The following is a 72,089-nucleotide window of genomic DNA, read 5'->3' as shown; positions in this document are numbered from 1 at the left end:
TCACATACACATTCGCATTCATTATTCTACATACACACCCACATTCGTTCATCCACATCCATACATCCACTTCCACATCTGCATTCATACATACACATCCATATCCACATCCATACATCCACATCCCCATTCACCATACATCCACATCCACATCCACATCTACATTCATACATCCACACATCCCCATTCACATTCATACATCCATATCCACATCCACATCCATACATCCATTTCCACATCCACATTCACATCCATACATCCATTTTCACATCTACATTCATACATCCATATCCACATCCACATCCCCATTCACATTCATACATCCACATCCATATCTACATTCATACATCCACACATCCCCATTCACATTCATACATCCATTTTCACATCCACATCCATACATCCATTTCCACATTCACATTCACATCCATACATCCATTTTCACATCTACATTCATTTATCCATATCCACATCCACATTCATACATCCGTTCATAGATCCGCATCCTCATTCATACATCTACATCCACATTCATACATCCACATCCACATTCACATCCACATCCACATCTACATTCATACATCCACACATCCCCATTCACATTCATACATCCATTTCCACATCCACATCCACATCCATACATCCACATCCACATCCACATCCACATCCACATCCACATCCACATTCATACATCCACATCCATTCATCCATCTACATCAACCCACATCATTCACACATCAAACCACATCATCCATACATCAATCTACATTACCCTACATCATTCACACATCAAACCACAACATCCATACATCAATCTACATTAACCTACATCATTCACACATCAAACCACATCATCCATTCACATCCGATTCACATGCCGTCATTCATTCACATCCCGTCATTCATTCACATCCCTTATCATACATTCATATCACAATTCACATTCCTTCACATCCTATATCATTCAGTCATATCCTAATTCATAGGACATCACATCCATTCATCCATTTTCATTTATCTGATTCATATCACTTCCATCCATCCATTTACATCTATCTGATTTCTATCACATCTCATCACATCTATTTATAGAATGTAAGAGAATTTTAATTTTTTGATATAAAGATTCTTTACGCATCTAATTAGGCATAAAGACAACTTTAGTAGGAATAACACTTTTATAAAAATCCTTTTATGCATCTATTTAGGCATAAATTCAATTTTAAGGAAAATAACACTTTTGAATTAAAAATAAACCTTTTATGCATTTTACTATGCATACATTCCATTTTAATGAGAATAACACTTTCAAAACAAAAATAAATCTTTTATCCATTTTACTATGCATAAATTCAATTTCAATGAAAATAATACTTTCGAAATAAAAATAAATCTTTTATGCATTTTACTATGCATTAAATCAAAATTGATGAAAATAACTCTTTTGAATTAAAAGTAAAATTCTTTATGCATTTGACTATGCATAAAGTCAAAATTGATGAAAATAACTCTTTTGAATTAAAAATAAAATTCTTTATGCATTTATTTATGCATAAAATCAAAACTGATGAAAATAACTCTTTTGAAATAAAAATAGGTTTCTTTATACATCTTTCTATGCATAACATTAAAATTGATAAAAATAACTCTTTTGAATTAAAAATAAAATTCTTTATGCATCTATTTATGCATAAAGTCACAATTCATGAAAATAACTCTTTTGAATTAAAAATAAAATTCTTTATGCATCTATTTATGCATAAAGTCAAAATTGATGAAAATAACTCTTTTGAAATAAAAATAGATTTCTTTATGCATCTTTCTATGCATAAAATTAAATTGATGAGAATAACACTTTTGGATTAAAAAAATTCTTTATGCATCTTTCCATGCATAAATCCAATTTAGTAGGAATTACACTTTTAGAATAAAAGAATTTCTCTTATGCATAAAATCCATTTATGATGAAAATCACACTTTTAATATAAAAAAAACTTTTATGCATATAAATCATTTATGATGAAAATCACTCTTTTAATATAAAAGAATTTCTTTTATGCATCCATTTATGCATAAAAATCATTTATGATGAAAATAACACTTTTATAATCAAATTAACAATTTCAATATGCTTCCTTCTATGCATAGAATTTAATTCTAAAGAAAGTAATACTTTTTTAATAAAATATTTTTAGTATGCATTTTTCTATAACTAGGATGAAAAATAACACTTTAAGAATACATATATGATGGGAATTACTCTTTTTGAATAAAAAAAGTAAAACTTATTTTACACAATTTTAGAAAATTTCACCATAACCTCCTTTGTATGCCTGACAATTTTTTAATTTTTAAGTCTCTAAAATTCATTAGAATTTCACCAAGAGTATTTAAATCATTCTAATGTAAACATTTTCTGCTTATTTAAGAGAAACATTATGAAAAACTTGATTTTATCCATTAATCATTCATCTAGGATAAAGAATGGGTGGATTTACTAAAGAAGAGAGGGGAATGCCTTTTTTCAATGAGGCATAACATCTTATTCATTTTAGAGAAGACAAAAATCATAAAAACCATATAGAAAAGAGAAGAATCTCCAACTTACAAGGAGAATTTGAGAGCTTTCCTTTGGCTTGATGGTTTGAGGGATCTACTCTTGTTTGAAACAAGAGTGGCCACCAATCTTTAGAAGAGGGAAGGTCAAAAACTAATGAATTATGTGATGAGTAAATTCACAGTTTTTGGCTCTTGGGAGAAGCAGGGTAACAGTGCAAAAACACTATTAATCTTAAACAAAGGGAAAGGCTTCTATTTATAGAAAAAAGTGAGCCTCTAACCAAGCGAACTGATTCTAGAATTTTCCGGATCAGTTTGGTCAATTTTTGACCATTTTTAGGTCAGTTTAACTCACTTTTTGGATCTAGTTTAAATAAGAGAGAGGAAAGATAAAAATATCTCATTATTTGGGAGTTTAAAACTCTCCCACACATGTGAAATATGCACCTCCTTCATTAGGAGAATTCCCGCATATTGAGGTGTCAAAAATGCATCATTTCTTCTAAATATCTCTCTTTTTTAACTATTAACCTTGTCCTTAGTCAACTCTTCATCTTATGTGAGTATCTACTCATTTTTGGGAGGATTCTCTTTATTTCTTCCATGTATCTATTTATGCATAAAGTCAAAGCTCATGAAAATAACTCTTTTGAGTTTAAAAAAAAAATCTTCATGCGTTTATTTATGCATAAAATCAAAATTGATGAAAATAACTCTTTTGAAAAAAAATAGATTTCTTTATGCATAGCATCAAAATTGATGAAAATAACTCTTTTGAATTAAAAATAAAATTCTTTGTGCATCTATTTATACATAAAGTCAAAATTGATGAAAATAACTCTTTTGAATTAAAAATAAAATTCTTTATGCATCTATTTATGCATAAAGTCAAAATTGATGAAAATAACTCTTTTGAAATAAAAATAGATTTCTTTATGCATCTTTCTATGCATAAAATCAAAATTGATGAGAATAACACTTTTGGATCAAAATAAATTCTTTGTGCATCTTTCCATGTATAAATCCAATTTAGTAGGAATTACACTTTTAGAATAAAAGAATTTCTCTTATGCATCTAATTTATGCATAAAATCCATTTATGATGAAAATCACACTTTTAATATTAAAAAAACTTATATGCATATAAATCATTTTTGATAAAAATCACTCTTTTAATATAAAAAATTTCTTTTATGCATCCATTTATGCATAAAAATCATTTATGATGAAAATAACACTTTTATAATCAAATTAACAATTTCAATATGCTTCCTTCTATGCATAGATTTTAATTCTAAAGAAAATAACACTTTTTTAATAAAATATTTTTATTATGCATTTTTCTATAACTAGAATGAAAAATAACACTTTAAGAATACATATATGATGGGAATTACTCTTTTTGAATAAAAAAAGTAAAACTTATTTTACACAATTTTAGAAAATTTTGCCATAACCTCCTCTCTATGGCTGACCATTTTTCAATTTTTAACTCTCTAAAATTAATTAGAATTTCACCAAGAGTATTTAAATCATTCTAATGTAAACATTTTCTACTTATTTAAGAGAAACATTATGAAAAACTTGATTTTATCCATTAATCATTCATCTAGGATAAAGAATGGGTGGATTTACTAAAGAAGAGAGGGGAATGCCTTTTTTCAATGAGGCATAACATCTTATTCATTTTAGAGAAGACAAAAATCATAAAAACCATATAGTGAAATAGAAAAGAGAAGAATCTCCAACTTACAAGGAGAATTTGAGAGCTTTCCTTTGGCTTGATGGTTTGAGGGATCTACTCTTGTTTGAAACAAGAGTGGCCACCAATCTTTAGAAGAGGGAAGGTCAAAAACTAATGAATTATGTGATGACTAAATTCACAGTTTTTGGCTCTTGGGAGAAGCAGGGTAACAGTGCAAAAACACTATTAAGCTTCAACAAAGGGGAAGGCTTCTATTTATAGAAAAAAGTGAGCCTCTAACCAAGCGAACTGATTCTAGAATTTTTCGGATCAGTTTGGTCAATTTTTGACCATTTTTAGGTCAGTTTAACTCACTTTTTGGATCTAGTTGAAACATGAGAGAGGAGAGATAAAAATATCTCATTATTTGGGAGTTTAAAACTCTCCCATACATGTGAAATAGGCGCCTCCTTCATGAGGAGAATTCCCCCATATTGAGGTGTCAAAAATGCATCATTTCTTCTAAATATCTCTCTTTTTTAACTATTAACCTTGTCCTTAGTCAACTCTTCATCTTATGTGAGTATTTATTCATTTTTGGGAGGATTTTCTTTATTTTTTCCATTTATCTCCTTGAACAGATTATAATTTATTTCGAATGCATCTTCTGAAAATCTTTTTGAACTTCTGTTTCAAGGGAACTTATTTTAATAAGAAGAGATATTTTTCCATCCAAAAATATTTAAAAACTGAATTACCACTCTCTAGAAGATTTTCTCTCTCTAGGCCAAAACTAGTAGAAATAAGATCTTTTATATTTCTGAAGAGGGATTTGACTACAGGGGAAGATACTGGACATCCTGAGAGGCTGGGTTGGAATCTTACAGTTAACATGCACAAATTTACAAAACTCAAAAGCTTCTTTTAACTCCATTGCCCTTTTATACAATTCTTGGAGATTAGGACTCCTAGCCTTATATTCTCCTTTCATTTGTCGGATGACCAATTGCGAATCCCCTTTAACCTCTACCTCTTTAATTCCATCTTTTATGCAATCTTCTAATCCCCAAATTAATGTATTGTACTCAGCCACATTATTTGATATAGCCTTTGGAAATTCCCTACCCTTGGCCCATACCCTTTTTTCCTTCTGGATCAAATAAAACTATCCCCCCCAGCCCCACATTGCCTGGAAGGGCTAAAGGCTCCATCAAAATGAATAGTGAAAGCAGTTGGTGGCGTCTTCAAATCTTCATATACTTCTTCCTTTGCTCCCATTCCTTCTTCCTCATCCTTCCTTGTAAGCAAATCTGCAAGAGAGGCCCTAGTGGTGTTTTCTGTAATAAAAGTGAAAGAGAATTCTTGAAGCTCTCAAATCCACTTTGGAAACTTCCCCCTGCAGGATTGGGTTTACGGACCAAGAATTGTAAATAAGGTTGAGATGTGAGGAAGAAAAAAGGGCGAGGTAACAAGTATGACCTAAACTTCTTTACTGCAAAAACAAGAGACAAACCACCTTTCTCCATTTCACCATACCTCTCCTCAGCATCAGAAGTGAGTTGTCGGCTTGCATATTACACTGGTTGCATACGCCCTTGCTCTCCCTTTTGCAAGAGTATAGAACCCACTGAATGTGATGAGACACTTGGGTTCACATAAAAGTCCTCCCCCCAACTAGAAGGCTACACAATTGGACTTTGACTCATGCTTTCCTTGAGCAAACAAAAAGATTGAATTTGATCGGGCCCCCATTGGAAAGAAACATTCTTCTTTGTCAACAGATTTATAAGATACATCTTCTCAGAGAACATGTCAACAAAGCGTTGGTAGTACTTTGTTTTATCCAAAATCCTCCTTACCTCCCTTACATTGGTAGGTGGCGGGAGGGCCAAAATTGCCTGCACCTTCTCAAGATCCATCTCTATGCCTTCTTTTGAGATAACATGTCCCAAGAGAACCACCTTCCTTCATGCCAAGCGACATTTTCCAGGATTAAGACACTCTTTTGCATCATCAATACTTTGCAAGGCCAACCTCAACTTTTTCAAGTGATCCATGCGGCTTGAATAAATGCAAAAATCATCCAAAAAGACCCTTATAAACTTTTCCAAGTAAGGTGCAAATACTTGACTCATGAAGCGTTGAAAAGTTGCTGGTGCATTGGTCAAGCCAAATGGCATCACCCTATAGGCATATACTCCCCAAGGGGTGATAAATGAGGTTTTCCTTTGATCTTCTTCACAAATCCAGATTTGAAAGTATCCAGAGTATCCATCACACACTGAATACAACTCATAACCTGCAACTTGATCCAAAAACTCATCCTGAAAGGGTAGAGGATAATAATCCCTCTTTGTGTATGCATTGAGGGCGAAATTACACACACACACACGCCATTTTCCACCCTTTTTGGGAGTGACTACGACTGGGGAAATCTACTATGAATTCTCTACTGGAAAAATAAATCCAGCTTCAAGCAAATTAGTTACCTCATTCTTAAGCACCTCCGCTTGCACTACTCCCAAACACCTTAGCTGATGTGGCTTACTTTGGGGCTTGAGATCAATCTTGTGCTCTACTAGGGTAACTTGGCATACTTGTGAGTAGCTGTTTGCAAAAAGGTTAGGAAATCCATCCAACATTTTTAAGTAATTCTCCCTTTCAGTACCTACTCAAGAAGAAGTTCATTCTGTTGGTGAAGACTAGTGAGGTCCACATCTCCTTTCTTGAACATGGTTGAAGAAGCTTCCCCTTCCAAGGCTCCATTGTCTTCAACATCCCCTTGATCCCTTCCCCAGGGAAAGGCCAAATGCAACTCCCTCCACCTCCCCTTCTGAGATGGAATCCTCGGAGCTACCACTTATCTCCCCTTCTGAGATGGAATCCTCGGAGCTACCACTTATCTCCTCTTCATCGGATGACTCTGACTCTAAACTTTCGGAAGTTGAAGGTTCACCTCTTACCACTTTCTTGCGATGACTCTTGATGTTGTAGTGGACCTTCTTATTTTCACCTTGTAGAATAATATCACCTGTCTCTCACTTTTGAATTGCCTTCACTTGGCGAAGCCATGGCCTACCCAATATCAATGGGTAAGCCCTAGCATCACGCTTTGTAGGAATGACCTAGAAAGTTGTAGGCATAGAAATACCACATACATCCACTCCCAAATTCATGACAATTCCTAAGGTTTTCACCCTAGTATTATCAGCAAGTTTGATGCGATAGGGAGAGTTAGTAGAAGACAACTTTAAATCAGCATCTTTCATTGTTTTTTCACTCATGACATTGATTGACGTACCTCCATCAATGTATGCATTAGAAATTGTCTAATGATGACATCAAATCACAGGCACATCATCTCCTACATCAATCACAGGCACATCATCTCCTACATCAATCATAGGCACATCATCTCCTCAATATCCACCTTTTGAGCCATAGGAGTCCCATTATCCCTCTTCTTCTTTTTCTTAGATTCCCTTGTGCTAGCCAGCTTACCCCATTCCTTTCTGAGCTTTGGAGAGAGTGCCAACAGCTGCCCAAATGTGATTTGTCTTGTTTTCTCCCTAAGATCTGTTAAGAGGTCATAACTAAGAGATCCTTGTCCAAGAGGTCATAACTAAGGGATCCTTGTCCCAAGAGGAAAGTCAGATTGTCCAATTTTTCTCCTAGATGACTTCTTCTTATTACTATTTTTCTCCTCTTCTTCAGATTTATCTTCTTGTTCTTCTTCTTCCTAGCTTCTAGTTTTACGACCCCCTTTTTGCCATTAATGGCATCAATGTTTCCTCTTCTTCTTCTGAGCATGTTTCCTCTAAAAAAGCTAAACTTTTATCCTCTCTTTTTCTCAATTTTGGACATTCAATGTGATAGTGCCCCTTGTTAAAATTACAGCAATGTGATGAGCTATGGTGGATCAAATGCTAGAATCAACATCATTAACAAAGTGATTAGATAATAATTAAGATGTAATTAGTGAGTAATTAACAAATAGCTTAATGTAGGCATGGATAATCAAAAACCAACAAATTCTCATTAGGCCAATGCCTAAACTTATAGAGTTTACATCCAAGCATTTCTCCTTGATTCACTCCACCTCTTTTGCTTGATTCTCTCCACCTCTCCCAAAATATCTCCACACTTCCTAAATCTTCTCATGCTACCCTTTATTCTCTCCTAGTAGATTCTTCTCACCTTTTCATAGGTTCTCTCACATTTACACATTCTCTTTTACAGCCTCTAGCCAAGGGCTTGTTCCTGCACACACCCTATTCACTTGTATATTTCAACACCTCCCCTCAAGTGAATATTCTTAGCACACCTGGACCCTATACCAAGTTTCCCTCTTACTTGATAGTCCATGACCAGTGTCTAGCACACCTCCCCTCAAGTGAACTTAGCACACCTAGACCCTATACCAAGTTTCTCTCTTACTTGATAGTCCCTAAACTCATAGTCCTTGACACTCTCTCTCTCTATGTGTCCAAGGCTACTACAAGTGCCCACAACCTTGACTAAAGTGCTCACACATACATCTACCACGTGGCCTACATCATCGGTGGCTCAGAGGTGGTTTTACTTTGTTGGGGCAGGTTACATTGGGTTGTGGGGTCTCTCTCTCTCTCTCTCTGAGATTTTCACATGGCTCCTCACTCTTTGGAGCCTCATATCTTCTCTTGTCTTCAGTCTTCTTGTCGTGGCAACTTCTCTTCACACGTCCATGTCTTTCTCTTCTTTCAGTCTTCTTGTTGTGGCAGCTTCTCTTCTCGTGTCCATGTCTTCCTTCAATGATTCCTTTAGCTTTTCTTCTTGGTATGGATCCTCTTCTTGGAAAGAGATGTTCTTCTTCTTTCATGGCTAGGGCCATGTCTTCCTTCAATGATTCCTTTAGCTTTTCTTCTTGGTATGGATCCTCTTCTTGGAAAGAGATGTTCTTCTTCTTTCATGGCTAGGGCCATGAGCTTGTCCGTCAGTTTTTCTTGCTCCATGTGAGCAACATGTTTAAATGTTTTGTTGACATTTCTTTTGGGCTTTTGATGTTTATCTTGTGTCATTATATGCAATGTAAACCCAAATCTATAAGGGAGGTCTTACCTCTTGCCTTATTCTTGACAAGGGTAGTGTTTGATCCCATTTTTACACTGATGTAATGTACCCAATACATAATGCATATAGCATTCATTCTTATGCACATTCCCAAATGCAACTCTGGCTGTGAATAATCTTGAATTTGAGTGTGATCTGTAGGCATTAACCAAGGGTTAAATGCAAAATGAGATTATCATAAATTTATCAGCATAATTTTACCAGAAATTATATTAAATCAAGGGTAACCAATTTGTACGGGAATGGTTGGAGTATCAAACCAACTCCGAATTGCAAAATGAGATTATCATAAATTTATCAGCATAATTTTACCAGAAATTACATTAAATCAAGGGTAACCAATTTTTGTACGGAATGGTTGGAGTATCAAACCAACTCCGAATTACAATCTGAAGTTATAAGGATCTATATCAGATACCTAATGGTTAATTTGAACCCTCAATTGTACCAAAATATAGTGATTAGCATTGATTAATCACTGATTAGCAAATTAATCCTCTATTTTGTGTGCAAAAACAGAGTATGCGGGGAGCCCAGATCTGAGGCCCTAGAGTTCAAATGAGATCAAATCCTTTCAAGGCCATCAATAGCAATTAGTCTAGTAGAGGATTAAGCCAAGAAACACAAGATTTGATCAAACATTGAATGCTTAATCTCTGTTTTACCAAAGTCACCTGTAGATTTGATGAAGAGCTTGAATCTCACTATAGACATGATCAAATCAAATTCTGACTTCACTAGCTTGTAGAGCATGCTTGAAAACCCCCGGGGCTAAGAGGAATTAGACCCATTTGATCCGGAGCAACGGAGAAATCAAATTCACCTCAGAAAAACGATGCCTCTTCATTCGTAAATTTTTGCAGTTTGCGTCAGTGGTTTGCGCTTCTGATTCGACTGGCTGGAGCACAAATGAGTTGGCTATGTTGGGCTAGAAGCGTTTGGGCAATGGTTGAGCCTAAGAAGAGGGAGCTCCTCCACTGGCTCGGGGTACAGAAAGCTTCTTGTAAAAAACTAAAAATTTGATTATTTTCTAATTATCTACTAATCCTAATTAACTAGATAATAGGCTCATAAACTTGATGGATTCTAGGCTAGGTTCTGATACCATGTTAAAATTACAGCAATGTGATGAGCTATGGTGGATCAAATGCTAGAATCAACATCATTAATAAAGTGATTAGATAATAATTAAGATGTGATTAGTGATTAGATAATAATTAAGATATAATTAATGAATAATTAATAAATAAAGTGATTAGATAATAATTAAGATGTGATTAGTGAGTAATTAACAAATGCTTTTTGGATGTGTTTCAAGGAGGGTTAGGGTGAGCCATCACCTTTTTGGTGCCACTGTTGAGGGGGGGGGGAGCCATTCCTTAGCTTTTCCATCGTTTTGCCTCTAATCTACGCATAACCCAGTGTCCATTATCTTGATTAATGGTTTCCCATGAAAAAGATGTGGATTTGATGGTGATTTGTGTAAGATTTTGTGTAGAATAGCTCTTTTATTTTTGAAAAGAATGCTTTTTGCTTAATTTTTAGATTAATTTGTTGTTTTTTGTGGTTTTTCATGTTCTTAGGGCTTGCACATAGTTTGTATTAGGCTTAATTTGCATCCATTGCATCAAACAAGGCAATAGAATACAATTTTTAGTGAACGTTAGCGTTCTTTAGTATTAAACATAGAACTAAGATCTTTAATTTTAGTTTAATTATGTGTGTTGTTGAAATTGTTTGGATTGGAGTGTTAGCAAGCATTAGGAGTAGCTTAATCTTTCAAAAAATTTCTTAAAACCATCAAAAAACCTTTGAATTTGACTAATTTCTCTTAATGGATTGGCTTTTGTCATTAAGGGTGATTAATCTTGTTCAAGAGGCCAAAAAATTAGAAAATGTGTTAATTGGGGGTCTAAATGGATCATATGAGTAGTCGAAATTAGTGTTTTTGAGTGTTTTGAGAGCATCTAGATACATCAAAACACCTAATCACATCCATTAGAGAAATTTGACTCTCTTTGCTTAATTTTGTCTTAAAAGAGAAGACTTTAATTAAGAGTCTAATTAATCTCCTATTTTAGATTAATTTACACAATTGTTGATGCATAAAGATTAGCATTGCTCTATCCAATGATGTGCTCAATTGTGTGAATTAATTAGGGATTAGTGGTTAATTAATCTTTAATTAGTGTAAAAGAGAGAAAGAATAGTGAAAAGGATTAATCTTGAATTAACTTTTAATCACTTTTTTCTACTAGGTGGCTTGCTCTAGTCACAACTTAATATGCCATTATGCCATACCTTTGATCCTTTCCTCTGTTCAGCATCAAAAATGATTGCTTTTTTTGCACCCACCTGTTTTTGACTTTTGCCTTTGTTAGGTTGTTTCCCTTTTACTCTTGAGTCTACTGCTGTCTTGGAATGACAATAGTAAACACATGAGAATATAGTATTCGCACCTATTTTACAACCCAACATACACTTTAAGGTTTTTAGATCGCCACCCAAGTGCCATTCAATGTTAAAGCAGCCTATCCCGGGAACATCAAGCTTTTGACCATTGACCTGACAAGAGACGACATGTTGAATGCCAGACCGTTCAAAATACCACCTCAAGGTATCATGGTTCTCTTTTGGGAGGACCCATGCTGCTTGCCACCAGATGTTCTTCTCTGATTGAATGCCGTAGTAGTCTTGCTTATGCCCTTGACTCCTATTGTTGCTGTCTTCAATTGCATCCAACTCTTGGGTCTCTAAAGGCTTTCCTCTAAGTGCTCGGCTCATCAAGGTTAAACTAACACGCTCCAGTCTTTGACCTTTAACCACTTGACATAGCTTCAAGACAAACACGGCATTTCCACCTGTCTCTTCAAGTGTGAGGCCATAGTACTGAATCATTTCTTTTTGTAGCACTTCCATGTCAATGTAGACATTGTTATATGCATTGTATTCAGAGGGTTTGATTGTTGGCATTGGCATAATATTCTCCACCCACTTGTACCCACCATTAAACATGGATGCAATATCACCATTAGCACACTTCTTTGCCATCTGTAAGCTATAAAGTGTTGGAAGCAAGGATTGCGTAACTCCCTTTGCTCACAACCCTAAAGTGATTGACATGTACATTGCTCTGTAACCTTTCTGGCTAATACCTGCTGAGTCACATATATCAAGCATCTCTTTGGGTGTGACAATTTCTTTGATTTCCTTCAAGAAATGTTGACCAAGGGTCTCCCGCAGCTTATCATTACCAGAACCTGTTATCATTTCCATGATATCCTTCTCCTAAAGGACATGCTAAAGAAGGGAGACATTAACATTGTCCTCAGCGTTGTTACATCCTAGTATAGTTGTTGCACATGCCCTACAATCGCAAGAGTCACCCATGAGAGATGCTTTATTCATTAATTGCTTCTCAAAGTTGCTATAATTCTTACAAATTTTTTTACCTGGTTGTTTGTTTACGCCTCTTGCATGCGCCTGCTGTCTTAGAAAGTAACCCAACAGCTTTACGTTTTCTTTGCCTTGCGTGATATCCAATGGAAAGGTGAGTGAAATGGTGAACACGACGCCGAAGATTACGAGTGGAGTGTTGAAGACGAACATAATTATCGGTAAATTGATTTATTGTGCGCACACGATCCGCTAAATTATTCTTCTGCACCTCAAGCTCCTCTAAGAGCTCTTTAATCCTCTGCATCAAACTATTGATCTGCTTAGTCGATGCCGCTTGAAGCTGGTCGAAGGCGAATTGTGTTTGCCTCTTTCCAGCTGCCTCATCTTGCCACAACATGTATAATCTCCTACAATAGCCAAGAAGCCCATTGAAACCATCACCAACAAACTTAAAAAAACTTGTAATGCTTTTGAATGATGGAGGGGCACCAGATATTGGATCTGGTGGATAAAGATTTCCATCAATCCAAAGATCAATGGCCTTTTCTCCTTGCATTCGAAGCTGATTGTATGAAATATTGGGTGCAACATGCCTACTGCGTAGGGTTGCGTATTCTATCTCCAAATCAACCTGAAGGCGGATCTTAGAAGGCTTATTGGTGATGTCTTGTAGTGCCATCTACAATAAAGTAGGCTTGTAAAAGCTTGGGTTGAATAGGAGTGGAAGGAGCAGGATATGGTATCAAAAAATAATGGGAAGAATGGAGATGAGGGTTGCTTCTCTAGAGCTGCATTGTGGACAGAGAAAGAAGCCAGAAAGGGAGCCAAAGAAAACATAGAGAGAGTTGGCAATGGTGAGACGAAAATGCAAAGGAGACAATGCATCATGGGAAGCTTCTTTAGTGCAAGCTATGGCTACTAAGCAATATAGAGAGAGAATACATCATGAAAAGGTTCTTCTGTGCAAGTCATGGCTACTACTGTGGGTTTGGAGAGAGGACCAAGTATTGTAGAGAGAATGCTCCTGGTAAGCTTCTTCCTTGCAAGCCATGGCTACTACTGTGGGTTTGGAGAGAGAAGGCTCATTTAGTGTTGAGATTCAAGCTCGATGTCAGTGTGAGCCAGCTATGCTATGTACTGGCAGATTAGGTAGGAACATGTGTGAGACATAAATGACCGCGTGTCCAGCTGGTCATAGTGTGTGGACATTAGCTAGGGTTAGATGAGTGTGGACACAACTCATTGTGTGTTGTGTGGATTATGGATTAGGGCATTATGCTTTGTGTGAGAGAGGAGATGGCTTCCCTCTATGGTTAGGGTTTGCAATATACATTAGGGTTTGCTCCTGTGTGTGTGTCTCCTCCCCCTCTACCATTCTTTCAACATGGTATCAGAGCCTTGTGCTGTTTATTAGGGTTTATGAGTGAGTGAGTGAAGAGGGAGAAGAAGCTGTGAAGAGAAGCTGTGAAGCTTGCCATTGGAGCTGTGAAGCTTGGAGCACACCAACTACTATCAGATTTGAAAGCTTGGCCTACCGGGTAAGGTCTTCTAAACATCCTTGAGCGGATTGCAGGTGATACAGGCAAAACCAAAGCACGTTAGAGCAAATCAAAGCAAAGAAAAATTCTGGTTTTTGGAAGCTTTTCCATTAAAGCTTGGGAACACTGATGTATGGTGAAATAGAGGTGATTCTGGCAAAAGACACATGTATTTAACAAAGAGGGATGTATTGGCAACTTCTATGCAAGCTCTATTGTGATTTTGGAGCATTTTGGAAGCATTTGGATGTATGAAAATCTCTGGTTTTTGAGCTCTCACAAAACAGAGAAAAGGAAGCCCAAAATTGATGCATTTGGAGTGAGTTTTTGGTAAAAATCCAAGCATTGACAGATTGCACACATACCCAAGTGTGTTGGGGACTTTTTTGGCTCATCAATTAACAATTTAATCACTCCCAAAGGCCTCAAATGCAGGCGGCGCAGCTCTTACTGTGAAACAGGGCAGAATTTTGTTCATTTTGGTACGAGGAGATCAAATTCTCATTGGTTGCTTGGTCCCTTCCACAATTGCTTTAGCAATTGGATGCTATACACTTTGGAGAAGAGGGCTATGTGATTGGATTAATGAAATATGGCTAATTGAGCTAGGAATGAGCTGATTAAAACAGGCTGTCCACTGGTTGCAGAGAAACACGGTCATTTTAATTGAGCAATTAATCTTTGGTCTTATACAATTGGACAAATTCCTCTTACATGGAGTTGATGGACACTATTGCTAAGCTAATGAATGCCTGGTTTCTCAATTTGGACAAATATTGAAGAAATTAGAGCAAATTTTCTACTGGTTTTTTTGGTTTTTCTGGTTTTTCCCAAAACAGAGAAAGGGGTTTTCAAAAATTGATATGTACACATGTCAGATGGTGTTGATACTCTACATTGAGGTTGTTTAGGTGTCAATGCAAGTTTCCCATACTTTATTGCACCACTACATTGTGATTTGGAGCCTTGGAAAGCGCATCAAAGCAGGGTATCTCGAACTGCGTGAGACAGTTCATCTTGGATGCATACAGGTTGATTTTCTACATCAAATTTGGAGTTTGTTGGCTACCTTGGAGTATCTAGAACATTCATTGGAGTGTGGTTGAGCTGAGGAAGGTTCATTTACAGATTTGAAGTGTACGGAAGGTGTATGCATTAAGCAAACATATCGGATAATCCAGTTCAGATTGTTGGTGAAAAGCTGGATAGGAAGAACTTCCAGGCATGGAAGTACAAGATAAAGAGTTTCTTGAAAGGAAAAGGATTTTGGAATCTCATTACAGGTGCTGAGCCAGAGCCTGAGCTACCTCGATAACCTACACAGCAGCAGCTTATTGCTCATAAGCAATGGTCAAAGAGAGCATTCAAAGTGCTGCATTATTTGTCTATATGTATTTCTGATGCTATGCTCATACACATACAGGATGCTGAGAATCCCAAAGATGCATGGGATACTTTGGTCAAAATGTTTGATACACATACGAGTGCTCGCAAGTCTCAGTTGCGACAGCAGATACACAATGTGAAAAGGAATGAAAGGAGCATACATGATTATGTGCAAGAAATCAAGAAGTTTGCAGATGCTTTGGCCACAATAAATGCCCCCATGCCTGATGATGATTTGGTGGATATTACCTTGCATGGTCTTGGCAAGGAATATAAATCATTTGATACATCTATCTCAGTGAGGAGTACAGGTTTACCCGACTTCGATGAGTTGGTTTCACTCTTGTTGGTTGAGGAAATGAAACTCAGTGATTCATTTCTGGATGCATCTTCTAGCCATGATGATGGCAGAAATCAGGCTTTCTACTCGTAGAGAGGCTTTAGAGGCAGGGGGAGATTTGCATCACGTGGACATGGTGGTAATGGTCGTGGATGGCAGGACAGGCCTCCACAACAGAATTTTCAGCCTTCATATGGTGCTCGAGGTGGTCGTGGATATGCACCTCAGAGAGGCAAAGGTAACCCCCGTGGTAGAGGACGTTGGCAAGGCCAACAAAATTCTATGCAAGATGTTGAATGCCATTATTGTGGCAAATATGGTCATATGGCGAGAGATTGTTTCTGCAAACAGAATGATTTGAGAGGGGGTAGAGCACAACGTGGTGGTCATTATGGTGGAAATTATGCACAACATGGTGGAAACTACGCATCAAGCAGTAATGATGGCACTGCAAATCATTTTTTTATACTGAACAAAACACCTACAGAGCAGCCATTCATGGAAGCACGCCAGAGATGCGGCTTACAGGTTACAGGCCAGACATTGGACATCTCAAAGTTTTTGGATGCATAGCTTATGTACATGTGCCTGATGAAAGAAGAAGGAAGTTGGATCCTAAGGCAGAGAAATGTGTATTTGTTGGATATGCACAGGATCGAAAGGCATACAAATGTTATAATCCACAAACTAGACAAGTGGTCATCTCACGTGATGTGGTGTTTGATGAGCTTGCTAGTTGGTACAAAGCAAAAGATGAAGGTGTCATTGAGTCACTTGAGGCTGATGTGCCTGTGAACTTGCCACAAGCAAGTTCTAGTTCTACTACTATGTTTGGGCCAGCAGCACCAGAAGCTGACAGTAGCAGTGTACGTCCATGGTCAGGACGTTTGAGGCATGAGAGTGTGAGCACAGGGAGTAGTGCTATGGATAAAGGCAAAAAGAAAGTCGAAGGAATTGGAATCACAGGTTATGAGTCATCTAGTTCAGAGAGTTTGGATGAGGAGCTTGGCATACCTGTTTTACGCACACCTGGTGCTAGACAGGATAGATATGTGCCACCACATGCTAGAGTTACAGGTGTACAGAGTGACCCGCAGGCATTGCGGAGATCCCAGAGAGTCAGATATCCTGTTGACAGGTTGACATATAGAGATTTTGCTATGCACTATGCATATATGACATCTATGGTGAAGCATGTGGAACCTACATGCTATACAGAGGCTATTGGAGAGCATGTATGGGAGAAAGCAATGGATGTTGAGATGGACACATTGGTCCATAATGATACATGGGACTTGGTTGCACTACCAAAGGACAAGAATGTTATTGGATGTAAATGGGTTTACAAAGTGAAGTGCAAATCTGATGGTTCTATTGAGAGACATAAAGCAAGATTGGTAGCAAAGGGTTATGCACAGACCCAAGGATTGGATTATGATGAGACGTTTAGTCCAGTGGCTAAGATGGGCACAGTGAGAGCAGTCATTGCTATGGCTACAGCTAATGGCTGGGAAATGCATCAGATGGATGTCAAAAATGCATTTCTGAATGGAGATCTACAAGAGGAAGTGTACATGGCACAGCCAGAAGGGTATGTACACCCTAGATATCCCACTCATGTATGCAAATTGAAAAAGGCATTGTATGGTCTAAAGCAAGCACCTCGTGCTTGGAGTGATAAGATGAGCAGATATCTTATCTCACTTGGTTTTCAGATTTCTACAGCAGATTCTTCACTCTATGTGAAGAAGACAGAGCATGGGATTGTTTTACTAGTCATCTATGTGGATGATTTGATTATCACAGGTGATCATGGTGCAGATGTGATGCATGTCAAGAAAGCTTTGAGTGGGCAATTTGACATGAAAGATCTTGGTGAGTTGAGATACTTCCTTGGAATTGAAGTGGTAAAAGATCATGCAGGAACTTGGTTAGTACAGCGCCAATATGCATTGGATATGTTGGCAAAGTATGGCATGACAGGGTGTAAGCCTATGAGTACACCTTTGGAGCAAAATGTGAAGAAGTTGCGGGCTGATTATGGTGAGGAATTGGATGATCCATCTATGTACAGGAAGATGGTTGGTAGTCTCATATACATGACTATCACACGGCCAGATTTGAGTTATGCTGTGGGGCTAGTCAGTCAGTTTATGGAGAGCCCCAGGAAACCACATTTGGATGCAGTGAGACGCATCATGAGATATGTGAAGACCACTGCACATTATGGTCTATTTTATGAGAGTGGTAAAAGCTTGGACATACATGGCTACACAGATGCTGATTGGGCAGGTAGCGCATATGACAGGAGGTCTACTAGTGGATATGCTTTTACACTTGGAAGTGCCGTGGTGAGTTGAAGTAGCAAGAAGCAACCTACAGTTGCTTTATCCAGTACAGAGGCTGAGTACAGGGGTGCAGCCATTGCTACTTGTGAGGCTATATGGTTAAAGAGTCTCTTGGCAGATTTATGTGAGTCTATTGATGGAAAAGTTGTCATTCATTGTGACAACATGAGCAGTATACAGTTGGCAAAGAATCCAGTGTTTCATGCGAGGACCAAACACATAGAGGTCCATTATCACTTTGTCAGAGAAAAGGTGTTGGATGGTACAGTTGATCTTCAGTATGTGAATACTGATGAGCAGGTGGCTGATATCTTCACAAAGCCACTTAGCAGGGAGAAGTTTGAGTACTTCCGGACTATGTTGGGAGTACATGGGATGAGCTTGAGGGGGAGTGTTGAGAGTCTTGATATCCCAAGCTCATCTACATCTTCATCGGCAGTACATCATGAGCTTGAGAGGGGCTGTTGAGATTCAAGCTCGATGTCAGTGTGAGCCAGCTATGCTATGTGCTGGCAGATTAGGTAGGAACATGTGTGAGACATAAATGACCGCGTGTCCAGCTGGTCATAGTGTGTGGACATTAGCTAGGGTTAGATGAGTGTGGACACAACTCATTGTGTGTTGTGTGGATTATGGATTAGGGCATTATGCTTTGTGTGAGAGAGGAGATGGCTTCCCTCTATGGTTAGGGTTTGCAATATACATTAGGGTTTGCTCCTGTGTGTGTGTCTCCTCCCCCTCTACCGTTCTTTCAACATTTAGGAGTACAGACCTGCTAGCTATGGAAAGAGGACCAAGTATTGTAGAGAGAATGCTCATGGTAAGCTTCTTCCTTTTGCAAGCCATGGCTACTACAGTGGGTTTGGAGAGAGAAGGCTCATTTAGGAGTACAGATCTGCTAGCTATGGCTTTTGGAGTAGAGAAAGACGCTTTTTTCCATGGAGAAGGAGTGCAGGGCATTTTAGAGAGAGGATTTAGAGAGAGAAAGAGATCTGGTGCACACACAAAAAAGGGGGGAAGAAAGTGACAGATTTTTGGAATGTTTGGAGTTCGAAAAGGTAGAGAAGGCTATGATAACTGTGTGACTGACAGCCCATTACAAAGCTTTAAAGTCACCTCGGTGGCCAGATCTAAGAATATCTCCTTTTTTTCATTTTTTTTTGTTTTTGTGAAAAATCAAATATATACTTTTGTGAAAAATCAAATATATGCTTTTAGGACTAGGCCTCTAGGCTTGGTCAAAGATGGATTAGCATTTTAAGCATTTCACTAAACGTCCACATTAAAGGACCCAAGAAGACTCCATTGAGTTGCTAATGACTCGCAGTGCTCGAGACCGCCTGCTTTCCCAAAAACGGAGATCCTAACGCATCCAAAACGCGTTTTCGGCCCAAAAAAAGTTGTCCGATAGGACTGATAGGATAGTATAGTTGCCCTATAGCTTTACTCTCGCGAAGAAGGCTCCTCAATCAGAGATCGTTTTGCTGATGCCTCCCGTAGAGCTCTCCCGAGACAAGGGTGTAGTCGCCTACACAAATAGGGAAGAGTAGTTGAAGCTCTTACCCTCGTACCACTTCCTGTGCTTCTCTTGCTTACAGCTCAGTCCTTAGCATGAACCAGGCTCTGATAGCATGAAAAGATGCAGGGGAGAAGAGAGCTTGAGCTCTTCCAAGCACACACACACACTCACAAAACCCTAAAAGAGAACACACAAGGTGAGAGGCTGAAAATCTTCTTCTTCTTCACACAACACTCAACACACCATATACAAAGATAAGAGTAAACACTATATGAAAAGGTACTCAACCAAATACATAGTAGGGTTCTCTATAGTGTGAACCCAACTAAATGAGCTGGCACTATAACTATGCCAGTCTCTAGAATGGCTGTCACACAGTCTGTCATCCCACTAGCCGCATATCACCCATGATCTCACCAACCATGCCAGTGGTGTAAGTGTGGAGCTCACTAGATGAGCTCGATATCTCAACATATTAGCCTCGCAAGTCGACGTAATTCTTTCAAACCTCACTAATAAGTGGCTACTTTAACACAGAGCAGTTCAATAAGAGTCTATATGACTCAATTCTTGTACTTCATGTAAATCTGCTTCATAAGGCAAATTAAATATATATAAAAACATAAAAAGCACATAGGCAAAAAAAGTCAAGAACAGGTCCTACCACTCAACAACATTTGACAAGAATCCTGCCACACAGAAGGACATCATCAAAGGCCTGTTACCATATTATAGTAGTGATGTGTGTGAACACACTTAGGACCGCCGGGGCACTTTTTCCCTCACTAGGAGGTTTTTTCCCCCGTGCATTGTATATACGCCCATTATCTTCTAGGGCTTGTTATCTTTCATTTTTGGCACTCATAATACACTACTGTGTTGTGCTCAAGCTTCCACATCTTCTTGAAGTTGTGTGTGCATTCCTGCAACCCTAATTCCAACAATTGGTATCAGAGCAGGCTTCCTCCTCCCGGGCAGCATCACCGGCACCTGCCGCTTCATCTCCTCCGATTGCGACGAGGTTTCACGAGCGTCTGCAGGTTAGTATATGCCGTGGGTGAGCCCGTAGGGCTTGTTCGTTTCAGAATTTTGATCTGAAGTCATTTCGCCCTCCGTTTTTGCATTCCAAGTACTGCGCAGGCAAAATCGTCCTACTGTGCAGATTTTCTGTCAAGATTAAAATCTGCAGGACAGGTGCCCATTCGTCTGTTTTGGGCTGTGCTACATAGCACAGGTCGATTTTATACAGGTTTTCCTCTTACAGACAGCATTTACATCTAGTAGTACAGTCATTGGCCATGGCTGACAACAATGATGTATTCCGCATGTTGGCTGCTGAGGATAAGTTGGATGGCACCAACTATCCATTGTGGGCATATATGATGCGACATGTATTGGTAGCAAAGGGGTTATGGAACATTGTGCAGGGTATTGATGCACGTCCTATTGTGGCTGGGAATGCTGCAAACACTTCAGAAACAGGTACTGTTGATGATGGTGCAGGCACAAGTGCTGTAGCAGAACCACCACTTTCAGCAGAGCAGATTCGTTGGGATGGTAGAGATGCGCAGGCTCATGCCTTGATTGCGCTGTCTGTCAAACGTACCATTATCCCACATATTCGCTCCTGCAGGACTTCTAAGGATGCTTGGGATGTACTTGCCACATTGTATCAGGCAAGAAATGAGGCTCGTGTTGCTTATCTCCGAAAACAGTTGGAGAGTGAGCATATGAACGAAGGTGATTCTATGGATAGCTTTTTGACAAAGATCAAGGATTTCAAAGAGCAGCTCATTTCTGCAGATGAAATCCTGTCAGACAGTTCACTTGTGCAGACTGTTTTGAATGGTCTACCAGATTCTTATCAGGGTTTTGCTTCCACTCTTCGCTTGATGATGAAAGGCAATCCCAATGCCTTATCATTTGAGGAGTTAGTTTCTGTTTTGCTGCAAGAAGACCAGTCAAGGCAAAACAGGAATATTATGCGTGTCGCAGATCAAGCTTTCGTTGCTAGTCAGAGAAGCGGGAAAGGTAAAGCTGGCTTTTCTTCTAGTAAGCAGAAATCTGCAAATGCTGCGCAACCAAAGAAGGAAGACAAAGATGAGAAGAAGGGTGACAAACAGAAGACATTTTGCAAGTACTGTAAGGGAAATGATCATGTCATCAAAGCGTGTCCTAAGCTGGCTGCGAAAGAGGCTAAGAAGAAAGAGGCTGGTATGGCTGTTGTTGCAGATGCCTCTCCTTCTAACAATGAATCTGCTAATGTTGTGCTAGATACAGAATGGGCATTCAATGCGCAGTGCAGTTATGACCCATCTTTGCATGACACATGTATGTCTGCAGTAGATTCAGATGTATGGTACTTTGACAGTGGTGCCACTAAGCATATCACCTCGCAGCGCAGTTTATTCACTTTCCTTGAGTCTGCTCCCACAGGGAATACTGTCACTTGTGCCAATAACTCCTCTTATCCCGTTAAAGGAGTTGGACAGATTGTGCTGAATGTTGCAAATGGCAACACCTTTACACTTTTTGATGCATTGTATGTGCCAGGGATCAAAAAGAATCTGCTGTCAGTCTCCGCATTTGCCAAAACAGGTTTGGTTGTAAAATTTGTGGATGACAGATGTACTGTTCATGATCTCTCTTGTGGTGACATCATTGTAGCATCTGGTTCACTATGTCGAGGGCTGTATAAGCTCAATATGGATGGCAAATGTGTAGAGGATTCAGCATGTGCTATTATGGATACGCAGGCTATTTCAAATGCAAAACTGTGGCATGCACGTTTTGGTCATCTGAATTTTGCAAGTTTGCTGCGCCTGCAGAAATCTGAAATGGTGTCTTCTTTGCCTAAGCTTGAGGCACCTGTCAAGCATGTTTGTGAGGGCTGCATATTGGGTAAAATGCAGCGTGCTTCCTTTCCCAAAGATGGATCAGTGAGAGCTGAACGCAGATTGCAGCTTGTTCACAGTGATGTTTGTGGTCCCATGCAAACTCCATCATTTGGAAACTACCTTTACTTCGTGACTTTCATTGATGATTTTACCAGGCATGCATGGGTATATCCTTTGAAGGCAAAGTCCGAAGTGTTTTTGTGCTTCAAACAGTTTTTGGTTATGGCTGAAAATGTGTCAGAAAGTAAGATGGGCACCCTCCGTTCAGATCGAGGGGGGGAGTATATGTCTTCAGAATTTAATGCATTTCTGGCTGAGCGTGGGATAAAACACCAATGTACAGTGCCGTATACACCACAGCAAAATGGTGTGGCTGAGAGAAAAAACAGGTCTCTCATGGAAATGGCAAGATGTATGGTTAAGAGTCAAAGTCTACCACATGGTTTTTGGCTTGAGGCTGTCATGTGTGCCACTTATGTACTAAACAGGTGTCCCACCAAAGCATTACAGGTTGTCACTCCATATGAGGCTTGGCATGGCCGCAAGCCATCTGTTGGCCATTTACGTGTTTTTGGTTGCCTGGCATATGCATTAGTGCCTGTGCAACATCGCAGAAAATTGGATGACAAAGCTGTCAAATGTATTTTTGTTGGATATAGTGCTGAGAGCAAAGGCTATCGTTTGTATCATCCACAGACAAAGCGCATTTTGGTTAGCCGTGATGTTGTATTTGTGGAAGATGCAGTTCAGCCCTTGGTTTCATGTACTAAGGAGACAGATATCAGCTCACGTGATGTCTATGATACATTGTTGCCTCTTTTCAGTGGTGCACAGTCAAGTGCAATACCTCATGAGGCAGTTTTTCAGCCTATGCAGGTTTTAAATGATGGCACAGATCAGCCTATATCTGATGCAGATGTGCATGATGCACTTGAGGATGAGAGACAAGAGATTGAGGGCTCTAGGAACATGCCTAGATGGCTGGTGCAGACTTTGCGTGACAGCAAGTTGGATGCCCCTTTGTCTAGTCGCACTCGTTCTGGCTCTCATGGTGCCTCTTATGCGTCAGATTGTTATGCATTGGCTGTTTCTAGTATGTGCGATGAAAGTGAGCCTGTTTCATTTGATGAGGCACAAAGTTCAGAAAATTGGATGGCTGCTATGCAAGCAGAATACGATGCTATTATGAAGAATGGTACATGGTCTTTATGTGACTTGCCTCCTGGCAAGAAGGCCATTGGCACTAAGTGGGTATACAAATTGAAGCGTAAGCCTGATGGCACAGTGGATCGCCATAAGGCTAGGCTTGTTGCAAAAGGTTATGCTCAAGAGAAGGGCATTGATTTTGATGAGACTTTTGCTCCCACATGTCGTATGACCACTGTTCGTAGCATCTGTGCATTAGCAGCTCATAATGGTTGGAATGTACATCAGCTGGACATAAAGACTGCGTTCTTAAATGGAGATTTGCATGAGGAGGTGTATGTATCGCAGCCTCGTGGTTTTGTTCAAAGAGGGCAGGAAAACAAAGTGTGCAGGTTAAAAAAGGCTTTATATGGTTTAAAGCAAGCTCCACGAGCTTGGTATGAAAAAATACATGCATATTTGACTGCACATGGGTTTCAGAATAGTCCAACAGAAAGCACTTTGTATGCTAAACGTGTGGATGGTGTACATCTAATCATTGCTCTCTATGTCGATGACATGCTGCTCACAGGACCAAATGAGAGTCATATTGCTGATTTTAAGGCTGATTTGAATGCCTCTTTTGAGATGTCAGATTTGGGGCATTTGCATCATTATTTGGGGATACAATTTAAGCAGTGTGATGGAGGTATTGCTTTGTGTCAGACAAAGTATATTGAAACATTGTTGCGGAGATTTGGCCTTGAAGACTGCAAGCCTATTGCTACTCCAATGGAGACAGGTTTGAAGTTGAGTCTTCATGATGCTGCAGATCACTTTGATGTCACACTCTATCAGACAGCTGTTGGTTGCCTCATTTATGTATGCATTACGAGGCCAGACATTCAGTTTGCAGTCTCACAGGTGAGCAAATTTATGCATAGCCCAGGCATTAAGCATTGGCAGGCAGTGAAGCGTATCTTTCGCTATTTGAGTGGTACTCGGCATCTTGGGTTGTTTTATCCCAAGGGGGGATCATTGCCACCAGATTTACATGCTTTTTCAGATTCTGACTGGGCTGGTTGTTATGACACACGCGTGTCCACGAGTGGTTTTTGCTTCATGCTTGGAAGCTCATGCATATCATGGTTGAGCAAGAAGCAGCCTACTGTGGCCACTTCTAGTTGTGAAGCTGAGTACAGGGCAGCTTTCACAGCTACGGTTGAGTGTGTGTGGCTCAGACGCCTTATGGCTGATTTGGGTGTTGGGCAGCCATCTGCCACCACCATCTTCACTGACAGTCAGAGCGCATTGGCAGTTGCGCGGAACCCAGTGTTCCATGCTCGTACGAAGCACATTGAGGTGCACTACCATTATGTCAGGGAGAGACTCTCTGCAGGAGAGATCAGTTTGGCTTATGTGCCAACACAGGATAACCTTGCAGACCTTTTCACAAAGGCTCTGCCTCGTGAGAAGTTCGAAGCTTTTCGCAAAGCTTTGGGCTTACTCCCTTTTGTGGATTCGTCCACATAGCTAGACACTTCCCTATACATGAGTGCTAGCTCTTGTTCACCGCATCACTCCAGGGGGGATTTGTTACCATATTATAGTAGTGATGTGTGTGAACACACTTAGGACCGCCGGGGCACTTTTTCCCTCACTAGGAGGTTTTTTCCCCCGTGCATTGTATATACGCCCATTATCTTCTAGGGCTTGTTATCTTTCATTTTTGGCACTCATAATACACTACTGTGTTGTGCTCAAGCTTCCACATCTTTTTGAAGTTGTGTGTGCATTCCTGCAACCCTAATTCCAACAAGGCCAAATTATTCATGATGAATGGCATTTCAATGAATCAAATGAGGAACTGAGAATCACCATCTCATTCTGATGATTAAGTATTCGTTCCTCCGGATCCTTCTTTTTTTCTCCCATTAATAACATCTCTTAGTGTCCCCACTAACAAAAATCACATTTGACCTTGCCAATGATTGCCAAAAACAAAGTGAGCCAAAAAAACAAAAAAGGGCTCACACAAATATAAGAATGCAATCATTCGCAAAAAACCCCACCCCGTTCCACCACTAACCTCTTCATTCATTAACTAGCTTTTCTTATTCCTTCTGGAGGAACAAAGACCATTGAACGTCACTCATCATCAACGCCATCGACAAAGCTTGTTCATTCTTCCCACACAAAGGTCTTCAACACGATCACATGAACACGATCGCCATCAGGAAGGGGGGAATGTTAATCCAATTCTAGGATTAACAAGAGCTACCGCCATTATCTTACATTAAGGAGTCACGGTAGATACATCAAAGGGTCATACATTCAAGATATGAAGCAATAGTGTCCAAAGCTACAGCTTGGATGGCACCCGTAATGGTGTGACGGAGTATTAATGGCGATTCCCACTTCAAGAATGTGTGGTAGCAAGTTAGGATGAAGTCCTAAGCGATGTACTTCATGGATATATTATGAGAGTAGTCATTGTAATAGCATTGTGCCCGGTCGACCACAGTTTAAGTAAGTGTGAACACTTATGGCCATGTATATAAGTGAATTTCTCTCATAATACAACATACTCCCATTATGCAATTAAGTCTTGCTCTTGCTAATCCTCTTGCTAATCTATCTCCCTAATGCATGCTAGTGAGTGTGTGTGTGAGTGAAGTGAGGTGAGAGGAGGGATGAGGACCCGTAGTGCAACGCGGCGGTGGTGTGACAACGCTTGCGGGAGACACGGTGGAATTGCTTCTCAAGGAGTTGTAGAGCTTGGAGACCTCAAGGGTTACGAGCTCGGCCATTGGAAAGATCCTCACGTGACAGTTGCGGTTCACCAGGTAATCTCTTTTTAGATGTGTTTCAAGGAGGGTTAGGGTGAGCCATAACAGAATACCACACAGTAAACCAGATTGGGTGCAATCTCCCCCCTCAAGTGTGTCGCTCCACTTCCACGACTTGAGTATTTAGAGAATTTTATTCATAAAAATAGCCCAAGGAGCTAAGAATAGGTGAGCGTACAAATTGGGCTTGCTTTTCCCACTTTTAAGGTATTTCTTTACATATTTTTTATCATATCAAAATCCCTAAGGTTTGTATATATAAAAAACCTTTGCCCAAATATAATTGCTAGTGGGCCTTGTTACATAAAATAACTTTGTGCACATTTTCACATATAATAATCTTGTGCTTATTTGCACATTCCATTAAGTCGATTCCTGCACACATTAAATCAAGCATATTTTTTTCTTCGATTATTAATTCATTAAAAATATGATAAAATATATACCTGTAACATTTTTTGAGCTTCATTCTCATTGTGAAGAAATCGCTCCAAAGTGGCTCTTTTCTTTTGAGACAAAATGATCTTTACCTAATAAATGCAAGAGCTTAAATCTACACACTTGAGGTACTCAAATTAGCATTGAAGCGCCTAAACCTCTTTCGATGATCTCTCAAACAATGTATATTTTAGCCCAAGGAAAGGAAAAAGACTCCAAATTCTTCAAGGAAGTAAAGCATATTGTATATGTATATAGTAAAGCATATATTATATCGTCTATATAATATATACTTACAACACTTTATTTTATATTTTCTTCTAATGTATTTAGCTTAAAAATATGGGAGTTAAAGATTTGTTCAAAGTATCAAGATGATATCTCAAGGGGTTCACCTAAAAATATGTAAGTATACCACGTGAATTCAAATGAAGGGGTATTTTTTTAAAATTTAAGGTAAATTTAAAGAAAAGTTTTTTTAATCGATTTTGAAAAAAAAAACCCATAAGTCCATTAAAAAAAAGAGGTCATTTTATTCATGAAAATTTTACAAGCAAGGGGTTTTTTAAATACCCCTGGAACACACGTGTGATACATAGGGTGTCTTAGTAGTGCACCCCCCAAGGATGATATATATTTCTAAAAGAATACATATAAGACGTTTTTTATTTCCAATTCCTAAATGGCATGGGAGGAAGTGAGCATTCCAAGCCTCTAGAGCAAACATATAAGGGAGATCAAGAAAACTAGTCCATATGTTTGGATCTTATGTTGTGCTCGTTAAAATGATATACATTTTGGATTTTATTCATGCACATGTTAAAGTGGTTTGTATCATTGGGGAACTTAAAACAACAAAACACTTAACCTTGGTCTCTCTTCAAACATATCAACTAGTTATGGGGATCACCTTGTTCCATATTTTGGCATATAGCCCACATATAAACTAGTTATGGGGATCACCTTGTTCATATTTTGGCCCACAGCCTACATATAAACTAGACTAAGTTATGGGGATCACCTTGTTCCATATTTCGGACCCTAGCTACATATAAACTAGTTATGGTGACCACCTTGTTCCATATTTCAGTCCCTAGTCTACATATAAACTAGTTAGGGTGAAAACCTTGTTCCATATTTCAGCCCCTAGTCTACATATATACAAATTATTCTAGATAACTCAATTGCATAGGGTGCAAAGTGCTTGAAATAAAGTTTGAAGCATATTTTTTGGTCTGAGTCAGCTAACAGTGCTCCATTCTTTGTATTTCTTCACAAATTTAGAGGGGTATTGATTATATAATATAAAAGTATCATTATGATACCATTGTTGTTGCTATTTCTCTCACTCTTGCTCTTGCTCTTGCTCTTGCTCTTGCTCTTGCTCTTGCTCTTGCTCTTGCTAGTCATAGTTAGTCATAGTTAAGAGTTGAAGAATTACATAAAAGATAATCTATTATACATCATAAAGCATTTCTTTCTTATCCAAGTAGTTAATAAATAGCCCTTGAGGGTGTATTCGAGCTGGTAGAACGATCGGGTCTCACTATGGGGGCTGGGTTCAATACCTCTCAGCTACACAACGGGGGCTACTTGTGTGAGAAAATTAATTATTCCACCTTCCCAGCACAAGTAGTAGTTAATATTTTCTTATTATGTTTGAATTCATTTCTTCACATAGAACTAGAGTTCTTAATAGGAAATTTGAGAGTGCATCAATAAAAGAGGATGAATTGTTTATGAATCCTAAAAATTTACTCTACATTCTTGCCATAGGTATCTTTGATACTTGTAGAATCATGTGATAATGTCAATCAACATTTGTAGAAACATGTTTATACATTATGATTTTATATTTTTAAACAATGTTAAGAAATATAATGCTAGTTGGGGGAAACCCCTACAGTGGAAAGATGGCATGTAAAGTTTAGGCTACTAAGATTAGTTGCTCATTTATTTCTTAGACATGCTTTGGGATGTGGTGTGTGCATAATACACATTAGAAGGAATGGATTTTGCCCCATGAAGTATGGGAATAGTGGTGGCCCAACTAGCATGCTAATATTTAGCTTTCACACAAGAAGCTCAAAAACAAAAAGACTATCAAATGTGACCACCATATTCAACCTTATGGTTTGGTTATTTCTTGTTACACTTGAATGCTCCCTTCAAATGTATATCTCAAATTATGGATTTTCAACACATATTTATGAACATCTAAAGATGTCTTATCATAACTTAAAATTTTACTTTCTTGAAGTTGTTTTATTTACGTGTAAGCCTCAAGCAGATTTTGAGAATTCCTTCATTTCCTTGACCTCCAAGTACTAAGACCTGTTGGAATTAGGGTTGCAGGAATGCACACACAACTTCAAGAAGATGAGGAAGCTTGAGCACAACACAGTAGTGTATTATGAGTGCCAAAAATGAAAGATAACAAGCCCTAGAAGATAATGGGCGTATATACAATGCACGGGGGAAAAAACCTCCTAGTGAGGGAAAAAGTGCCCCGGCGGTCCTAAGTGTGTTCACACACATCACTACTATAATATGGTAACAAATCCCCCCTGGAGTGATGCGGTGAACAAGAGCTAGCACTCATGTATAGGGAAGTGTCTAGCTATGTGGACGAATCCACAAAAGGGAGTAAGCCCAAAGCTTTGCGAAAAGCTTCGAACTTCTCACGAGGCAGAGCCTTTGTGAAAAGGTCTGCAAGGTTATCCTGTGTTGGCACATAAGCCAAACTGATCTCTCCTGCAGAGAGTCTCTCCCTGACATAATGGTAGTGCACCTCAATGTGCTTCGTACGAGCATGGAACACTGGGTTCCGCGCAACTGCCAATGCGCTCTGACTGTCAGTGAAGATGGTGGTGGCAGATGGCTGCCCAACACCCAAATCAGCCATAAGGCGTCTGAGCCACACACACTCAACCGTAGCTGTGAAAGCTGCCCTGTACTCAGCTTCACAACTAGAAGTGGCCACAGTAGGTTGCTTCTTGCTCAACCATGATATGCATGAGCTTCCAAGCATGAAGCAAAAACCACTCGTGGACACGCGTGTGTCATAACAACCAGCCCAGTCAGAATCTGAAAAAGCATGTAAATCTGGCGGCAATGATCCCCCCTTGGGATAAAACAACCCAAGATGCCGAGTACCACTCAAATAGCGAAAGATACGCTTCACTGCCTGCCAATGCTTAATGCCTGGGCTATGCATAAATCTGCTCACCTGTGAGACTGCAAACTGAATGTCTGGCCTCGTAATGCATACATAAATGAGGCAACCAACAGCTGTCTGATAGAGTGTGACATCAAAGTGATCTCCAGCATCATGAAGACTCAACTTCAAACCTGTCTCCATTGGAGTAGCAATAGGCTTGCAGTCTTCAAGGCCAAATCTCCGCAACAATGTTTCAATATACTTTGTCTGACACAAAGCAATACCTCCATCACACTGCTTAAATTGTATCCCCAAATAATGATGCAAATGCCCCAAATCTGACATCTCAAAAGAGGCATTCAAATCAGCCTTAAAATCAGCAATATGACTCTCATTTGGTCCTGTGAGCAGCATGTCATCGACATAGAGAGCAATGATTAGATGTACACCATCCACACGTTTAACATACAAAGTGCTTTCTGTTGGACTATTCTGAAACCCATGTGCAGTCAAATATGCATGTATTTTTTCATACCAAGCTCGTGGAGCTTGCTTTAAACCATATAAAGCCCTTTTTAACCTGCACACTTTGTTTTCCTGCCCTCTTTGAACAAAACCACGAGGCTGCGATACATACACCTCCTCATGCAAATCTCCATTTAAGAACGCAGTCTTTATGTCCAGCTGATGTACATTCCAACCATTATGAGCTGCTAATGCATAGATGCTACGAACAGTGGTCATACGACATGTGGGAGAAAAAGTCTCATCAAAATCAATGCCCTTCTCTTGAGCATAACCTTTTGCAACAAGCCTAGCCTTATGGCGATCCACTGTGCCATCAGGCTTACGCTTCAATTTGTATACCCACTTAGTGCCAATGGCCTTCTTGCCAGGGGGCAAGTCACATAAAGACCATGTACTATTCTTCATAATAGCATCGTATTCTGCTTGCATAGCAGCCATCCAATTTTCTGAACTTTGTGCCTCATCAAATGAAACAGGCTCACTTTCATCGCACATACTAGAAACAGCCAATGCATAACAATCTGACGCATAAGAGGCACCATGAGAGCCAGAACGAGTGCGACTAGACAAAGGGGCATCCAACTTGCTGTCACGCAAAGTCTGCACCAGCCATCTAGGCATGTTCCTAGAGCCCTCAATCTCTTGTCTCTCATCCTCAAGTGCATCATGCACATCTGCATCAGATATAGGCTGATCTGTGCCATTATTTAAAACCTGCATAGGCTGAAAAACTGCCTCATGAGGTATTGCACTTGACTGTGCACCACTGAAAAGAGGCAACAATGTATCATAGACATCACGTGAGCTGATATCTGTCTCCTTAGTACATGAAACCAAGGGCTGAACTGCATCTTCCACAAATACAACATCACGGCTAACCAAAATGCGCTTTGTCTGTGGATGATACAAACGATAGCCTTTGCTCTCAGCACTATATCCAACAAAAATACATTTGACAGCTTTGTCATCCAATTTTCTGCGATGTTGCACAGGCACTAATGCATATGCCAGGCAACCAAAAACACGTAAATGGCCAACAGATGGCTTGCGGCTATGCTAAGCCTCATATGGAGTGACAACCTGTAATGCTTTGGTGGGACACCTGTTTAGTACATAAGTGGCACACATGACAGCCTCAAGCCAAAAACCATGTGGTAGACTTTGACTCTTAACCATACATCTTGCCATTTCCATGAGAGACCTGTTTTTTCTCTCAGCCACACCATTTTGCTGTGGTGTATACGGCACTGTACATTGGTGTTTTATCCCACGCTCAGCCAGAAATGCATTAAATTCTGAAGACATATACTCCCCCCCTCGATCTGAACGGAGGGTGCCCATCTTACTTTCTGACACATTTTCAGCCATAACCAAAAACTGTTTGAAGCACAAAAACACTTCGGACTTTGCCTTCAAAGGATATACCCATGCATGCCTGGTAAAATCATCAATGAAAGTCACGAAGTAAAGGTAGTTTCCAAATGATGGAGTTTGCATGGGACCACAAACATCACTGTGAACAAGCTGCAATCTGCGTTCAGCTCTCACTGATCCATCTTTGGGAAAGGAAGCACGCTGCATTTTACCCAATATGCAGCCCTCACAAACATGCTTGACAGGTGCCTCAAGCTTAGGCAAAGAAGACACCATTTCAGATTTCTGCAGGCGCAGCAAACTTGCAAAATTCAGATGACCAAAACGTGCATGCCACAGTTTTGCATCTGAAATAGCCTGCGTATCCATAATAGCACATGCTGAATCCTCTACACATTTGCCATCCATATTGAGCTTATACAGCCCTCGACATAGTGAACCAGATGCTACAATGATGTCACCACAAGAGAGATCATGAACAGTACATCTGTCATCCACAAATTTTACAACCAAACCTGTTTTGGCAAATGCGGAGACTGACAGCAGATTCTTTTTGATCCCTGGCACATACAATGCATCAAAAAGTGTAAAGGTGTTGCCATTTGCAACATTCAGCACAATCTGTCCAACTCCTTCAACGGGATAAGAGGAGTTATTGGCACAAGTGACAGTATTCCCTGTGGGAGCAGACTCAAGGAAAGTGAATAAACTGCGCTGCGAGGTGATATGCTTAGTGGCACCACTGTCAAAGTACCATACATCTGAATCTACTGCAGACATACATGTGTCATGCAAAGATGGGTCATAACTGCACTGCGCATTGAATGCCCATTCTGTATCTAGCACAACATTAGCAGATTCATTGTTAGAAGGAGAGGCATCTGCAACAACAGCCATACCAGCCTCTTTCTTCTTAGCCTCTTTCGCAGCCAGCTTAGGACACGCTTTGATGACATGATCATTTCCCTTACAGTACTTGCAAAATGTCTTCTGTTTGTCACCCTTCTTCTCATCTTTGTCTTCCTGCTTTTGTTGCGCAGCATTTGCAGATTTCTGCTTACTAGAAGAAAAGCCAGCTTTACCTTTCCCGCTTCTCTGACTAGCAACGAAAGCTTGATCTGCGACACGCATAATATTCCTGTTTTGCCTTGACTGGTCTTCTTGCAGCAAAACAGAAACTAACTCCTCAAATGATAAGGCATTGGGATTGCCTTTCATCATCAAGCGAAGAGTGGAAGCAAAACCCTGATAAGAATCTGGTAGACCATTCAAAACAGTCTGCACAAGTGAACTGTCTGACAGGATTTCATCTGCAGAAATGAGCTGCTCTTTGAAATCCTTGATCTTTGTCAAAAAGCTATCCATAGAATCACCTTCGTTCATATGCTCACTCTCCAACTGTTTTCGGAGGTAAGCAACACGAGCCTCATTTCTTGCCTGATACAATGTGGCAAGTACATCCCAAGCATCCTTAGAAGTCCTGCAGGAGCGAATATGTGGGATAATGGTACGTTTGACAGACAGCGCAATCAAGGCATGAGCCTGCGCATCTCTACCATCCCAACGAATCTGCTCTGCTGAAAGTGGTGGTTCTCGAACAGCTGCTACAGTACTTGTGCCTGCACCATCATCAACAGTACCTGTTTCTGATGTGTTTGCAGCATTCCCAGCCACAATAGGACGTGCATCAATACCCTGCACAATGTTCCATAACCCCTTTGCTACCAATACATGTCGCATCATATATGCCCACAATGGATAGTTGGTGCCATCCAACTTATCCTCAGCAGCCAACATGCGGAATACATCATTGTTGTCAGCCATGGCCAATGACTGTACTACTAGATGTAAATGCTGTCTGTAAGAGGTAAACCTGTATAAAATCGACCTGTGCTATATAGCACAGCCCAAAACAGACGAATGGGCACCTGTCCTGCAGATTTTAATCTTGACAGAAAATCTGCACAGTAGGACGATTTTGCCTGCGCAGTACTTGGAATGCAAAAACGGAGGGCGAAATGACTTCAGATCAAAATTCTGAAACGAACAAGCCCTACGGGCTTACCCACGGCATATACTAACCTGCAGACGCTCGTGAAACCTCGTCGCAATCGGAGGAGATGAAGCGGCAGGTGCCGGTGATGCTGCCCGGGAGGAGGAAGCCTGCTCTGATACCAATTGTTGGAATTAGGGTTGCAGGAATGCACACACAACTTCAAGAAGATGAGGAAGCTTGAGCACAACACAGTAGTGTATTATGAGTGCCAAAAATGAAAGATAACAAGCCCTAGAAGATAATGGGCGTATATACAATGCACGGGGGAAAAAACCTCCTAGTGAGGGAAAAAGTGCCCCGGCGGTCCTAAGTGTGTTCACACACATCACTACTATAATATGGTAACAAGACCTTGCTTACGCTAGTTTCAAAATATCAAATTTCTCATCTAACCATAGCCAGCCTTTAAAAATATGTAAGGTATCACTAGATTATGGAATATAGAAATATAATATAGATGTCTATTTTCATACATGTAAGAAATGAAAGATACAATTGTTAGGACTCTATCTTTCTCAATCCATTTTCTAGTAGCAATATTGAAATATTCATTTGGAAAAATATTCATTCAAATATTTTTGCCGAATTAAATTGTTAACGTCTTTGCATGGTATTAGTTACTCTTGTTTGTACAATGTTTGTATAACCATTGCTTATATCAAGGGTTATACAAAACATACTACTTATGTATTCATAGTGCTAAAATTTGAAGGTTGTAACATGCTTTAAAGACCATTTTAACCTATATAAAATTCCACCTTTGAAAATTGGGTTTTTTAAAAAACCACCATATGTACATGTTATTGAGCAATGGGTTTCATTTAAAGGACAAGGTTGATGATTTTGGGGATATCTATGTGACAAAGCCCATTTTAACCTTTATAAAAACCCACCTTTGAAAATTGTGTTTCAAAAAAAGTCCACCATAAGTACATTTTATTGAGTAAATTAAATGGGTTTCATTTAAAGGACAAAGGTTGATGATTTTAGGGATGCCAATGACAAAGTCCATGAATTTCATGATATTTCTCTTGTGAAAATCTTAGGTCAACTTGAAAAATCTAGAAAAGGAGAAAGAAGGGTACAAAGAGAATGAAGAAGACATAATTAAGTGAGATTAAAGATGAAGTTAGGGTTAAGATTAAAGATGAGGATGAGGATGAGAATGGTGCTCAAGCTGACATTGAAGGCCAATGATCTTTTGTAGGCCTCCAATTTTGAAGTTCAAAGAGATATCCATGGGTAGGTCTCGTTTTTTAAAGTCCAAGGCAAGGTTGCGAATTTCAAGTTTAAGCATTGAAATTTGAGGACAGTAGTGGGCTTCAAAGATCATTTCAACCTTCAAAAGAAACCCAACTTTGAAAATTGGATTTTAAAAAGAGGCCACCAGAAGGACATTTTGTAGGTAATGGGTCCAAGATACCTTGTATGCCCCCAATTTTGAATTCCAAGGAAGTGTTGAAAATTTCATGCTCTAGTGCTGAAATTTGAAGGGTACAATGGGCTTCAAAGTCCATTTTAGCCATTGAAAGAAACCCATCATTGACAAATTGGTTAAAAACCACACCAAATGCATTTTGTCGAGTTATGGTTTTCACTTGAAGACCAAGTAACCTTGTAGGTCTTTAGTTATGAAGTTTAGTGTAAGGCTAATTCTGGTCCTAGTTGTAGTATGCTACTGTTGGCCTTTCATTTGGCATCATCATGGACAACCATGTGAGGGTACTCCTCTTGTGAGTAGTGGTGTACTCCTCTTGTGCTGGATTCATTATTGTACATTGATACACAAATTTGAAACAAGGCATCCTTCGCTCTTAAAATCATTCTATAATAATTTTCAAAAGAATGCATGCCAACCATAACAAGTTGCCATTGGTAAAGGACATAGGAGAATTTATTTAAGTTTTTAATAAACATGGACATAGGGAAAAACAAAAGGCTCAACGATGGCTCGATTTCACACCATTTCCTTGGAATTGCACACTTTATGCATGATGAATAATCTTAATAATGGCAATTTGCTTTAAAGGCTTTCGGATTTATTGCTATACAAAATGCTAATTTATGATTTTGCCCATCGAAAAAAAGGTTAAAACTTGGTATGATAGAGATATTTTGAAAATGGATCACACTATCCTTGTCATGCTTAGTCTCGTAATGTTTGAAAAAGGAGACACGTGTTGACACACATGCTTAATGTTAAAGGAGACACGTGTTGACACACATGCTTAAAGGATGAAAGGTGACTTGGAAGAGGTTGGGAAAAGCTCATGGGTCAGCAAATTGAAACGTGTATTCAAAAGAGGTGGATCTTGGGTAAAAGCGCCGCCCTATTTAAATACATGGGATCTAAACATGAGATTGGAAGACAAGATTCCACCATAAACCACTTTTCATAGATCTACACAGTGAGTGGCATAGAAATCCTAAACAAGAGATTTGAAGACACAATTCCACCAGAAACCACTTTTCATAAATCTTTGAAGTGAGTGGCATACAAACCCTTATGTTCATAGGGCCCCTGTATGAATCTTAACCCCTTTGTTAATTATGTGTGTCGTCTCATAAGAAGCACCACAAACTACAATATATTGTGATGCTTGACTTATCCTCTTTTATATTGATAATTATGATTGTCTAGAAATGATGATACTAAAAATAGTATAATAAACCTTGATTTATGTTTGTTGCATTACTTCTCGTAACATTCATCATAGGGTTGCCTTTGGGTGTTGTTTTTAGGGATCATATGTAGTTTTAGATTGTTCTTATATAATCATTAAAACAAATTAATCATTATGTAGTAGTATTAATTATGTTGTAATATTATTTTATGATATTTAATAATTGGTAGTGTGAGATTAGTTGTATCACTTTCTAGTGATGAGTCAAAAATAAGTGTCAAAATGTTCTGGTGCTGATTTTTTATGCGCATCAAGGGATGAAAATCATAATCAGAGTTTACAAATGCAGTTAATCTTCAAGCTTCGTGTTGCATGCGTGTGTGTCTTCCCTGGCCCTTTGTCCCCTGCCGCAGAGGCTATCCCGATTGCTGATCAGAATCCGGAATTAGGAATAGGTTTTACTCTGCACACAGAAAATCTCCCTTCGATTCACTTTCTGTTTGCATTCCTTCTCCATTTTCTGCAGGATGGCCTTCTGCTCTTCCGTGGCTGTACATCACTGCAGCTCTCTCTCTCTGGCTATGGCTGAATCGCAGGTTTTCGGTGTTCAGGTGCAGAAACCCACTCCACGCGAGCTCAAGCTATCAAAGACGGCCTCTGCTAGGGTCCAAATACAGGTACATTTAAGCAAAAGAGTTCCGTTTACATGTCTGGGTTGTCTAAAAGGGCACATTCTCTAGCTGATAGCACACAATCGATGCAGGCTACTGTAGCTTCCCTAGCAGAAAATGGAGAGTATTTCTCAGAGAAACCTCCCACCCCTCTTTTGGACACCATCAATTACCCGTTACATATGAAGAATCTGAGCAAACCGGTATACCCTTATTGTTGTTGTGGAAATTCAGTTCTCCTCTGCATTTTGTGTGTGTGTGTGTGTGTGTGTGTGTGATGGCCTTTCAGTCCTGTCTGTGACTGAATGTACACTTCCTTTGTGTCCAGGACCTCAAGCGATTGGCAGAAGAGCTACGGTCTGATGTTATCTTCAATGTGTCGAAAACAGGTGGTCACCTTGGATCAAGCCTCGGGGTTGTCGAACTCACAGTGGCTCTTCATTATGTCTTTGACACTCCTGAAGACAAGATTCTCTGGGATGTAGGCCATCAGGTAAGCTGTCTTGTGTACTTTAACTGACTTCAATCACCACGAAGATCTATGTCTGAGACATGCGAAGACTCTATATGTTGTGTTTACATGCAATCATACACAGAATTCTTAAGAGTAGACTGCCAGAGGGTTTTGTACTCTGCTATGCATGATGAGATTGATGATCTGAAATGTGCTTTCACAAAGTCATGATTAATGGACAGTCCTTAAATCTTATCCGTATTCAAAATATCTATGTGCAGACCTACCCTCACAAGATTTTGACCGGAAGGAGGTCGAAAATGCCCTCCCTCAGGCAGACCAATGGCTTATCAGGGTTTACAAAGCGGGCAGAGAGTGTCCACGATGCTTTTGGTGCCGGCCATAGCTCCACAAGCATATCAGCAGGCCTAGGTGTTCATACAACCGCTTCCTTGTGCTCTCGAATGACTCTTTCAGCTTTCTAGGAGCCCTTGCATGTCACTTGACTGAGACTTGGGTTTTTTTTGAATGGCCATTAGTGCTTGTTTAAGACTTGACTATGCTACTGGTAGTTCAGAACTTCAAGTTATCTGTGTTGCATTTTGGCTGTAGGCATGGCTGTTGGCAGAGATTTGAAGGGGAAGAAAAACCATGTAATATCTGTGATTGGAGATGGAGCAATGACTGCTGGACAAGCTTATGAAGCCATGAACAATACTGGATACCTGGATTCAAACATGATTGTTATTCTGAATGATAACAAGCAAGTCTCGCTGCCCACGGCAACACTCGATGGTCCAGCACCACCTGTTGGTGCCTTGAGCAGTGCTCTTAGCAGACTACAATCAAGCAAACAACTTCGCGAACTACGTGAGGTTGCAAAGGTAAAAACATAGCTTTATGTACTTTGGAAAATCTTTCAGCCATGTTTTGTGACCACATGGCAGTGTGGTTGTATTGCAGCCTTACATGCTTTCTTGGTGATGGTCTCAGTGACAGATGTGTGCTCTCATGAAGCTCAGAAGCTTGCCTTGCTTCCTCTTTTTGCTTCCTTTCTCCTTCAAACACTCTATGTTTGAGTTTTTAATGTTTCTTGCAGGGCGTCACAAAGCAAATTGGTGGGTCAATGCATTCTTTAGCTTCCAAGGTAGACGAGTACGCACGTGGCATGATCAGTGGTACAGGATCAACGTTGTTTGAGGAGCTTGGGCTCTATTACATTGGTCCAGTTGATGGTCATAACATTGATGACCTTGTCACGATTCTGAAGGAGGTTAAACTTTTTCATACATCGGGTCCAGTACTGATTCATGTGGTAACAGAAAAGGGTTGCGGGTACCCTTATGCCGAAAGGGCTGCTGATAAATATCATGGTAAGCCAGCCAGAATTTTGCGTATCTGATTTCTCTGGGTGAGGGCCATTGAATGTGTAGGATGTTATGAGCATGTAAATAATTATTACTAAACAATGTAGAGAACTCTACGTTATGTTTACCTCCGTGTTCACTTTTACCCATGTGCTTGCAGGGGTAGTGAAATTCGATGCAGCTACTGGAAAGCAATTCAAAGGAAAGAGTGCCACTCAGGCATACACCACTTACTTTGCTGAGGCATTGATTGCTGAGGCTGAAGTGGACCCCAATATTGTTGCCATTCATGCTGCCATGGGTGGAGGCACAGGCCTCAACATGTTCCTCAAGAAGTTCCCAAACAGATGCTTTGATGTGGGGATAGCAGAGCAACATGCAGTAACCTTCGCTGCTGGTCTGGCTTGTGAAGGGATTAAACCTTTCTGTGCAATTTATTCATCCTTTCTTCAAAGAGCCTATGACCAGGTCTAGTGTTGACATGCAATTTACGTGTAATAATCCTTTTTAGTGGGATCTTTTTGATATTGGTTATGGTGCTGGGAGCTGGGAGCTGGGCTTGATTGCTTCTGTACATGCTTTTTTATCTGTGCAGGTGGTACATGATGTTGATTTGCAGAAGTTGCCTGTAAGGTTTGCCATGGACAGGGCAGGACTAGTGGGAGCAGATGGCCCGACACACTGTGGAGCCTTCGATGTTACGTACATGGCTTGTCTTCCCAACATGGTTGTGATGGCTCCATCTGATGAGGCAGAACTTTTTCACATGGTGGCTACTGCAGCTTCCATTGATGACCGTCCTAGCTGTTTCCGCTATCCCCGAGGCAATGGCATAGGTGTTCAGCTACCTCTAGGAAACAAAGGAACTCCTTTGGAGGTATAAGTGATTTTTCTAAAGAGCGTCTATCCTGGTAGGGATGGTGGTTTAATTAGCTAAAGACGTGAAGTAAATGCTATGTATTGCAGATTGGAAAGGGAAGGATACTGGCAGAAGGGATTCAAGTAGCCCTCTTAGGTTACGGAACCATTGTTCAGAACTTGTTGACTGCTAGGCACCTTTTGGAAGAACATGGCCTTTCAGTAACAGTAGCTGATGCAAGATTTTGCAAGCCACTTGATCACGACCTTATCAGACAACTTGCAAGGCACCATGACGTCATCTTCACTGCAGAGGAGGGTTCCATTGGTGGCTTTGGATCTCATGTTGGACAGTTCATGGCTCTTGATGGACTCTTGGATGGAAAAATGAAGGTATGTCTAGTGAAGGTGCTGCCTTGCTGCTGCTACTTAAATTTGCTAAGAATTCAAACCTAATTTATCTTTATGAATGTCTGACATCTCGTGTCTTTGCTGTTACCAGTGGCGGCCTATCGTTTTGCCCGACCGTTATATTGAACATGGAGCTCCTGTTGATCAGTTGGCAGAGGCTGGCCTCACAGCAGCTCATTGTGCAGCCTCCGTATTGAGAATCCTTGGTAGAACTAGGGATGCTCTACAGATAATGTCATAAGGTCCTTCCTCATGCTAAGGTCTTCCCTTTATGTGTATTTATAGCTTGTGAGTCCAGGAATGCCCTACTGTAACAGAAGATAAAAAGTTGTCACCAGAGGGGAAGGCATGCCAATTATGTTACTAACCTTGCAGTGTAAGGTGCTACCTACTTAGGCAGATGGACGAGGTGGAGCATGCTCTCATGGAGTCCTAATCAAAGCTGAATGTAATCCACAAATCTCACCATACCTTCTCCCCCACCCCCTCTCCTCTACCCTCAGAATCCCAAATGCTGTATTAAAGTTTAGAGTGGCCTAGGTGAGCTCTTGACCCCAGCATGTGGTTTTGGGTGTTTTGCTTGGTTATGGTTTCTTCCAAGAAGAAGACAGCCACATTCCTTCAAGTAGGTTGTGTCTTACTCATTGTCAACCCTAATATAAACCTCACCTCTTACACAAAAACTTGCCTGCTTGAAATTCCTGATTTTTAATATGAGGCCTCTCAGAGGACCTGGTATGGCACTCATCACATCTCTCTCTCTCTCTCTCTCTCTCTCTCTCTCACACACACACACACACACATATATACACAATCACACACACACACACACACTCAAATAGCCAGCAATCTCTCTCTCTCTCACACACACACACACACACACACACTCAAATAGCCAGCAATCTCTCAGCTTATGCATGTAGGGATAAATTTACTGAGTGTACGTCGACGCTAAAGGAACTCTTAGTTGGTCTATCAAAACAGATTTATGCCTTGCTTTATTTAAGGAGCAATTCAAAATAGGATCATCCATTAAAAGCCCATCACCATCCCAAGGGTTTGCTCTTAGTCTCAACAAGCAAGGAGATGCATACACCATTGCCAAGTGCTACAAATTCTCACTTGAGGTGCCAACTGAACCCCACTTGGGCACGGTAACTCGACTACTACTCATCAGAACACAGTCCCCCATTATTCCAAAGGATTAGATGTCAGACAAGGAGGGAGTTTTTGTTAACTTGATCACAGTAATTGAAAGATTAACAACGGATCAAATCAACAATAAAGTTGTCAGTAGGATACTTATTGGCAAAGAGGAGCAGGTAAAATAATTCAGAAGATGGCCAAAGTAGAATCAATGGATTTAAGTTTATGAGTAACCAAATAATGCATTAGGTAATTAGAAACTAAGCCTTGTAAATCACTTATGCTAATGAGTGGCTAGCAAGGGGTGGAAGGTGGTCACAAGGCATTTGTCAATGCCACTCATACGTTAAGCAAAGTTGAGTCAATAATTTTGCTCTCTTATCTGGAGTGCTTGATGTAACAATAAAAGCCACCTAAACCCTTCCAACTTTGAATTTATATAGCATATTTCCAAAGGTGCTCAGAATTAAACTGCCACCACTGCTGGCATCACACTACAGATTCCAAATGATCACTCTAAACACCTTGCTACTAGCTAGCCATTCCAGGGGTCCTACGTCAACTTTTGTGGAATTTTCACTAACCATCCTCTCATCCGTCTCCGTTGTTTAATTCAAGGACTTCCGTTGGACTAACGACCCTCTCATCCATCTCCATTGTCTAATCCAAGGACTACCTTGGACTAACTAACCATACCATCTCCATTCTCTAACCTAAAGACTACCTTGGTTTTGTATCCAGTCTCTAACAAAGCTAGGCGGTTCATGTTGATGTTTTTGTCAACCCTCTTTTACTGCCAACAGTGTCTTATCTCTTTCCAATCAAGCCAGCTTTGTGAATTTGTGTTCCCTCCTCTCTTTTCCATGCTTCTGGCCTACTTGTGATCAAATTGTGTGTCCTTGGTACATGCAGAAAACTAGATGAAGTCATTTTCAGCACTACCATACCTCACACCTCTTCCCTTCCATATATTTGCTTGCAACATGCTTCCCCCAATACCCCTCCAAAGATCTGAAGGTAGCCCTATAAAGTCTTACCAACAAGAGTTGAGACCAAGCTTAATCTCTATGCTGGAGAGTCCTCACCAACCATTTAGCTACCAGTATATCTCCCAGAGCTCTAACATCAATGATGACCATACCTCCTCCTAACTTTTTTTAAGAAACATATACCATTTAGTTTTTACCTTCTTGCCACTATTTGTAAAAGTTTTTCTAGTGTCTATTTGAAGGTCTCCACCGTTTTGTACATTTTGTTCCAACAAAATCACGACTCGAAGCCAAAAAACTGGAAGGAAAATCATCTTCCTAGAATATACTAGAATATAGGGAGATCTCAAGACACCATGATCCCAAGTTCCCATGTGCAAAGATGGGCCCATGTGACCAGGAGAGTGTGAACGATATCACTCAATATGTAGAGCATCATATATATGAGTTCCCTCGAAATCCTCTATCAATCTGGCTTTCTAAATCTGCCATGTAGTGATGAGTAATGATCCCCCAAGTGGTGTCAATGATAAGCGACTGTTAAACACTCTATAGGTTAACATGGTTTCACCCGCCTGACCTACTGTAAGGCGTTTTGCCGTCTTACCCACTTGTTGGACCATTTTTAAGTTTGGCCTACCTAGTGTGAAAATTAGTCACTTGTATGTAAGTCATTTTTCACAATAAGCAGTACACAATCATTCCCTTGCAATAGAATACTTATGAGCTCTCCTTCTTCTCTAATTTTGTGAGAGAACCATCGTGAATGACCATCTTTACTTGCCTCCATCTAGGCAAAGAGAGCCCTCCCCTTATCCCATCGGGCGGCAAGGAGCATTTGGATGTGACAACAGAGTGAGGACATGACGGACGAGACCTAGTGCACCCACATCGAGAAGTTACAACAATCGAATGTAAGGCAAGGCCCAATGACATGCTTTGACAAGGCTAAGATAAGCTCTTGACTCGAACACATTTGGCACCATTGCGACAGGGGCTAGCCTAGGGCTTCTGTCTATTCCAAGCTATTGGGATCACCCAATATTACCCAGTGTTGATTAGAAAATTCTTAAAGAACATAAGAAAACACCTGGAAATAGGAGTCGATAGTTCTCTGAGCTCCAAATTCACCAACTAGCTCTGTTAAAGCTCTAATAAAAGAGTGGGAGCACGACCATGAACCTCAAGGTTTACTTCCCTTGGAATTGGTCAAACTACGTTCGACACATCATAATGTTTCAAACATTTGGTATCGATCCTGAGATGGATTTATGTGACCATGACCACAACCAACAAAACAATTGGTGTCAATCATGAGCTGGTTTTATCCCAATCTCACTTTGACCAACAACAAGTAACCAGGGTTAAAAAAAATAAGATGCCTCCATGAATATATAAGTGTAGGTGGGTTAGCAATTATTTCTCCTATATAAATCTAAAATTATAGAAAATGAGGCAAGTGTTTTCAAAAAATGCCCTAAAATGTCCAAAATCAGGTGAATTTTTTCTGAAGACCTTCAAAATGGCCAAAATTTGGGCGAATGCTTTAAGATACTGGGCGAATTTTTTTGTGAAAAACCCCCCAAAAAATAACCAATTGGTGAAGATTAGCCCCTATTTTTTTCCTTACAAGTAACCCAACAACCATAGTTTAACGCCGTCGGGACTTGTCTCCTTTGCTATATCATTAGGACACGAGTGTTTCTCAAAACACATAATAGCAAGCACACAACACAGTGCATGCAGGAGTCCCACTTTTCAGAGAAGCTCATTAGAGAAGCATCTTATTCACAGAATCAAGTTCCAATTCTTCTTCGTTTGGACGAGAAACATGGAACATGGGGAAGGTTAGAGCGACAATGTCTAGGACTATCTCAAAATAAAATGATCCATAAGGGCGTTCACATAACATGTTCTTAGTCTCACAGAAAGCAAGTCTGTAGCCTCAAATCTAGGTCGACAGAGGACAAGTGCTATTGAAAACCACACAGCCCAACCCCATGAGGAAAGAAATCCCAAATCCTAAAACATAGTTTTTTGTGCAACCACCCCCTTATGTTTCACTGCGCCATGTGAATATGCAGAACACATGTTTAGGATGGCATTTGAAATGGAAAGGGGGGTTGCAATAAACATAAGGAGGTGGTTTTATGTAACCACCCCCTTATGTTTCACCGCCACATGAATATGCAAAACACTTGCTTAGTATGGCGTTTGAAATGAGAAGGGGGTTTGCAATAAATATAGTATCTAGAGGTGCAAAGTTGGGCAAAACAAAGCCAATCCACATCTCAAGGATGATAAGTAAATTTGATAGAATTGGAGATCCCATTCAGTATCTAAAGAAGTTCGATCAAACTTGTGAGGCCAAAATAAAGCTAATCCACATCTCAAGGATGATGACCAAATTTGATGGAGTTGAAGATCATATTCAATATCTAGAGAACTTGTTCGATCAAATTTGTGAGGCCATAGGAAGGATGATAACCCTCCCTACCAATATCTAATCTATTGGACTTTGCTTCAAGGCAAATTAGGCCAGTGGTTTAGGTCTCGAAACCCACATGAAAAGGTATTGAGACACATAGTCATCATAGGATTCTTACCCAATGGAGTCAGATGGAGCCCCATCACACAAATATATAACCTCAAACAAGAAGAGGGAGAAACAATGCAAGGCTATATTGCCAGGACTAATTGCCAGGACTAAGTATCTCCACATAAAATGTAGCCCCTCTACAAGAGACTAGATAACTTATCACTTATTAATGGATTTATGATTGGTCTCAAGAGAATAAGCCTTCATGATCATCTCTATAGGTCTAGATACTACAGCTCTGATGAGTGTTGCCTGTGAGGCAATAGGTCTAGTAGACAATCTACAAGATAAGGTTTTAGAAGTCATCCACCTAAATCAAGAGATAGGGGATGCATCATCCAAAGACTGGATGACTAAGGATGACCAACCAACACACCAACTTGAGCAAAACAAACTGCTTAACCATTTTAGGGTAGTAATGGTAGGGCCAACCCTGGCCAGTTTTCCTGAAGAGGGATACCCACATTTATTTCCACAGATAGATATGGTTTACTATGCAATCTACTATCTATGGGAACTATACAAGCACAAAGTGTCTGCCTACTAAGTCATAGACAACAATTTCGGCTTAATACAAATACTAGGTGTTACATATAGAATAAGTATTACATGTAATAATCACCAACCTTTCCCTCAATGAAAAACAAATACCCCAATCTGTACAATTTATATGAGCTTTCCCACTCGTCTTATTTAATAGTTGTTGTGGTATGTTAGAAATTTGCTTATAATTAGTTGGCAAATAATAAATGTTAAAGTGATAATAGATAAGTCTCCCTTACCAAGATAAAAATTATACCTACTAGAAGACTTGGCCTTTCGAAAAAAAAAGATTACTAGAAAGCAAATACATGCTAAAAAAATAGTTAAAAACAGAAGCATAGGTTTTGTGAGACATTTATTAAATCATCCTATTTGAATTAAATCATCCTATTTGAATTAAAAGCATTGAAATCCACATTTTATGCGCTTTCGAAGGTCTACCTCCTTTCATGTATCCTTTGCCTCCTCCATAAGAATAATCAAAATCAGTTTCATAATCAACCGTATTCATAGCAACACCTCAATCACCTATTGGTTGGCATAGTGAAGTGCCGACCTATCATGGCATCATAGGAATTCATTATTAATATGGCTTTATTTGACTAAGAATGGGCGTGATAGCATAATATGAAAAAAAAACACTACAGAATCCATGTATCAAATAGTAGCATGTGGTGCCTCCACTGGTTAGCATCCAATCCACCCTAGAACTAAGAAATCAGCCAAAGGCAACCAAAACATTCTTAGTCAAGAACTTAAACTATGTACTATGGAAGTGTTAATGAAAAGTGGGATCAGTGATGATACAAAGGCTGGTCCTGTAGCATCCACTCCACCTAATTTGTTGGGGATACTTCAAATAATGACAATCGATACCATTCTAGTACAATATGAGCTAGAATGAACATCAAATTTGGAGGTATATAATTGCCGGAGTATCCCAAGACATTAGGTGCAGATCAAAAATGCTACCTGATCCACTAAATCTTTCGCATAAAAATAGGGATGAAAAGCAATTTTATCCACAAAAGAATTTATACCCAATGGATTATTGAATCCATATTGATACAACACCACCGAATAGATAGGGCTAGTGCTTATAGTTACAAAAAGGAGTCGGTAATATGGAGAAACAATTTGGGTGGCATTGTCACGAAGCAACCAGCCTAAAGGAGGCCAGTGGTCTAGATCACTAAACCCACTTGAAAAGGCCTAGTGAGGTCTTGAGATGCACTTTCATAGTGGGATTCTTGCCCACTGGAGCTAGATGGTGGAGTCCAATTGCACAGATCTATAACCTCAAGCAAGAGGGAGAAACATGTTAGAAACACATGGTGGCTTAAGCAAGATGCTAATCATAAAGATTAATCATGTTTAATGATGATTTGAAGTGATGAGGGTTAAGCACACAAGATTAACCAAGAGCTCAGCATAGTAGCAATGTAGATAGTGGGAGAAGACTTGTAAATATGCATTAGATGATGACATTCTCTAAATAATCTTGGTACAAAATGATTAAGAAAGTGATCAAGAGTTAATCACATCTACCTAATACAAAAGTAGCATAAAATTTCTTAAATTGGAGTGCAACCTAAGATTCCCTTCACATCAACCTATGGCTATCCCCCAGAGGTGTGGACATGCCAAAACCTTGCGTTAGATAAGACTTTAAACCATAGAACCATATGCCTAATGTCCCAAAGGTCACATACAAGATATTTTGGTGTGTATTTCAACGCCCTCCCTAAATAAAACATCCATGGCTACTATGATGTCAATGCTAGCTCTAGTTACTATTTACAATGCTGGTTATAATGATCATCCAAGTGCTCTTATTTCAACACCCTTCCTCAACAAAATATCCATGGCTACTATGATGTCAATGAATTTTGGTGTGTATTTCAATGCTAGCTCTAGTTACTGCTGGTTTTAGTGACCATCCAAGTGCCCGTATTTTAACACCCTCCCTCAACAAAATATCCATGGCTACTATGATGTCAATGCTAGATCTAGTTAATGTTTACAATGCTGATTATAATGACCATCCAAGTGCCCATAAGTCTTATTCATGATGGTTTACAATGCTAGTTATGATGACATATGCTAGACTTCTAGTTATGATTACAATTCACTTAAGATTGAGGGCAGATAGGGCTAGGCTCTAGAAAGCCCAATCGTCTTAAACAAAATTGACCTCTACTTCTTCTCCACTTGAGTCATCTTCACTTGTTGCAAGAAGTTCCTTTTGTGCTTTGTTTATGAAGAAACAGTCCTTCTATTCATGACATGGTTTTCCACAAAAATTGCAAGACTTCTTAGAAAAATCCTCTTTCTGACATGAACCTTTAAAGATATCTTTTGAATCAAACTTCTTAAAGCCTCCTTTGTTGAAGAAATCCCCTTCTGTGTGCCTTGCCTTTTCTTGACTTTGTTGAACTCCTCTAGTAAATATGCTTCAACATCCATGAGTGTAGGTGTTAGCAAGTTGGTAAGAATAGTAACAATGTTGCTATACTCTTCTTGAGGGAGACTCTTCAAAAGAACTGCTATAATGACATCTTCCTTAATGTGTTCCTTGATACCCACAAGCTGAGTTAGGATACTCTTCATGTACTTAAGAGATGAGCCTCATTTGAATTCATCGTAAGTTTGAAAACCTTTATCAGCAAGCTGATCTTTGAGTTTTTAGATTGAGCTCCAAACAATGCATCAAGAGTATTCTAGGCCTCTAAGGAATTCTATTTTCCATCTATGTGATAGATGTAAGTGTCACTCTAAGGCCTATGGCAATGATTGCCATTGCCTTTTCATCCTTACTTATCCAAATGTCCTGTGGTAGACATTCTCTCTTTTCCATTTGTAACACCCCCCATAGTACCTACCTCATCATTGTAAACTTGATTTTGGTTTGCCATGTATGGAAACCAATTCCCTCAAACTTATCAGTCTTGAATGTGTTAGACATGATGTGGGTAGGTCTTATCACTTGAAAAGTTAGTCCAAGGGAAGTGTGTCTAAACCCTTACAAAGAGAAGTAACGGATACTAAAAAGACCCATCACCATACAAGTTTTTATTGTTTTTTGCAAGAAATTTTAAAAATCATAAATTCTTTGCATGAGCGTAATAGTATGGTTTGATTTTTGCCTTGGACTTATTTTCCTTCTTGATTATACTATTTTATGACTCACAATAAGAAGGCATCTTTAATCCCTTCTACTTAGCCTAATAATCAAGGTTTAAGTCAATCTTAAACACCTCATAACAAATCAAAACACTATTTTGGAGGCATAAAATTGAAGACCCTCAAACATTCATCCAAAGTGCTTCAAGACATAGTTATAGCAAGATATCTAGATGAGTTTGAAGGCCTTAATCATATATTTAACTAAAATAAGTAAGCCTTAATAATAAATGTTTTACTTGAGTACTTTTTTTGGAGTATCCAGTAGTGTTGAAACTTGTTGTTGTAGGCATCTAATCAAAAAATTGACTGCACTATCACGTTTGCCATCATCCAAAATCCTCGTGCATATGTGGAATTAGGCTAATTTGGCTTCGTTGATGTGCTCGGTCATTTTTCCCTTTACAAAATGTAGAATGCCACTTCCCCCATTGTGTTTTTTGTGTCATTAAAGCTACAAGCCAGTGTGCATTTGAGTAGGTAATAACCTAATGTTACTTTGGATAATGATAGTTTGTGGTGTGAGCATCATGTCCACCATTAACAAAGGGTGGAGAAGAAGAAGACCCACAAATCTTGTGATTAGGATCTTTTTAATTTAACACTAATCACACCTTTGATTTAATAGTAATCACAACTTTGATTTAACACTAATCACAACTTTGATTTAACACTAATCACAACTTTGATTTAACACTAATCACACCTTTAATTTAACATTAATCACACCTTTGAGGCATGCTAAGAGATGATTAGCCAGAGGTTTAGCACTGAAGAACAAGCCTCTGATACCATGTTAGAATCCATGATGGCTTACGCAAGATGCTAACATAAATATTAATCATGGTGAATGAAGATGTGAAGTGATTAGGATTATGCACACAAGATTAAGTAAGAGCTAAGCATATTAGCAATTTAGAGAGTGGGATAAGGCTTGTAAATATACATTATGATTAAGAGCTAATCACATCCACCTAATCCAAAAGTAGCATAAAAAAGAGCATCCATTGCCTAAAATGGAATGCAACCTAAGGTTACCTTCACATCAACATATGGCTATCCTAGAAGTGTGGACAAACCTTAAACCTTGTGTTGCTAGATAAGGCTTTAAACCATAGAACCATATGCCCAATGTCCCAAGGTCACATACAAGATATTTTGGTGTGTATTTCAACGAAACAATGTAGGACTATAGGTCGCTGAAAAGTGGACTATTTTAATGCATTTCTCAAGATTTGTGAGCGGCATCAGGTTGTTTTCAAAATTTGCAAACAATGTTTTTGAGTCCAAGAAGTTATCTCACCACCATAAAAATTGTGGGCTGTGTGGACAATATTAGTGCTGAGGTTTATGTGTGTATGTGCATGTCTGAGTTTATTATTGGAAATCCTCAGTGAACATTGTGGTAAACAAAATGAGTGACAGTCCTGATAAAATTGTTGGTAAGAAGCTTGACAGGCACAACTTCTGCATTTGGAAGTATCGTATGACAAATTTTCTCAAAGGCAAAGGTCTATGGAACTTGGTGACAGGCGATGAGGCGAAGCCAAGGGTTCCCCAAATGAATGCAACACCTACCCAGATCACAGCACATCGAAATTGGACAGAGAGGGCCTTCAAAGTATTGCATTACTTCTCGATATGTGTTACAAACACCATGTTATGCCATATACAGGACACAAAATCCCAAGGATGCATGGGATACTTTGGTAAAGTTGTATGATACAACTACAGCACCAAAGAAGATGCAATTGAAGCAGAAGATTCATGGTGTGACTCACAGCAATAGAAGTGTAAATGATTATGTGCAATAGATCAAAGAATGTGCTGATGCACTAGCATCTATTGGTGCTCCTATGGATGATGATCACTTGGTAGCCATTACATTGAATGGCTTGGGTAAAGAGTACAAGGCATTTGAAACCTCTATCACGGTTAGAGGTGGAGACACCCCACACTTTGATGAGCTGATCTCATTGCTTATTATGGAAGAGATGAAACTTGGATTAGGTGCCTCATCTAGCACAAATGAAAATGCAAGGGATCAAGTATTTTACACTTATCGTGGTGCTAGAGGTAGAGGGAGATTCAGCCCAAAAGGACGTGCAAGTGGACGTGGATGGCGTGATAGATCACCACAGTATCAACAAATTTTTTAGCCTTCATGCTAAAGGAGGTCATGGTTATACCCCTCAAAGAGGTTGTGGTAATGCTCATGGAAGAGATCATTGGCAAGGCCAACAATCATCCTTGCAGCATGTGGATTGTCACAATTGTTGAAAGTTTGGTCACATGGCACGTGATTGTTATTGCAAACTGCATGATTTGAGAGGGGGTAGAGCACATGATGGCAATCATGCACATGGTGGTAATTTTGCATCCAACAGTCATCATGGTAGTGCAAATCATTTGTTTGTAATGAAGCATGTAGTGGGTTCCATGATGACACATGGAGACATTGATGATACATGGTATATGGATTCAGGAGCATCAAATTACATGGCTTGCCATGGTGAATGGTTTGAGCATATGAAAACAATGGATAAAAAAGGATATGTGGAGATAGGTGATGACACTCAGCATGCTATCACTCATGTTGGGAGTGTGCCATTGGTGTAGCATAATGGTGAGGTAAAGTCTATGTCAGATGTTTTGTATGTTCCTTCCATTACAAAGAGTTTGACTTTTGTTGGTCAAATGGTTGAGCAAGGATTACAGATACGCTTCAAAGAGCATGGATGCTTCGTTGAAGATTTTAAGAATGGCTGTAGAGTTATTGCCAAGGGCAAGAAGGAAGGCAGGTTATTCAAATTGGATGACTCATATCCTGTAATGCCAATACCTTCAACTTTCTTCTTTCCATGAGTACACCCTTGCAAAATGCTATGCATATAGTGCATAGCATAACCATGGTATATCAACCTGTCAACTGGATACCTGACTCTCTGTGATCTCCTCAAAACTTGTGGATCACTCTGGACACCTGTCACTCTAGCATGTGGAGGAACATATCTCTCTTGCTTCGTACATGGTGTGCGTAAGACTGGTATACCAAGTTCCTCATCCAAACTCTCTGATCTAGATGACTGGGTGTAAACCCATGAGTACACCCTTGGAGCAAAATGTGAAGTTGAGGGCTAATTTTGGTGAAGAGTTGGAAGATCCATCTATGTATAGGAAGATGGTTGGTAGCCTCATTTACATGACTATTACACGGCCAAACTTGAGTTATGTTGTTGGGCTTGTGAGTCAGTTTATGCAAAGCCCTAGAAAGCCTCATTTGGACGCAGTGAGACAGATCATGTGTTATGTAAAGACCACAGTACATTATGGTCTGCCTTTATGAGCATGGTAAAGGCTTAGATGTATATGGCTACAAAGATATAGATTGGGCAGGTAGCTCTTACGACAGGAGATCTACTAGTGGTTATGCCTTTACATTTGGGAGTTCTGTGGTGAGTTGGAGTAGCAAGAAGCAATCCATTGTTGCTTTATCTAGTACAGAGGCTGAGTACAGAGGAGCAACCATAGCTGTATGTGAAGGAGTATGGTTAAAAAAATTCCTGGTAGTAGCTGATTTGGGTGAGCCCTTTGAGGGCAAGGTTGTCATACACTACTGTGACAACATGAGAAGCATACAATTGGCCAATAATCCAAGTTTTCATGCACGGACCAAACATATAGAGGTCCACTATCCCTTTGTCAGGGAGAAAGTGTTGGAACAAGCTCATCTTCTTCATCTAGCTGTACATCATGATCTTGAGAGGGGCTATTGAGATTACAAGCTCGATGACAACTAGAGCCAAGCACGATATGTGTTGGCAGGGTAGATAGTAGCATGTGTGTGGCAATAAATGGCTGCGTCCAGCTAGCCAAAGTGTGTGGACATAAGATAGGGTTATTTGGTGTGTGAACATAGCACATTTAGTGTGTGGTGTGTAGTTCTCTTCTATTATTGCATTGTGTGAGTGGATATGGCTTACCTCTATGGTTAGGGTTACACTAATAGATTAGGGTTTTCTCTCTTATGTGTGCACTCTTTCTTTATCAGTCTTTTATCACGAGTGTGAATATGTTATGGAAATGTGAAATGAGGAATTAATTGTGAAATTATTTGATATTTATGGTATGCTCATTTGCCGCACAGTCTTGAGGCATTGGCTACGTGTGCGAGAGCGTGGAGAAGTGGTCGCATCGTGATGGTGGGCGGATAAGCGAGATTTAATGTGTCGTGTTTTTTGTGAGCAGATCAGTGCGCGGAGTAGCGTGGGTGTGATGGATTTTGCCCGGTGCGCAGTTGTCGAGTTTTGGTGTGCACCAATGGTCGCCCACCCATAGTTTCATTAATTAAATTGCTACAATTTTAATGTAAATAGCCAAGCTTGGGGACCAAGTTACTTTTTGATATTAATGGCCCAAAGTGGAATGTATCAAGCTATTTTTGAGCACTTGCTTTTTGCTAATAAGTAAATACATGCATGAGGAAGCGTGCTCACTCATGAATGGGGGGAGATTGAACCCACTCTTGGTAATGCATAGTTTTCTTTTTATGTCTTCTTGTCTATTTATCAAGCTTATGATATGGATATGGTGGTTTATTAATAGCATAATATCATATATGAGTGACATAGTAGGCCTAACAACCTTCTTATCCTTAGAATTGATGACCTATTAGATAAATTGAAAGATGCAAGTGTATTTAGTAAAATTGACTTAAAGTCTAGGTATCATCGAATCCGTATGGATCCTGGTGATATCTTCAAGACTGCTTTTCATACACAATTAGGACATTATAAATTTTTTGTCATGCCATTTGGTCTCACTAATGCTCCTGCCACATTTGCACGCATGATTAACAAAATTTTTATAGATTATCAAGACTTTGTGATTTTTTTCTTTGATGATATTCTTGTTTATAGTCACTCTGAAGAAGAACACAAGGATCACTTAAGCATTGTCTTTGATTTGTTACGAGAAAATCAATTATATGCTAACCTTGATAAATGTTCTTTCTTTCAAACTGAGATGGAATATCTAGGCCATATTGTATCGGTCGATGGTATTCGAGTAGACCCTAAGAAAGTCCAAGCCATTCACGACTAGCCTACTCCTAAAAACGCCCATGAAGTTAGATCTTTTCTTGATCTAGAAGGTTTTTACCGTAAGTTCGTAAAGCATTTCTTGCACATTGCTCTCCCATTGACTATCTTGCTTCACAAGAAGACAGTTTTTCGATGGGGTGACAGTCAGCGAAGTCCTTCAAAACTTTGAAGTCCTTATTGACCCATGCATATGTCCTTTAACTAGCAAACTTTGACCGTCCTTTCTTTTTAGTTGTCACATATGCTAGTGGATCTGGCATAGGCGCAGTCCTCATGCGAGAAGACCATCCCATAGCTTATAAACCCAATGAAGCCAAGTATAGTACCTACTATGACAAGGAACTTTTGGCTGTTGTCACATATGCTAGTGGATCTAGCATAGGCGCAGTCCTCATGCGAGAAGACCATCCCATAGCTTATGAGAGCTACAAGCTTAAACCCAATGAAGCCAAGTATAGTACCTACTATGACAAGGAACTTTTGGCTGTTGTCCATGTCCTCAAAATATGGAAGCATTATCTCATGGGATCTGAGGTACTGATAAAGACGGATCAATAGGCTATCAAGCACTTGTTGACCCAATCTTTAATATCGGATCACCACATCCAATGGGCTTCTTTTATCCAAAATTTTTACCCTATGATCCAATATCAACTAGGCCACGTTAATATAGTTGCAGATGCTCTAAGTCGCAAACCTCTTGATTGTAACCAAAGTTTTGTTTGCAATTCTAATTCATTTGATGAGCTTAAACATGCTTATTTGAATAATGTGTTTGTTATTCAAGTCCAATCTTTCAATGCCATGATCAACTCATATGTTGATGATCCTAATTTTTCACTTGCATCATGGAATGCCATACATGCTAACAATTCTTGCAACTAAATGATTATTCTTATGCAAATGGATTTTTGTTCTTTCAAAAGAGACTTTGCATCACTCCACCATTTAGAGAACTAGCCATAACTGAGATGCATGTTCCTACATATATGGGACATAGAGGAATTCAATCCACATTAGCTACATGTAAAGAATATTTCTTTTGGCCTGACATGAAACATGACATTGCAAAATTTGTGTCTGAATGTATTATTTGTCAAAGAATAAAACGCCATCACGGTACATCTTTTGGTCTTTTAATGCCCCTACCTATTCCCAAAGGTCCATGGGAAGAGATTTCAATGGACTTACTGGTTTGCCAACTACGTCCTCTCATAATGACATGATATGGACCACAGTTGATAGATTTAGCAAGCAAGCATACTTTATACCTTGCAACAAGAAGATCTTGTCTTCCCCTCAAGTTGCTAAGCTATTCATTAAGACTATCTTTGCTCACCATGGTTTTCCCAAAGTCATTCTCTCTGACCGAGATGGCCGCTTTTGCAATCATTTTTGGGTTGCTTTATTCAAGAACTTAGGTTCTAAAATGGACTTTACATCTTCTTTCCATCCAAAAAGCAATGGCTAGATTGAAGCTACCAACAACACTATTATGGATCTTCTTAGATCCTACACTATTGACCAACCCTCTAATTGGGATCAACATTTGTCTCTACTTCAGTTTGCAGACAACAATATCCTCCATTTGGCTACTAGTCAAGGTCCCTTTGAAATTGTCTTTGGCAAGAAACTTCCCATTCCTCTCTCTACCATGTTCTAGGTGCTGCTGACACTTTAGCTCATGACCATGCTACTATTCTAGTTGAAGTCACTGAATCTATTAAGTGAGCACAATTGAAATACACCGCACAAGCTAACAAGAAATGACAACCAATGAAATTCAAAGAAAATGATCTAGTTTGGCTTCCCATAGAGAAAAGATGCTTAAAGAATATTGCCAAGCATCCTAAGATTCCTAGATTCTATGGACCGTTCATATATCCAACAAATTAATGAAAATGCATTCTGCTTGGGCATTCCCACTCATTGTAAGATTCATAACTCATTTTCCACATTAGTTTATTCATACCATTTAAAGGCCCCACTCTTGTTAACCCTATTATTGATGACCCTCCTCTCCTCAAGGATGACTCTGAAGTTCTAGTTCCTCAAAGTATTATTGACCCCATGACCAAACAACCACCCTTACTCTGGCACTGTGTATCATTGTTACTTGGTGAAGTATATGAATCATTCTATTAAGGAATCACAGTGGATTCTTGAAATATTGCTTACCGTGCACTACTGACACTTGATTATGGCATACCACTCACATTCACATTGATTCTTTTATGGACACCAATTTGTCAAACTGAGGCAGTGTCATAGTTCCTCCACATGTTTTGGTGTCAATTCGCCGACTGAGGCAACACATTCATTTAGTGCCAATTCATCGACTGAGGTAGCACGTTAGTTTAGTGCCGATTTGCCGACTGAGGCAGCACATTAGCATGAGGTTGGCCACCCTTGCTTTTATTTATTTCACACAATTGAGGAAAGTTTCTTTTTTAACCTCGGGGTATGTTATGGAAATGTGAATTGAGGAATTAATTGTGAAATTATTTGATATTTTATGTGATATTTATGGTATACTCAACGGTCTCATGATTGGCCTACATGTGAGAGCGTGGAGCAATGGTTGCAGTGTGATGGGTGGTGGATAACCGAGATTTAATGTGTATTGTGTTTTTTATGAGCAGATCGGTGCACGGAGTAGCGTGGGTGCAATGGATTTTGGCCGGTGCGCGGTCGTCGGGTTTTGGTATGCGCCGATGGTTGCCTGTCCATAGTTTCATTTAATTACATTGCGACAATTTTAATGTAAATAGCCAAGCTTGGGGACCAAGTTGCTTTTTGATATTAATTGCCCAAAGTGGAATGTATCAAGCTATTTTTTAGCACTTGCTTTTTGCTAATAAATAAATACATGCATGAGGAAGCATGCTCACTCATGCATGGGGGGAGATTGAACCCACTCTTGGTCGTGCATAGTTTGCTTTTTATGTCTTCTTATCTGTTTATCAAGCTTATGATGTGGCTATGGTGGTTTATTAATAGCAGAATATTACGCGAGTGACATAGTAAGCCTCACAACCTTCTTATCCTTAGAAGTCCAAGTCCTGAGATAAGCTCTCTTCTACAAGAAAATTCTCAACTTTTTGAGAGACTCATATGACTGGGTGAATGAAAATTTAAGATCCATCATAATTGAACTTAAACTTGAAGAGGAGGAGATGAGTCATGCCACATTGAGCACTCTCCTTCCTTAACCAAAACCAAAGGAAAGATGAAAGTACCCATCAACAAGTTGGGACACTATTTTGAAAAGCAATGAAATGTGAAAGATCCCTGTCCCCTCCGCGCATTGAATTCTGGGGTACTAGCAGCGGAAGTAGCACTTCTTGTGTGGGGCAGGGTCCCTCACTCGGGGCCTTGCCCATGTATATCCGGACAAGAGACTAATCTCTTAGTTTTTCCAAAACCGAACCGAGAAAAACTTCCCTCGCCCCCAAAAAGCACGGGCGATTCCTCCAAGATATTTTTACTCTAACGTAGTCAAGAGCCTTAACTAACTGAAGTGATTTGATCGAACCCATAAGTCCCATAGGCAGATCAAGGAAAAGACTTGCACTTGGATCATAGAGACCAACACTTTTTTCCTCATTGAGAGGCACAGCCGTTGATTCTTTTCCATAGAACAATTTTTATCCGAGATTTACTCATCTATCGTACCATAACAGAATTGAGTTTCATTTTTGGGATCCATCAGTCCAGCCTAACCCCATCCAGTCCCGTGGGTTAGCCAACCACCCAACCACTGTAGTGATGGGATCCATTTAAGAATTTGGTTAGGTTTTGTCCCGGGTACCAGGGAAAAGAATTGTCAGGCCCCCTAGCCGGATATTCATGCAAACTTAAAGCTAGTCACACCACTTACACACCCAATATGAAATTGCCTTTTTCACAGATTCAGCTGTCTTTAAAACAATCTTTTAATAAAACTATAGTATTACTGATCATAATCCTCCAAAATATCCGGTTGAATTCTAATTTCCAATTTTTCCTTCATCAGTGTACCTATGGCATCATTGGCAACCAGAACGCTCACCACCTATCCACTCTCAGGGGCTTTCGATAGTTCCTAGCTCATAGTGCCTGGCAATATATTCACTTATAAAAATCAAAATGGAACCTCCGTTGAAGATCAACAAGATCAACCAACAGATCCATATAAAAGAGCCATGGACTCACCAGCAAGGTCAACCAACCAGATCCATGCCCAAATTCAAAAAACAACTCTTACTCCTTGTTCCAATATCTTCCACGACGCACGTGTGGGTATCTTCGGCAACCCACAGCCCGAGTACCGTATGGTCAGCACCCTTTAGGTTCCTTCACAGGTTACCTAGCGCTTCACTCATAGGCCGCTTCCTTAGTCCCTCATCCACCGTACCGAAAGCTCACCATTTAAATCAAACCGAGGCTGGTCAAGACCTCGGCCGACCTTGCTATGCAAGACGTCCTCCATTGACTTTCCGTCAGCTATTGCAAATTTAACAGATAGGTCTCCACAACCTTCAAGATGGTCAAAATGCTTCCCCAGCATTATTGACATAAAACAGTCATTTAAAAAAACAGGTCATAAATACAGTTTCTATAATGAACTCTCGTCTTTCCACATTGTTCCACATCAATCCACATTACTTAATCCACATTCAATTCATATGTATTCCCATTCTCATCCAATCACATCATTTTCCATCTCATCACATCTTTCCTCATTTATCGTCATCACATCTCATCCACTCGCATCTACCCATATTCACATCTCATCACACCTCATCCATTCACATCACATCTCATTCATTCACATCTATCCTATTTCACATCACATCACATCATCCATTCACATCCCATATCATTCATTTACATCCCGATTCACATGACATCACATCTCATTCATTCACATCTCGTTTCACATCACATTACATCTCCTCCAACATCTATCTGATTCACATGTCATCACATCTCATTCATTCACATCACATTACATCTCATCCATTCATTCACATCTATCTGATTCACATCACATCTCATCACATCTATTCACATCACATCTCATCCATCCATTCATTCACATCTATCTGATTCACATGACATCTCATCACATCTCATCCATCCATTCATTCACATCTATTTGATTCACATGACATCTCATCACATCTATTCACATCACATCTCATCACATCTATTCACATCACATCCCATCCATCCATTCATTCACATCTATCTGATTCACATGACATCTCATCACATCTATTCACATCACATCCCATCCATCCATTCATTCACATCTATCTGATTCACGTGACATCTCATCACATCTATTTACATCACATCTCATCACATCTATTCACATCACATCCCATCCATCCATTCATTCACATCTATATCTGATTCACATGACATCTCATCACATCTATTCACATGACATCTCATCACATCTATTCACATCACATCTATTCGCATCACATCCCATCCATCCATTCATTCACATCTATGTGATTCACATGTCATCACATCTCATTCATTCACCTCCCGATTCACATCACATTACATCTCATCCATTCATTCACATCTATCTTGATTCACATGTCATCACATCTCATTCATTCACCTCCCGATTCACATCACATTACATCTCATCCATTCATTCACATCTATCTGATTCACATCACATCTATTCACATCACATCTCATTCATTCACATCACATATCATCCATTCACATCCCATATCATTCATTTACATCCCGATTCACATGACATCACATCTATTCACTCAGGGACCGCTCCGTCGGCCCTCGCCCATCGTACCGGAAGCACACCATTTTTCAACCATACCAAGGTTGGTCAAGACCTGGGCAGGCTTTGCCGCGTGAGCCATCCTTTGAACACTCCCCGCCAGCTGATTGCAACCGAACGTCCCTTAGAAAAACATATAGCAAATGCTCCCTCCAGCATTTTGGCGTAAGACGGTCCTTTAAGAAAATAGGGTTTCTATGCAAGTTTTCAATATGATTTTGTTTTGAATACAAGGAGTATTTCTTGAATCAGTATCCCCAAAACTTCTTGATCAAAATTCTGAATTTCATACCAGAATTCCTCGAATTCTATAACCTTGATCCACAGATCAATTCGAAGGGTCTCAAACTTAGTTTCAAATTTGGCGAGAGTTTTGAGTGTATTTTTCTAAACTGGTCACACCTTCTTTCCTTGAAACTAACGAAAGAGTTTGGTCTAGTCATAGTCTGATTATTCAAGGTTCGAGTCGGATAAGATTTTTCCTGAACTATCTTTCTCGAAAAGGTTTGATAATTCAGTTACTATTTTATTGAATTTCTTTCTTTGAATATTCACTTAACTGATTTCTAAATTAGTTACGAATTCCAATGAGGAATAGATTAATCATTTTTTTGAATATTTCGATTCTCGATAGATTTTTTGAATTTTCTTTTTACAATCCGTGTGAATATAGAACGATAGAAATTTCTCTCTTAGAGTATTTAATTATTCATTTATCAAATACTCATAGAATTTAAACATAGAATTTAAGAGAATTCTAATTTTGATATAAAAATTCTTTATGCATCTATTTATGCATAAAAATCAACTTCAATGGGAATAACACTTTTATTTAAAAAAATCCTTTTATGCATCTATTTATACATAAAATCAAATTTAATAGGAATAACACTTTTATAATAAAAAAATTCCTTTATGCATCTTTCTATGCATAAAAATCAAATTTAATACGAATAACACTTTTGTAATAAAAAAATTCCTTTATGCATCTTTCTATGCATAGAATCAAATTTAATAAGAATAACACTTATAATAAAAAATTTCCTTTATGCATCTTTCTATGCATAGAAACCAAATTTAATAAGAATAACACTTTTATATAAAAAAATTCCACTATGTATCTTTCTATGCAAAGATATCAATTTTAATAAGAATAACACTTTTATAATAAAAAAAATCTTTATGCATCTTTCTATGCATAAAAATCAAATTTAATAAGAATAACACTTTTGTAATTTAAAAAAATTCCTTTATGCATCTTTCTATGCATAGAATTAAATTTACCTTTTTCCCTGAACCATGCAGGCCACTGATCCACAACCTCTGCTGGTACATCATCCTTTCGTCCTTTGCGCAGCGTCCGTACCCGTACCCGTACTCCACAGTTATATAAACCCCCCGAGGTGCTACATGGGCAACACACATTTCTGCATAGCGTATGCTCTGTTGTGCCGTCGTCCGTACCGTCATCTGTCCCTATGCAACGTACTTGCTGTAGTACAGCCACCCCTCTCCACACCCCCTCATTTGCCACTTTTCAAATAAGGCAATTTTCCTCCATCCCCCTCTTGCTAGGAGGCAGTGTCCTTAACTCTTCTCCCCCCTCCCCCCACATGTGAAGAGACTTATAGAGACCTCAGCCCTTCTCCCCTTTTGCAAAATGTTTTTGTGTTAAGGACATCTCACAATCCCCCCTCCATTTGCATGGACTTTAGTAAGGGGTTTTAGCCTTAAGAGAGGGTTCGTGTGCTCTTGTCTTTTGCTCATACGGTGCTCATACGGTGAGCAAATGATCTCAGAATTGAGATCCGACTGAAGCGTTGCGACCGCAACAACAAGCCCTACAAGACGACATCCCAAGATGGTCTCTTTTTGGAAACGTCAGAATATTGCCTCTTGGGAGGAGCGCGCAACAACGAGATTAGGGAAGATGCTCCCGATGCGGCTCCAACCCTCCCTTTACAAGCTCCTCAAGGAAATGGTGGCCAGGTTAGCTTGGTTATCTTTTAAAGAAGAGTTTTTTTTATATTAGTGTTAATTAATGTGTATCTTTTCCTTTTAAAATAATGACATAAAATTGTATGAAGTTACGAATTGTGTGATGCTGTATTCAATAAATTGCATTGAAATTGTTATCTTTAAAGAGTGCAAGTTTTTCCTGGCTTTGACGCTAACTCCGTTCCGTGCTTGTGTAGTCGGGCGACGTCGTTAGGCAAAGCCCGGGAATGTCCCAAGGTATCCCTCATACCATTGGGAGAATAAGGTTTGCCGATTGAGGCGAGAGATTATGATGCTACCTAGTTCTGAGGGCCCAGGCTAGTGCGGTGAATAAGCCCACCCTAGTGTGCAGACATCCCTCTAAGGGACGGGAGGATCGAGCAATGGAGCCTGAGAGGGCGACAGGCCGGCTTGAATCCTCGCCAGCGGCGGCCAACGATGAGGTGTATGGTCCCATAGGGTTTTGCCCAGCATGTGGAGGCTGGAAAGCCGAATTCTAGATCATCAGCAGTATAAAGGAAAAGAATAAGAGAGCCGGTTTGGCTTGTATGAAATTGATTCATGTATAAACTTTTTTATAAATCTTGTCTTTGGCATTATTATACTGTGGAAAAAGGTTGTTTTAACAAACCTTGTGAAAAGGGCCTTAATTAAGGAATATGTTTATTTATATGTGGTAGGATTACTTAGAAAACAAATTGACGCGTGAGTAGGGTGGAAAGTGGGAGGATGGAATGCCCCGACGGCACCATCCTACGGACGGGTGGACCCGATTAGTCGGGTAGCTTTCCAACATATTAAGTGAAAGCCCTATGCTAGATAAATAGGTTCTTGGGCAACTTTGTTCTAGAAGACTAGGCCAGCGCGACTGTGCCTTGCATGGATGAGGAAAAAAGCGTTGCCTCTAGAAATCAAGACTAGTAGTTGCCCAATTTATGATCAATTACCCTATGGGTGATTTGATTTTTAGAAGATTACGCTCCCCCTGCAGGATAGGACTAGGTCTTACCTATGAATCGTATCCTTGAATGGTCAAGGTGTCGATGAATAGGAAATTTTCTCCAAGTTAAGACTTAGTGGACTATCTTAAGTGTTTCCCCTATTTTAGAAAAGGAGAACCTTACAATTGGTATCAGAGCCGATCTTAGCTCCTAGGAATTACCATTTAAGGATTGTTTTGTAATGAATGTTTTACCTAACATAATGCTAATTAATAAAAACATCCTACTAAAACAAACAAGTTGAATTGATATTTGAATGATTGTAGGAAGAGGAAGATGCCTACTCGAAGTTTCTAGTTTTCCAATGCATCTTCGAGACTGCTAGTCACTCCTCAAATTTTGAGTTCCGTGACACCATGGTGTAGATACTAGAGAAGATATCCCTCCCTCATTTCTCTCGTATTGAAAGAGGATGGGGAAGAGATTTCTGGAGTCGTGGGCCGAGATATTTCTTCATCCAAGCAAATCGAATTGGGAACCTTACAACCGACCTAAAGCAGATTCGTTGGATTGAAAAGTTGAAGATGATCCGTTTATTTTGGTTCGTCGGTACCCCCAGGGCCGACACCTCTGTGACTATAGATGGGATTCGCATACCTCAGGATCGTTGGGTGTATGACCAAGTGATGTAGGTCTTACCTGCTAACAGAGTAGCTGTGTTGGGACCTACCCCAATCCAGAGTCTACCACCGTTACCATCAGTTTTTAGAGTCTTAGAAACTACAGTGGAACCCCCATATTTCACCTATGTGGACCGCTCTACCCTTATGTCCTAGTCAAGCCTAGGAATTTCCCTTGATGGCAAATAAGACTTATTATATTAGTCTCAGATCTTTGCAATAAAACTCGTCCTTGTAAATATTTGGAAATAAAATGATTTCAATGTTTTACTCTCCAAAATAAGCGTTGTGCAAATATGAATCTTGCAATAAAACTCGTCCTTGTAAATATTTGGAAATAAAATGATTTCAATGTTTTACTCTCCAAAATAAGCGTTGTGCAAATATGAATCTTGTAATCTTAAAGTTGTTTTTACAATGATGGCCAGGACGATCACCCTCCACTTTTCAATGTGCTTTACACTAAATATCCAGGAGAAGAATCTCTTGCTCAAGCAAATGCAACCTCCCTCCTTTAAAGGAGAAGGTTCAAAGATTGAGAAGGATGCTAAAGTTTAGATTGAAGCGATGGACGATTATTTCTCTGTTGCCGGTACTGGAGTAGCAAATCAATCTATGCTTGCACGGTTTCGCCTCATCGGAGATGCTAAACTCTGGTGGAAACAGTGGTGCCGTGACAAGGGAGTCACCGAGCATTCTCAAACGTGGGAAGACATCAAGCAAGCCGTGAAGGAAAGATATCTTTCCCCATCCCATGAATCCATAAATATGAATGAGTTTTTTAGTCTTAAGCAGTGCAGCTTAACTCTTGGCTTAACTCTTGAGGACTACTATTCCAAATTTATCACTCTTCGGAAGTATGTCCCAACTATGACTACTTCCCAGCATAGCAAGTGGCTCGTTTTTGCCAAGGGTTAAATGAACCCTTAGATTCTCGCCTTGAAGCAATGAGGCCAAGCACATTACAAGATGCTCTCATACGAGCAAAGCCCCTTGTCAAAGAAATGAGGACTGACAAACCTAAGCATCAAAAGAGATCTTACCCTGAGGCAAATCCTAAACCCCAACAGAATTTTCCCTACTACAACAAAGGGCGACAAAGCAACTCTTTTGTCCCCCGCTCGTATGATGCTGCTTCTTCCAGAGAAGGCCCTCTGTGTTTTTAGTGTAATGAGCCGGGACACTTCAGGGCCAACTGTCCCAAGATGGCAACATCATTTCCCCAAGGTGGCAGAGGAAATCAAGCCCGTGGAACCCCTATCCACCAAGGTGCAAGAGGCGGTGGACGTGGCAGAGGCTGCGGAGGAGCAGTTGCTAGGACCGCCTGTATTATAAGTGAAGAACCGACCTTGGAAATGGCTGAAGAAGAGCACGCCACCGTCCATGCGGCAGTAGAACACCAAGGTCCGAATAAACAATTTAGTGTAATCCAAACCCCAGCCACTCATCATCACGATAAGCCATTTCAGCTATTGATTGATTATGGCAGTACCCATTCATTTCTTTCTCCTAGGTGTTTGTAAAAATTAAACTTGTGTCAAAAAACAGCTAGAAGAATGACTATAGAGTTAGCCAGTGGGAAAGAAGTAGTATCTCGCCACTCTATAGGAAACCTTGATTTTGAGCTGGGTAATGAGCAAACTCATGGCCACTTTAGAGTCTTGCCATTAGGAATTTATGATGGAATCCTTGGGATGGATTGGTTAATTGCAAACAAAGCTAGCATTCATTGTAACCAGGGGAGTATCACTTTTGAAAATGAGCATGGCCAAGTAATATCCGTTTAGGGGATAACAGGAAAACCTAAATCTAGGGTAGTCAAGGCAAAACATCTTCTCAAGGGAACACGTAAGGGTCAACAAGTTTTCTTAGTCAAGCTCAACAAAGCCATCAAACCTAGTAAGGAGACAGAACCCTCTTAGCTCCGACTTCTCTGACATCTTCCCTGACGAGCTTACAGGGCTACCGCCTCCTCGAGAAGTCGATCATGAAATCGAGGTGATCCCTGAGGCTCAACCCATCTCAAAAACGCCCTATAAAATGTCCCTTTCTGAAGCCATTGAACTTAAAGAGCAACTTTCCCAACTCATTGAGCAAGGATTCGTACACCCCAATAGCTCTCCTTGGGGGACACCTGTCCTTTTCCAAAAAAAAGGACGGAACTCTCCGCCTTTGCATAGATTATCGAGGGTTGAATCAAGTCACTGTCAAGAATAAGTATCCTATCCCTCGCATCGACGAACTTCTTGACAGGCTTCATGGGGCCAAAGTCTTCTCAAAAATAGATTTGAGGTCTGGTTACTATCAGATCAAAGTCAAGGAAGCAGATATACCCAAGACTACCTTCAATACCCGTTATGGCTACTATGAGTTTAATGTCATTCGGGTTAACCAATGCTCCTGCAACCTTCAACCGCCTAATGCAAGATATATTCCGTCCTTCCTTGGATGAATTTGTGCTTGTTTTCTTTGATGACATCTTAATCTACTCCAAACCAATGAAAGAGCATGAGGAGCATGTGCGTAGAGTTCTACAATTGTTGCGCAGAAACAAACTCTATGCCAAGAAAGAGCAAATGTACCTTCTTTACTCATCAAATTGAGTATCTTGGGTTCATCGTCTCCAAAGATGGCATTTCAGTAGACCCCACCAAGGTCAAAGATATTCGGGAGTGGCCACCCCCTAAATCAGTTCGTGAAGTTCGTGGGTTTTTGGGAATCACGGGATGGTATAGGATTTTTATCAAAGATTATGCCTTGGTAGCTGCACCTTTGACGGATCTTCTTAAGAAGGATTGCAAAATAGTGTGGCTACCAATCCATCAAAACAGTTTTGATCAACTCAAGATCATTATTACTTCTATCCCAGTCCTGAAACTTCCTGATTTCACCAAGGAATTTGAAGTGGTTACTGATGCCAGTAGTCTAGCACTTGGTGGTGTCTTAGGCGACCAAGAAGGAAGACCAGTCTAGCACTTGGTGGTGTCTTAGGCGGCCAAGAAGGAAGACCAGTCGCTTATACTTCCCGCAAGCTGAAGCAATATGAAGCAAATTATGCCACCCATGATTTGGAGCACTTAGCAGTTGTTCATTGCCTCAAATTATGGAGACATTATCTCTTGGGGGGCAAATTCCAGCTTGTAACTGACTACAAAATCTAAAGTGGATCTTCACCCAGCCTAACCTCAACATGCGGCAAAGGAGATGGATTGAAATTCTACAAGAATATGACTTCGACATCAAATTCCGCCCTGGGAAAGATAATGTAGTAGCAGATGCACTTAGCCACAAATCTTTCTTGTGAGTGTAATTTCAATGCCAAATAATCCCATACTGGTCAAGGTGGAAGAAGTCTCATCTCATGATCCAGAGTATCAAAGGATGATGAAGTTAGTAGAAGAAGGGGGAAATTCAGAGAAAGAGAAGAATCTAATCAAGGGATACTCCACTCATGAAGGAAGCCTCTACTTCAATCACAAGCTATGTATTCCTAAGGATCCTACTTTAAAAAAACTAATCCTCCATGAAGCTCATGTGATAGTCTTGTTGCAGGACACCCAGGCTATGCAAAAGCATTCAATGCTGTAAGAAGGAGCTTTCATTGGGGGCAGGCTTGAAAAATGATGTCCTTCGGTACTTGAAGCAATGTCTCTCATGCCAAAGGATCAAAGCTGAAAGGGTCAAGATGCCTAGGAAACTTCAACCCTTAGATATTCTCCAAATGAAGTGGGAGTGCATTAGTATGGATTTTGTCACAAGTCTCCCCACTGTTCAAGGAGGATATGACTCCATTCTGGTAGTAGTGGACTTATTTACCAAAGTAGCTCACCTTATACCAGCAAAGAAGACCTTCAAAGCTTCTGATGTTGCTCGAATATTCATCAAGGAAGTCCTCAAACTTCATGGTCTCCCAAAAAGGATAGTAAGTGACCGCCGGGATTCTGACTTCACTTCAAAAATCTGGCAGTCCTTATTTCAAACCCTAGGAACTCAACTTTGATTTAGCACAGCTTATCATCCAGAGACCGATGGCCAGACTGAGAGAGTCAATCAAGTAATTGAAGACATTCTCAGAGCATATTGTGGACGAGAACCAAGAAAGTGGATTCAATACCTTCCTCTAGTACAATTTGCCTACAATGCATCTTATCATCAGAGCATAGGAATGTCACCATTCAAAGCACTCTATGGGCAAGAATGCCTGTCTCCTCTAAATTTCTCTGATCATCTGACCATAAGAGTTGAGGCATCTAGGAAAATGCTCGAAGAGATGGAGGAACAAACCAAGGCAATCCAAAAGGATATTAAAACTGCCCAAGATCGACAAAAACATTAGCTGACACCAAGAGGTCTGAAAGGATCTTCAAGGAAGGAGACAAAGTTCTTCTACGAGTGCGACAACCCAAACAAAGTTCTCTATCACTTGGAAAATATAAGAAGCTCAGCCCTAGGTATTGTGGCCCCTATATAGTTTTCAAGTGTCTAGGTAAAAGTGCCTATAAACTTCAACTCCCAGCCCATATCAAAGTCCACAATGTATTTCATGTAAGTTTGTTTAAAACCTTATGTACCCAGTCTCGATCATATTCTTGATGATGAACAAGTTGTAATCCCTACTCAAGGAGTCCTTGAATTACAGCCCATTAGCATCATAGATTTTAGGGAAAGGCAACTCCGAAACAGAACTCTTGTAGAACATCTAGTACAGTGGAAAGATTATCCTGAAGAGGATGCAACTTGGGAAGATGAAGCTACACTCTTAAAGGATTATCCCCAATTCATGATGAGATGAGGACATCTCGATTTCTTTAAGGGGGGAAGGATGTAACATACCCATCTTCACTAACAAAGAAATGTCCATGTAATAGAGTTTTTATGGTATAAAAATCAATGATTTTATTAAATGAGTCATTTCTACTTAGAATCTTCAAATTTTGAGCCCAAATTTGGAATCTACGCACGATTTTACTCTAATATAGGATTTTATAGCATCCAAAACGGACACCGGATCAAGCCTATAAGCAAATTTTAGTTTAGTTTAAAAGCGACGACCTTTAAACCTTAATAAATGCACGACCGGGTGTCCGATTGACGAACGGTCTGAACCCCAACGACCAGGAGAACCTCCCGAACCAAAAAAAAAATTCACCCCCGAGGCGGTCCGGCACGCAAATCGAGGCCGACGCCCCGAATTTGGGGACCCCGCTCCAAAATTTAGACCGTACACACTTACCAAGGCACCCATACGATGGCCGCACAAGAACCAAAGGACGGTCGCCCACTGTGTGGTCCACACGTACCACTACGTGGACACCCATGCTACCTCAGACCAGATAAGGTACATGCGTACCACTCCTTTCCCTGTTAACCATACCTTCCTCCCTGAACCATGCAGGCCACTGATCCACAACCTTTGCTGGTACATCGTCCTTTTGTCCTTGCTTTGCACAACGCCCGTACCCATACCCCACAGTTATATAAACCCCCGGGGTGCTCCATGGGCAACACGCATTTTTGCGTAGCGTATGCTCTGTTGTGCCGTCGTCCGTACCACCGTATGTCCCTGTGCAGCGTACTTGTTGTAGTACAGCCACCCCTTGCAGCCACCCCTCTCCACACCCCCTCATTTGCCACTTTTCAGATAAGGCAATTTTCCTCCATCCCCCTCTTGCTAGGAGGTAGTGTCCTTAACTCTTCTCCCCCCCCCCCCCGTGTGGAGAGACTTACAGCAGTCCTCAGCCCTTCTCCCCTTTTGCAAAACGTTTTTGTGTTAAGGACATCTCACAATTCCTTTCCCCTCCCCCCCATTTGCGTAGACGTTAGTAAGGGGTTTTAGCCTTAAGAGAGAGGGTTCGTGCGTTGTGGTCTTTTGCTCATACGATGAGCAAACGATCTCAGAATTGAGATCCGACTGAAGTGTTTCGACCGCGACAACGAGCCCTACAAGACAACATCCAAGATGGCCCCTTCTCGAAAATGTCAGAATATTACCTCGGGAGGAGCGCGCAACAACGAGATTAGGGAAGATGCTCCCAATGCGGCTCCAACCCTCCCTTTACAAGCTCCTCAAGGAAATGGTGGCCAGGTTAGCTTGGTTATCTTTTAAAGAAGAGTTTTTTTATATATTAGTGTTAATTAATGTGTATCTTTTCCTTTTAAAATAATGACATAAAATTGTATGAAGTTACGAATTGTGTGATGTTGTATTCAATAAATTGCATTGAAATTGTTATCTTTAAAGAGTGCAAGTTTTTCCTGGCTTCGACGCTAACTCCGTTCCGTGCTTATGTAGCCGGGCAGTGTCGTTAGCAAAGCCCGAGAATGACCCAAGGTATCCCTCATACCATTGGGAGAATAAGGTTCGTCGATTGAGGCGAGAGATTATAATGCTGCCTAGTTTTGAGGGCCTAGGCTAGCGCGGTGAATAAGCCCACCCTAGTGTGCAGACATCTCTCTGAGGGATGGGAGGATCGAGCGATGGAGCCTGCGAGGGCGACAGGCCAGCTTGAGTCCTTGCCAGCGGCCAACGATGAGGTGTATGGTCCCGTAGGGTTTTGCCCAGCATGTGGAGGCTGGAAGGCCGAATTCTAGATCATCGGCAGTATAAAGGAAAAGAATAAGAGAGCCGGTTTGGCTTGTATGAAATTGATTCATGTATAAACTTTTTTATAAATCTTGTCTTTGGCATTATTATACTGTGGAAAAAAGGCTGTTTTAACAAACCTTGTGAAAAGGGCCTTAATTAAGGAATATGTTTATTTATGTCAAACAGTGTGGTAGGATTAATTAGAAAACAAATTGACGCGTGAGTAGGGTGGAAAGTGGGAGGATGGAATGCCCCGACGGCACCATCCTACGGACGGGTGGACCCGATTAGTCGGGTAGCTTTCCAACAGATTAAGTGAAAGCCCTACACTAGATAAATAGGTTCTTGGGCAACTCTATTCTAGAAGACTAGGCCAGCGGTTGTGCTTGCACGGATGAGGAAAAAAGTGTTGCCTCTAGAAATCAAGTCTAGTAGTTGCCCAATTTATGATCAATTACCCTATGGGTGATTTGATTTTTAGAAGATCACGCTCCCCTGCGGGATAGGACTAGGTCTTACCTATGAATCGTATCCTTGAATCTCTACATAGTCAAGGTGTCGATGAATAGGAAATTTTCTCCAAGTTAAGACTTAGTGGACTATCTTAAGTGTTTCCCCTATTTTAGAAGGGGGGAACCTTACATTGAAATAGGAGAGAGGATAGATGAAAATATCTCATTTTATTGATTAAAAATTGGGAGTAATGATGAGAAAAAGACGCCTACTTTATGAGGGGAGATCCCCACATTGAGAGGTGTCAACATTCAGTTTTTTAATTCTTTTCTTTGGTCCTTAGTCCACTCTTCATCTTATGTGAGCATTTACTCATTTTTGGGAGGTTTTTCTTTTATTCTTTAATTTATCTCCTCCCTACACTTGGATTGATCCTATTGGCCCATAGGAACCTTAATTGGACCATAATCCAAAAATTTCTAAAAATCTAGACCCTTAGGTGCTAAGGTTCTTTATACCTATTTTCAATTAATTCCAATTGCACATGGAAAAGTTCTTTTTGAATTTTTGTTTCAAGGGAAACCATTTTGGACACTAGGAGGATTTTTATATCCAAAAATATCTCAATTTTGAATTGCCTCCCTCTAGACATTTTCTCTCTCCAAGCCAAAACAGGGTAAAACATGATCTTTCTTTTATTTCAGAGAGGGGAATAATTATAAGATCAGAAGGGGAGGTTCTTACACCTGCACACCTCAAAAACTGGAGGGAGGAATCTTACAAAATGAATGTCATGTTACCTGGCATTTATAAAGGAACAATGGTCTTTGCAATCTTGGATGATGGTGCTAGTATCAACATAATCACCAAGGATTGTTGGGAGGCCTAGGGAAGCCCACCACTTATACAAGCACAAGCCTCATGTGGTCAAGCTTGCCAAAAACCTTTGGGCATCCTTCAAGAGGTAAAGATAAAGACCTTCCAACAATCTTGACCACAAAGCACAAGCCTCATGGTCAAGCTTGCTAGGCATCCTTCAGGAAGCAAAGATTAAGACATCCGTGTGCTAAGCTACCACCACATATTTGTGGTAATGGATTTTCACAGAAGAGGGTCGTATACCATGATCCTTAAAAGGCTTTACATGAGAGACGCAAGGTTGGTTGATGATTGGGAAACCAATCACATCTATATATACGCAAGGATAACCAATCCTTAAAGATAAACTTGAAAATGGGGAAGACTCATCCCATGGGTTGAGGCATCCTTACCCATTGAGTCATTAAGTCTGACACAACCGGTCAAACTACCTTCAGTTGATATTTGCAGAGCATGCAACACAGAAGCTCACACCATGTCGATTGATATG

General features: G+C 39.9%; 1 protein-coding gene across 4 annotated transcripts; it reads left to right on the top strand.

The window, feature by feature from the left end:
* Positions 1–36,678: 36,678 nt before the first annotated feature.
* LOC147630782 (putative 1-deoxy-D-xylulose-5-phosphate synthase, chloroplastic) lies at positions 36,679–41,377 on the top strand. 4 transcript variants are annotated; one of them, XM_086810765.1, is made up of 11 exons: positions 36,679–36,794; positions 37,460–37,610; positions 37,697–37,807; positions 37,933–38,097; positions 38,340–38,490; positions 38,671–38,942; positions 39,158–39,431; positions 39,586–39,893; positions 40,021–40,302; positions 40,392–40,676; positions 40,786–41,377. In XM_086810765.1, the coding sequence occupies exons 2-11, from the start codon at positions 37,461–37,463 to the stop codon at positions 40,933–40,935; spliced, it is 2,148 nt and encodes a 715-aa protein (XP_086666891.1). In that variant the 5' UTR covers positions 36,679–36,794; position 37,460; the 3' UTR covers positions 40,936–41,377. The 4 variants fall into 4 exon arrangements, with proteins under 4 accessions (XP_086666891.1, XP_086666890.1, XP_086666893.1 ...); XM_086810764.1 differs by lacking the exon at positions 36,679–36,794 and adding an exon at positions 36,801–36,832; XM_086810767.1 differs by lacking the exon at positions 36,679–36,794 and adding an exon at positions 37,252–37,388 and having other exon boundaries at positions 37,545–37,610.
* Positions 41,378–72,089: the final 30,712 nt, after the last annotated feature.

The sequence above is a fragment of the Cibotium barometz genome, chromosome 16 (genome assembly GCF_041138505.1).
Source record: "Cibotium barometz isolate CiBa-2024 chromosome 16, ASM4113850v1, whole genome shotgun sequence".
NCBI lineage: Eukaryota > Viridiplantae > Streptophyta > Polypodiopsida > Cyatheales > Cibotiaceae > Cibotium > Cibotium barometz.
The sequence above is the reverse complement of the archived record's forward strand: the minus strand, read 5'-3'. Positions and strand labels throughout refer to the sequence as shown.

Excerpts from the sequence above, each read along its gene's own strand:
- LOC147630782 (XM_086810764.1), top strand. Across the intron at positions 38,098-38,339 it reads TCTGGGATGTAGGCCATCAG|ACCTACCCTCACAAGATTTT; the intron begins GTAAGCTGTCTT and ends ATCTATGTGCAG. Across the intron at positions 38,943-39,157 it reads AACTACGTGAGGTTGCAAAG|GGCGTCACAAAGCAAATTGG; the intron begins GTAAAAACATAG and ends TGTTTCTTGCAG.